This window comes from Pezoporus occidentalis, unplaced genomic scaffold (genome assembly GCF_034315485.1).
Source record: "Pezoporus occidentalis ecotype Australia unplaced genomic scaffold, CSIRO_AGI_Poc_V1 ctg236, whole genome shotgun sequence".
Lineage (NCBI taxonomy): Eukaryota > Metazoa > Chordata > Aves > Psittaciformes > Psittacidae > Pezoporus > Pezoporus occidentalis.
Window position 1 is genome coordinate 852,708 of NW_026914244.1, and position 60,948 is coordinate 913,655.

Consider the following 60,948-nt stretch of genomic DNA (forward strand, 5'->3'; position numbering starts at 1 on the left):
CTGGGTAGCCCATCACCAAGCAATAAACATCAAGTGCACTCACATGCAAAATGAATGCTGTGTCTAGACTTGCCCGAAGTTGTCTTTTTCTATAGCTGTTTTGCTTGCTGCCTATTTCTGGCCATGTACTCTGTGTGTGCGTGTTTATGTTATGGAGCCTGTTTTGTTTCGAGACCTTCAGAAGGAAAAATGAATTGGGTGTGACTTGCTCTGGGAATGTTCTCAAAACAAAACGGTGGGTGGGTGTTCAGGCTGTTTTGACTTGCCTTTGGTACAGTCTAGAGCACAAATGGGGTGAGCGGACTTATAGATTGTAGCTGCTGGAAGCAGAAATCCTGGGCTTTGGCTTCAATCCCCGCTGAGCTGAAGTGCTAAAAAGGTGCCTTGTTGCTTACAGTGCCAGTGAAATACTGGAAGAAGCTTGTGTAGGAGCAGTACTTGCACTTAAATACAGGTCTTGGCACTTAGTACGAGCAGCTTCTGTGGTAGCACTCATAGATCAGTAATCACACAATGGTTTGGGTTGGAAGGGGCCTTTAGGCATCATCTAATCCAACCCCTGCAATGAGCAAGGACACCTTCCACTAGAGCAGGTTGCTTCAAGCCCCGTCCAACCTGGTCTTGAACACAGCCAGGGATGGGGCAGCCACAGCTTCTCTGGGCACCCTCTGCCAGTGTCTCAGCACCCTCACCATAAAAATACATAAATACACAAAACAGCCTTCCAAGATGGGCCAGTGTGAGCACTGAATAACTAGAAACAATAAAGGAAAGGTCGCCATGGTGGAAGTAACTGTAGGGGACAAGAGGCATAAATGGGACTGTGGTGCTACTTCTACTGTGGTGATACTTTTGCACATACAACAGTGTCAGATGATGAGGATGAAACAGGCATTGCTCGCAGCCATAGAGCAACAGGGATACATTCCAACGTGTGTGATGAGTTGGGACAATCACCAAGAGGCTTTAGGAAAACGTGGAGCTTAATGTCGTCATTACAACTAGCCTGTGGTTCATGTGGTTGTTATGAGGGTCTCAGCTCAGCCCATACTGAGAACTCCTTTGTACTTCACTCAGCAAAATGGGGACCAGTTGGCTGCTGTGGAATAACCAGATGGAGGTGCTGGCTGACAAAAGCAGTGATGTGGACTACATTTAACCTGATGTGAATCTGCTTCCCAAAGAAAAAGTCTCTTTGGCGTGTTCCTCCAGTTCTCTTACTTGACTCAGAAGCATGATCCTAGGTCCTGAAAGCAATGTCTTTCCTATGTTGCTGCTCTGCAAGGAAAAAAAAAACCAACATAAAGTACTAATACTTCTGTTAACCACTGACTTATATACCAAGAGAGGGTTTGATCTAGAAACTAAGCAGCATTCTTTGGTAACCGAGTGATGAGTATAAAATCAGTAATGAAACACAATGTGTACATTCTTACTTAATCAAACAAGATATGTTTCTCTATTAAATACATTTACCCTGGGTGGCTTTAGCATTTTCCTTTGATAAATGTATCTCTCTGGAATAGTCTATGATGGGGTAGAGAAAGGAGCAGGCTGGTAAGACCATGATAGCCTACAAACCCCTTTGAATGGAACAATTGCTTGTCTAAAAGCTAACAATTTGGTCAAATCGTTGCTATTGTGAGGTTGTGGGTTTCATATTACTGTCATTGTGGCATTAATACACTGAGAAATTCAGATAGTTTATCAGCATCCATTAAGGAATGGAAGGAAATTAGGACAAAAGCCTGTTGTTTATTCAAGGTTGTGTTTTATTTATCCTCTAGCTTTTAAAAGCCTCTTATTTTATGTGCCTTCTGGGCACACAGGCTTGAATGTAAAAACATCACCACTAAAACAAACAACCAAACTGACAAAAGTCATCTCAGGGAGAGCAGCTGAGATGTAAAAGCAACTTGATACTTGCAATAGCCCTTGAGGTAAAAGCCTTCCACTGAGGTTTGAAGGATGGTGACCTCTGGATCAGACCAAATGGGGAAATCGTGACTCTCTCTCGGAGAGGATGTTCTTCCTTTGCCTCTTCAGACCTTACACTGTGAACTCTTATCAGTCTTGGCACCTGAGGTGGAGGTTAAGAGGTTGTGTGGGGGATGCAGCACCGGGGATGTGATCACATCCCTTTGCGTGCTGCCACCAAGCTGGTATGAGGGCTCAATAAAGCAGTGAGCACTTCCATGTGTAAGAGATGGGAAAAACACAGGCAGGAAAAGTAGAGATAGAAGGACAAATATTTCTATTTCTGTGGGCAGATGATAAGCACGAAACGTTGGGAGCTTTCTCCCCAGCACTATCTGATTTTCCAGCCTCTTCTCTGGCAGCTCAGGGCTCACATATTTTCCTTTTGGTTACCCATAGTTAAACTCACCAAACAGCAAAATACTGGAACATTACCAAATGCTCCATTGACAGAATTTGTTTTCTGTCTTACTACTTCCCTTTTTGAGCCATCAGCGGTTGTCAGAAGGTCTGTGCTGAGGATACACTCAGTTGAGTAGAAACAGCCATTGAAATTCTCCTCCAGGAGACACTCTTTCATTTGTTTCCATAAGTTTCACAGCTTCTCCTTCACCACCACCCTGTGTCCCAGATCCACCTGACCAGGGTAGGACCTATAAAACCCCACCTATATTCCAGCAAGAGAAACCCTCTCTAAGCAGCCTTCCCTTGACCCTATCCAGTGCACCCTGGCCATCTCTCCAGAGCCAACTGGTGTCTGGTGACCAGCTTACCTGTGATGGACAGCAGTAGAGTCCTCCAGTGCTGAGAATTAGGGAACGCCTTTGAGCAGCATTTTGCAGGTCTAAGAGGCTCAAGCAGTATTCCAGTCCTGGGAAACTTCCCTAGCAGGACAACCAACAATGTGTACTTCACTCACTGCTAAACATGGTAGAGAAAAAACTGTAAAAGCATCTAAAAACCTCTTCTTTGGAAACCTCAAATGTCACCTGCAGCAGATGCTGAGGCACTTGGTGGGTTTCAAATTCTTACCTGCTGTCTTCCTTCTTCAAACAGATACTTTTAAGGGGCTGGTGTTGCCTCTTGTTGCAGGGGGTTCTCTTCATTGCTTTGCCTACTTCAGTTAAAATCCTGACATTTTCTCACACCATTGGCCCTGAGGATTCACTCTGTTTTTACCCTTCTGTAAATGTCTATTCTATTCCAGACAGTCGTGAGGTTGAGGCTTCAGTGTAGTGTTACAAAGACCTCCCTTTGGGATGACCTCTGTGTCACTCTGAGAGTGTAATGAATGATGAGCGACTGTCCCTCTTCATCTGTGTCAGCACAGGAACACATATCACAGCCATCAACCTGAACACCGACAGATGCAGCAGATTTCCTGGATTCCTGATGCCTCTGATCCTCATGGCTGGACTACTAAATGTTTAAAACAAGAAGAAAAAAGGGCTGCTTTGAAGACACAGTGAGGAATTTGCACTGATCAACCTCATCTCTGCACACCCCTACAAGTCCCAAACCCCACAGCTAGAAAAGCAGAGCAAAATAGCACTTGAGTAGAATTTAGCTTAAAAGACCAGGCCAGTTTTCCAATCAGATTCTGTATTATTAACCAAATTAAGTGCTTCTGTTTCCTTTTGTAGAACATACTGGGAGAGGCTGGCTCTCAGGCTCTCATTGCATAATCCAGAGGGAAGTAGCCTGTGGAGTTCCTGTAGTGTGTACTTTGTGGGGAGGTGTTTATGTATGTGTGTATGGATGGATGCATTGATGGATGTGTAGGACCTGGTCAGTCTAACAGTCAAATGATATTGCTGCACCTCATAATGTAATGTAGATCAAATTAAGCTATCTTACCACTTGAACAGTTCGAAGAGGCCATTATGACAATTGCTTTATGAGAGAACCAGCTGTACACCCATTGCTGCTCCTGTGCCATATTCACACACACTGGGGCATTGGGGCATACCCATCTTTTAGAAAGAACTTCCAAGGGAGGTAACTTGAAAGGGAATAAAGTGTTGGAATTACATGACTGAAAGATTTTCATCACCTTGCTACGTGCCAGGGCAGTCCTTCCCCTTGACAACCACTGCCTGATGTGGGCAGCTTTGCCAGTGCAAACTGGTGAAGCATCCAGGGAAGAGATAGCCATTCAGGGAGGTGGGAGGACCTTGCACTGCGCTTACACACACCGAGGTTGGTTTATGTTCAGTTGAGGAAATGTTTGGAGACGCCAAGCAGGGAGGCAAAGCGGAACCAGGGCTCTTCTAAAACGCTTTGGCCACAAAAAAAAGTCCTGAAATATTTTTCTCTGTGCTCCGTCTCCTCAGCACGGAGGCACCAGCAGCCAATTGCATTATAGCGCTGCTGATTACTTATGATTCCCTTCCTGTGAGGACAGGCCCTGATGTGTTGTTTTTTGATAACACTGGCTCCTTTAGAGCAATAATGCTGGTACAGTTTCCTGCCTAATCGGGAAGCAATTGCTGTACCTCAAAGGGGAAAACGTTTAGAAGAACCCCGTTTTAGCTCAGAAGTGATAACAGGAACATTCTCTTGCTAAGACATGGTTAGACTTGAGCTCGTTTGAGCATGTCCCATGGAGACACATGGCAAAAGTCCAAGAGACAGAAGGGTCTGAGGGGTGTTCTTACCTTCCATATTCCTATATGATCAGAATTCCCTGCTGCTTGCATGGTTTGGGAGCTGGGATTGCATTGGTGCCCATCGGTTGTAAGAGGACATGGAATCTTTTCCCTCTAGTTCCCTAATCTGAATTTGCTCCAGTTTAGGAGTGAACAGCATTTGCTATTACTGACTTCTGATCTGTGTTAACTGAACTGGTGGCTTTGGTCAGCTCTTCACTGATAGCAGGTGATCAAACCCAGACACAGAAGGCTGTACTTCGGTGGTTTGTAGAGGTGTTATTGCCTTTGCTTAGCGGGTAAACCCATTGCTATTTTCAAATTCCTTTGCCAATGCTCTATGGAAACAGAAATCTAAGATTAAAAGGTTGAAAGACAGTATTATCCTGTAGTTTTGATAGGGGACTGGTAACTAGAGTACTGGGAGTGGAGGGTGGGTGCCAGCTTGGACTGCTGGCTAATTTCTGGTGATTCAGTGCTTTCTTTAGGACTCACACTGAGGCATTTCCACCTAGGACTGAGGCGTGTGCTTTTGACCTCCTGGCTGGAGAAGTCTCTGGCTACAAAGGGTGTGTGCCTGTGGGGAGAGAAGTGCTATCTTACTGAAGTCAAGCAGGGAAAGGAAATGACTCAGTCATCAAAAGGCCCTTCTTCCTCAGGGAACTGTCCTTAATCAGTATTATCCCGTTACAATAATACTGTTTCAGAAGGACTGTGAAGCAGAGCACTGGCGTAGCCATGTAAACTGCTTCCTGTATTTGCCAAACAAAACAGCATTCAGCAATTAATAGCATTTAGCTATTAGTCCTGCTATGATAAAACAACAACTGTGGCTGTTCATCCTGCAACCCATCCTGGTGCAATCCTTCTCCCAGGAAGAGTCCTTTTCTTTTGGATCCATGTTACCTGCTGCTCCAGGAAAGAATAAACAAGAATAAACAAGATTGCTTGCATTTTGCTTGGCTTAAAGTGTCATAGCTATGAAAATTGTCCTTGTTACCCTTGCAAGAGCTATTGCAAAGCTTCCTCCTGGGATACCCTGATTAGTCATTGCTTTAGTACTAAGCTAGGATACTTTGTGTTGCTTGCCAGGGATCCTGTACAATCTCTGCCTTTTGGTGCTTGATAACAGGCAGCTCCAGCAGTTGGCAGTGGAAGCTGTAGAATAAAGCAGTGGGTCCTTCAGAGCTTGGGGACCGGGAGCATCACAGAGCCTCTCCTCACCATAATTAACTCTGATTAGACACAGGAACAGATGCACAGCAACAAATGGACCACTTGTTCTTCTTTGATTTGATAGGAGAGGAGCTCATAACACGACAAGAAAATGTCACTTGTACCTTCCTTTCCCCTCACCATTTCCCTTTTAGCACTGTCCACCGGCCATCTCCATGGCTGAGCACACAGGGTTTGCAGGTTGACATTCATATGTGTCTGGTAGTCAAATCGTACCAGGAATGAAATGGAAATTCCTGTTGCTACAGTCTAGACTCTTGCTGCTGCATTTATAGTTGTAGTAGCATCTGAGGTCTGATGCAGGACCTGAGACTCTGTGGTCATTGTATGGTTTAACCATCCAGTGGGCAGACAGACTCTGGTTAGGAAAGCTTTACTAGCAGTATCAGAAAGGATCCAGCAGATGAAGCAAGGCTGTGTGAATGCTAAATAGCAAGAATGGGTAGCTAGATCAGAGTAATAAGTGTATTAAACACACACTGGACAAAAAGCATTCTTGCATAAGTTAATTTTAACATGGAGGTTTTCAACTATGCAAAGGAATCTCAAATGACACATGAAAAACCCACCCAGTGAAACTTGAACCAGATCAGTCAGAGAGTTAGCTGTCAAAAACATTGCCCAGTTACCCAGGATGACTTCCCCAGTGTGGGTTTGACTCCTGAGAATAAATCAGCTGATAACCAAACAGATGCAGTATGGGCATTTCCAAATGCTCTCTAAACACGTGCTTTGAAGCCTTTCTGAACAGGCTCCACTGGCCTATAGAAGACTGACTACCAGGGCAGAGCTTTGGCTGAGGAGTTCAGAACATGCAGATAGAGCTGACCCTTGGATTTGGTTCTAAGTGGGGTTTATTTTGCCAATTAGATGTTGCAAATGCCCAAGGATTAGAATAGGGGTAGAACAGAAGCATTGAACACACGCCTTTGCTTTTCTTGGAAATATGGGCTACAAACTTTAGCTTCTGCCTCATCTGTTTTTTGGCTCAATGGGAATGATAAAAGTACAGAATCAGTACATTGGGTCTTCTCATCACAAAGAGATGAAACCAATAGCCTAAATTTATGGCTGATGTAACTTCACTGAAGCCAGTAGATCTCCACTACAGAGTCTAACCATATGTTTGGGCTTCTTTGTACGCTATAAAGTTGAATGATGTTGATGAGACTGTGACAGCTGTGATGTCTTTGAACTCCAGAATGCCTCAAAACTTTCCAGTGGATAATAATCCAGAGCGGGTAAGTGTGACAATAGTGAAATTGTGTATTTGATGCTCAAGTTTGTGTATTGGATCTGCAAAAATAACATCACAGAATTTGTCAATAGAAGACTTACCTTTATGTACTCTGTGTGTAGGCAAGGTGTGAAGTTAGCAAACCCCCCCCCCCATGTCTGAATTCAAACTGCAAAGTTCAAAAGGAGGGAACAATGGTACCAATGTAACCCAGGAATGGGTTTCATTACCAATGTAACCCAAGTGCTAATGACAAGAAGTGACAAAAATAAATCATTTCCTTAACACACTGGCAGCCAGCAAGGGTGCAGAGCTCCTGCTGCTCTACCATGCTTAAACTGAACTTCTAGGTATAACTGGAGAGAAGCAGAGGTTAAAGGTCTTCTCTGCGTTGGATAAGGTCTTATCTTTATGTTGCTATGGGAAAACAGCAATAGATTTTGCAGGGGGGGCATTTGTGTTCAAACACCACTGAAATCAAATGGTTCTTTTCTTTCCACTGGCTTTAGAGTAGAAAATAAACTGATGGGGTGAGGAAGGATCGTCTCTGAAGGACTCAGGAGATGTTAATTCAGCTCTTGGCTGTGCCAGAGGTTCCCAGGATGATCCTGGGAAGACTGCCTTGTCTGCCTCTGGAAGTGTTCCATTTGCATAGCTAAATGCTACTGCTTCCTTTCTACCACCTTTTGCCTGGCTTGTCCTTGGGAACTTTTTGTGTAGGATCTATCTTAGATTCGTGTTTGTTCAGCATCTGTCACACTGGGATTGCAGCTGAGGTAAAATCACAAAGGACACTGGAGTGAATGGAAGAAGTGATTTGGTGGGAAGGAGTTACGAAACATTATTTTATAAATGAGAAGTTCAACTAACAAAACATGAGAATGTTTTGCACTGCATTAGTACTCCTCATTTTAAATCCTTGAGTCAGATAGGGCTCGCTTTCTGTGCTGGAGTTAAAGAACAAGAGACTTATCAACGAGAAAATACCTTCAGTGAATCCTTTCTTAACATGTCACCAAGGAAATGTTTACTTGAGGGTTCAAAAATGGGACTTTTTGGCTTAAATGTTATCACACTAATACTTATTAATCATTCTTTATAAATAATCATCCATGTCTTCAACCTTGGAGGTGAAGAAGAAAGCTGGGATTTCATATTCAGGTGTGAACCTGAAACATGCAGTGCATCTTCCAGTTTCTAAAGATACAAGGCTGAATTCAGTGCTAGAAATACGAATTACACTTAAAAACCTAAAATAAGGTTAGGGCTGCAACTCAAAGGAAAAACAGGGTCAAGGTTTAGTCAGAGAGCCTAAACAGCATTGAGAATATCAGCAGGGCTTTCCAGAATTTCCTTTGGTATTTATATAAAATTGTACAACCAAAATCCCACTGAAAATCCTAGATATAGAATTATAGAACCATAGAATGGTTTGGGTTGGAAAGGACCTTAAAATCATCCAATTCCAATCCCCCTGCCGTGGGCAGGGACACCTCACACTAAACCATATCACCCAAGACTCTGTCCAACCTGGCCTTGAACACTGCCAGGGATGGAGCATTCACAGCTTCCCTGGGCAACCCATTCCAGTGCCTCAGCACCCTCACAGTAAAGAACTTCTTCCTTATTTCTAACCTGAACTTCCCCATTCTTTGATGATATTCCACTCATGCTGAAAGCCATTGAAGAAAGCAGGTATACCTAAACCCATAAATCCACCAGTTCTCCCACATCAGCTCTTCCTGGCCTGGATTGTAGCCAGCATCTCTTGAAACCAGCTCAGGCTTCTTGGGAAGGTGAAAGAAGGGGTTGATTTGCAGCCTAACCAGACTCAGATATCCCACATACTGTCCCTGTCTCAATGTTGGCATAACCACAGTAAAGCTCCACTAAGCTACTTCATACCAGCACTGCAGTGGTGGCAAGCACAGGACCCCACCCCAAAACAAGTCCTCCTGGTTTAGAGTAAAAAGGCAGCAGGTTCTGACTTCTCTCCACTGAGGTATCCAAAGGATGGCTGTCTGGCACCTCCCTCCATCCTGTACTTTTGATAGGAACTAGCTCGCTTTCCAGCTTCTTAGTAGCATTATGTTTGGAACCTCCAGGGCTTGATTCAATAGCAGGACCCAGAAAAGCTTCCCATTTGCTATTGCTGCCACATATTATCCAACGGATCTAAATCCTCCTTCAAACAGCCTCTGTGAGATGAGTCAGTTATTACAACAGCAGCTCCAGCAGCCCTGGGAGGTTGTATCTGACAAGCAGGCACATTTCAAAAGAACAGTGAAATTCTGGGGGAGCTATTGGAAGAGATCCTTCATCTTCATTACAATATCAGAAAGAACATTCTTATTTCAGCCTCTCACCATTTCCCTCTGTTTATTTTCACCAGGCTCATTGGGATAGCTCCTTTCCCCCCCTAAACTTGCTAGCCATGCATCCCATAGACACAATGCCATTCATAATACATCACAAGCAATAGGGATCCAAATGTGCTTGATGTCTGTAATCACCCAAGGCAGATTTGCAAATGAAACCTTTGTTTATTATGGCAATTGATCAGGAAAATCTTCTTTCAAGATAATAACATTAACTCAGCAAGAGCAGTAAATCAAAACCTTTGGCAATACAAAAGGAAGAGAAAAAAGTCGGCATGCTTGGATAAAAGGCGCAAGCCCGGGTGGGTAACTATTGCATCTAACATGGTATAAAGGCAGTCTTTCCTGGGAGTAAAATGATGTTTGGCAAGATAGCAACAGAGTAAAAAAGCTAATATTTTTCTAGCTTTAATGGCAAAGAATACAAAGGGTCAGATCCATCATCCCTTTGTTAAAGCAAGTACATTGAGGCTTTTCTTGACACAACCAGATCTATCAAAAGAGGAAGAAAACACAGTTTGCAGCCAGTAGTGAGAGATTCTTGTCAGGTCCTCCAAAATATCTTTTCTTCAGTGCTTGACTTGTCCCTGGCTATTAAACATCTGCCCAATTGTAGAAACACCTGACAGATTACTTGGAGGTAAAACTAAGAATAAAATACAGAGTTTTCTAGTGCAGGCTGATAATGTATATACACATCTAGGGAAACAGATCCACTTCTGATGGTCTTATAAGACATCAGAGAAGAGACTCAGGTGAAAGTTGCTCTGCTTAAGTTACAAAGCCAATGTTAACTTAGAAAAGCCCCCTTTGAGACTACAATAATACCTGTTCTAAGGAAAAAGGGGGGAGTTTTCTGTACGCGAGGAAACCTTCACACCATCTGGACCATGTTTCAACTCCTCCCTGGTTCCCTGAGTTTATTTATATACCATCACAGCAGTCTGTAGAGGCTTCAGCTGTCAGGTGTATGGCTGTTATACCAGCCATGCCATAAGAAACAGCTGCTGGCAGAAAACAGTTCCAAACAAAAGCCTAGTCCTATGAAGATACTCATAATGTGCCAATATTTGGGCAGAACTCAATAGGGCTGCATAAAACCTCTTGGTTAATTCTGTGCCTGAGGGCTTCCAGGTCAGAAGCATGATACACCAGATACCTGGTATCAATACCAATAAGCAGAACATCAGTTTTCTCTAACCAGTTAGAATCATATTATCATAGAACGGGTTGGGTTGGAAAGGACCTTAAGATCATCCCGTTTCAACCCCCTGCCATGTGCAGGGGCACCTCACCCTAAACCAGGCTGCTCCAAACCCTGTCCAGCCTGGCCTTGAACACTGCCAGGGATGGGGCAGCCACAGCTTCTCTGGGCAACCTGTGCCATTGCCTAAGCATCCTCACAGTAAAGGACTTTTTCCTTATGTCTAACCTGAACCTCCCCTGTTTAAGCTTAAGTTCTAGACTTTAAAAGAACTACCAGGGTGGAATATCAAAGGAAGGTAAAATACATACAACTGAAATAAAATCATCTGCCCAATAGAAGGGCAGTGACCATTACATGGAGTGAGGCATATTGGGAAAGAAGAGTAACAAACCACCCTGCTAGCCAGAAAAATAATGCTATGGGAAGAGATGGAGTTTAAAGGTGATGTTCTGGATTAGCAGAGAGGGATTTAGAGCCATGTTCCTGGACTACAGGATGGCCTGCTTGGCTATCAGCCATCCAGAGCAGCTCCCCTTGAAGGCTGTGGGTACTTGTAAGGGTGAGAGCTCCCAGAAGTTGGCTGTTGTTCCCACCAGGTCCTAGCTGTGGGAAGCTGAGGAGAAATGAGCTCAATGTATTGTATCCCCTTGAGGTCCTTCCTTAGAGGGTAAAAGCTTTTGAAGAGGGATAGTGGGAGGATTAAAAGATATTCCTGGCACATCCCTGACTGATGAAGGAAACTGCTAGAAGGCAACCTGGTCTCCGGAAAATGGGGTGACAACAATCACTAGAAATATACAATGCTGGCCCAAACCTTCCATCCCCACCTGAGGCCATCCTTTCTTCTGTGCATAGAGCTGGAGGTCTGAGCTTCCCAAAGAGGCTTCAAAACTGTCCCCTGAGTGAACGTTCTGGGTGTTGGTGAAGAGCTGCTGAAGGAGCTGATAAAGTTACTTAACAACAGAGCTGGAAACACAAGGTATAAACACAACGAGTTGAGCTCAGGCAGACGCTGTGAGCGCTTTCTCTGCAGTGCAGTGATAATGAGGAGACAGCTATCCTTCCTCCCATATGTCCTGGCATCTCAGAAAGAGCAAGCGAAGAAGGAGGAAAGGGAAAGGCTGTGTGGTCACCGGGTGGGGTGAGACCACCACCTCTCATGCGGCCTTATCGGCTTCCACAGAGACACAAACACTCCGTTCACAGGGGTGTGTAAAATAGTCTTCAAAGCGATAGCAGCAGAACCAGCTGAGAAATGGCCTGTAAAAGGAATTAAAAGCAAAAACTGCTGGGTTTTTTTCTGCTCTTTTTCTTCTCTAAACCCATCTTGAACACAAAATTGGCAGCTCATGGCTGTGTGCAATGAAACATCCACATTAAACAAGTCACTTCTGAGGGTCCCTTCCTCTTGTTTTCGGGAAAGAACACCCTTGTACACCCTTCCATCAAATGCCACTGTATGTTCCACATGCATATTTCACATTGACAGTGAGAAAGGGAAGCACTAAGCTCTGAGAAACCCAAATACTTGCTCTGCAAGCTGCTGACCACCTTCACCTCTGTTGCAGTGGGAGCTGCAGGGGCTCAGCAGCTTCCCCAAAGGCACACATGGGTATAATAAATGAGGGGTTCAGAGGAGGGAAGGGGTTCTTGGAGCTCTGAAAGTGAAAATATGGGCAGGGGAAGAGAGGGAGTGAGAAGGGAAATTAAAAATTAAAGGAGGTGAAGGGAGAATAGAGACAAAAATTAATGGATGAGCTGTTATGTATGATTAAGGTCAAAAATGTAGCTTGAACACAGTGAAAAGAAGCCACGTGGGTTACTGTCACAGAAGTAATTGCGTGCATCTGGTTTTATAATCAACCGTGTTTAGAGGAGCAATACACAGAAGGACTTTAAATCTCAAGTCATAAATACTTAGTGCTGATGGGGTTTGCCTATAACAGAGATGTGGATAATAACAAACAACAGAAGTCACAGTGAAGTGACTTGGTTGTATGTTAAGCATGAAGGATCAAACCCAACACTGGTGAACATCTTTGTGTATGAATGATTTAATGACACTTTGCAAGAACAGGCTTGTGAGCTTGTCAGGCACTGCTGAATCAGTATTCAGCCAGGATCATAAGAACAACAAGAGCAGGGAATCAGTTAAAAATGAGAAAGGCTGTGGAGCATGTACAAAAACACAGTTGTGGGAGTGAGACTACAGGTGAGTAGCTGAAGGCAATAGTTGTCCCAGTCCTGGCAAAAGGAGATCCTGCTGATCACAATAATTATGGAGGTGAAAGCTTATTGTCAGTACAGAGAAAAACTCTGCTGAAAGCAATAGTCAACAGATCAGAGCTGGTTTAGAGGGAGCAGTGAGAGAAAACCAGCTTCAACTCGGGATGAAGTTGCATTAAACAGATATGCAGATTTTTACAGTTGATGGCAAAGAAAAGGAAGAATGGGGCTATTTTCCTTGATGCTGTGAAGGCATTTTCATTGGAAGGAGCCATTACAGAACAATACAACATTCCGATAAGCACATTGATAGGACAAATGCTGGGAACTCCTGCAGTGCTATAGGAACTGGCAGAAAATTAAGCAACTGGTTCGCACCAAGCCTGGGATGAAACAAAGCACTCTGGATTTGCCCGTGCTTTCATCATGTGCTTCAAATGGACATCAGGGGAGTAAATGAGTTGAAGCATGTGACAACGGAAGATCTAAATTTCACATTATGCAAATGGCATTGCATAATTGTTGGATAAAAGACGTAAAGTTGATTCTCTTTGCTAATTGACAAAACTGCTGCAGTCATCTCAGGGTTTCAAACCTATCCATGAGAGAAAGTGTTTGTGTCTTGGAAAGAATGGGCCTTTTTTCTCTATATGCCTGAGGGGTTTAACTGGTGCTAAGGAAAGGAGGAAAGAGTAAAAAGATGTGCTTAGCCAAAAGCTAAAAACACGAAAGCATGTTCTGAAGGCAAGCACTAACAGTTCATAGCCAGAAGCACCTGCATTAAATAAGAGAGATCTGACTGCTGCTGACTTTGGGGTTCCTCCCTCCAAGGGCAGTGGACATTATGCAGTGTAAGAATGCCAGAGGAATTAGGAACAGGCAAGGATATAAACCAAGGTTGGGACCAGCTATATTGGAAAAACATGGCAATGAGCAGGGATCCTGGAGAAGGGACCTGGATGAAGGAATGCCAAAGACATTCACGCACACAGCTAAGGGCTAAACTCATCCCCAGCCCCATGGCCAGACCCTCCTGATGGGAATGGGACTGAAATGGATTTGACAAAGGCATAAGCTGGAGACAAGATTGTTATATGACTCCTGAGTCTGCAGAAAAAAAAAGAGAGCCAGGGAAAAAGACATATTAAAGTCTCTGCCTTGGCCACATTCCAACTCAATTAATTACAATCTGCCTTTTAAAATTCCCCCTGAAGTTTCAGCTGGATAATATATTCTTCCATGCAGGTCCTGTGAGGCTGAGGAGTGCTTCAGCCCACCACTGAACTACCAATTTCTGCATGCAATGCTTATGTTAGGTCAAGCCAGTGAAGGCCTTGGGACCCCTGGAAATGGGAAGTGCTTGGGAGACCGAAGATGATGAAATCATAGAAGAACCAGCAGCAGTCACTTTGCTATAAATCTCCCTGCTGGGTGATATTTTGGTTAATGTGCTTATAAAACCTCACTTCTGCCTTCTTGTGGATAAAAGACATGAGAGCATTGCAGCAGAGAAAGATCTACTGAAAGGAAAATTAGCTTTGGCTTCCTCAACATCATTAACAAGCCCTGAAGATCAGACTCCAGCAAAGGATCTTGTCATTTTTACTCCTAAAAATGACTGTTGCATTCACTTCTCACCCTGGCTTCCATTGACTGTAATGGTACAAATCCCAACTCTTCTCTTTTAGTATGGACCCAACCCTATGTGGAAGGCCAAAGATACTGAAATATTCAATACTGGGCTGATTTTGATCACAAGAGGTCCTATTGCATCCACTTGTGGTTGTACTGCGAATAACCCTGTCACTAGCATAGAGGACAGATAAAAACCCCTTACTTTCCTGCCAGAAGACCTTGTAAGAAGCTGGTCTTCTGGACCAGCAGAAATGACAGTGCACAGGAAATGCAGTTTGCCAACAGTTTTACTTTATATAAGCAATTATTGCTCAGTTCAGTATCTACAACTGACACTGATGCTCTAGAAATCTGAAAGTGGGGCTAATAGGCTGGCAATCAATGAGTGCAAATGTAAATGCTCCTCTGAACTGGACGACCATCTATACATTTGTGTAGATGTAATGTAGAGAAATGTATAGATTAGAAATGTAGAGATGAGAAATTACAGATGAACCCAATGGCTCCTGGATGAGTGGTGCAAGGGAAAAGCTAGGTAAGATTTGCTTAAAAATGTATCTTTTTTCTGATACACAAACACATTTATTTCACATAGGGGAATAAAAAAAGCAATGGAGTCACTTGTCCAACGAGATGTTTCATCTGTTTCTGGCAGGGAAGAGCCCCTGGCAACCACACAGGCTGGGACTGACTGGCTGGGGAGCAGCTCTGCTGAAAAAGACCTGAGTCGCCTGGTGGACAGTGAACTTGAACATGGGCTTACAGTGCTCCTGTTGGCCAAGAAGACCAACACCCTCCTGGGTCCTATGTAGGAGCACACTGCTCAAAAGGCTGTGCAGTGTCCAGTCTAGGTCTGGGAGACAGGACTAGAGACCTCCTGAGGTTCCTTCCAACCTGAACTATTCTGTGATTTCAGGTTACCTTGAGCATAAAAACTAGCTGTAGCCACAGGGTTTTGAGATGTTAAAATAGAGACATTTCTGATCCTTACCTATCAACTGAAAAGGCCTCAGGAGGAAACGCATCTTTTTTGCAGTCAGCGACAGTTTTGAGATTACTTTAAATGGTGCCAAAGTTTTGCCCTTCAGCTCAAATCATCACATCTTTGACCTGTCTTTCTGACGCTGCGGTGGAACCCAGCCTTGGCTTGGGGTCAGGGATTGCAGGGCTGTGTCTGAGCCTCACCTCTTATCACATATTAAGTTCTTTAAAACTGCAATGCTGTGTGAAGGTTAACAATCTCCTGCCTTCTCCTCTGCAGTAAATCACTTGAAATCTTTCTAGTGGCTGTAAAACTGGAAGAGGTCAAGTATATAACAAGTATTTGAAGAGTAGAGGAGTTTAAAAAGAGAGTCTGCAGCAATGGAGCACAGATTTGCTGTGAGATTGTGGAATCTCTGGGGACAGTAAGAAATGGGGCAGCAGAGCTGTTTTTCCAAGGCAGTCTGCTTGTCCCACCCTCTTCCCTCTTATAGCTCTCCCCTCTTCTGTAAGGAGGTTGCTTGCTCCAGAATCGGCTTCTGCCACATCCCCATTCATTCACCACACACACAAAGGGACAGGGCAGGCAGGAAAACTGCTCAACTCCGGTAGTTATCTAGAAGTGAAGTTGGGAACATGGGTCACTTCAAAGGCCACTTCACCCACTCCCACTTGCAAAGAAGAAGTAAGACCAGTCCCTCTGGCCACCACCACTCTTACCATTAGACACTCATTATTAAAGCTGAGTTTGTACTTTCTATGGTGTCCCATTGTATTAGGTGAGATGGTGCTCTCTTCTGCCTGACTTGGAAACTCTCCCTTCTCTGGTTAAATTTGGGGGTTCAAGGCCTATAAGTAGGGTTGTGTACCTAACAGAAATATAATTTCAACTAATGCTTATGCTCCCAGTTCAGATTTATCATTAGGATTCAGTATTGGTGGGGATGCCAAATGCTAACACGTGGAGGCCACTCAATAAGTTCATAGAGGGAGGAAGAGATCCCCACTGAAGTGCAGGTCATGGTTGAGAATTCTTTACCACCGTTACTAATGAGACTATTTGGCTTCTTTAATAAAACTGGTATTGGAAACTGCACTTTAAAGAGGGAGGACAATGAAGCATCGCACCACTGAAGGGCTTCACTGGAGATTTTATTCCCTACAGAGGTCCCAGTAGTAATTTTCAGTAATTTTCAGCCAAAACTCCCATATGATGACAAATTTTATCAATGATGGAAAAGTTTTATCAGTATTATGTGAACAAAACGGCATTGCTTATTTCTGCTAAGGATATGCAATCCATATCTTTTCATGATAAAACAAACCCCACACCTTTCAGGACAAGCACTTCCAAGGTTATCTTGCCCTAATGATCGTCTCCGATGTGCTGTTTGTGACTAGGGATGGGTACACCCCGCAGCTTGTCACCTGCTGAGAGCAGAACATCAACAAGTGGAGGATCTCCTCCATTCCTTCATTATACTCTTCTTCCCTGGCATCAATTCGGAGCTGTCTCCCTATTCCTCCTTCAACCCTCAGTGACGGCTCCTTAAAGCAGCTCTTGAACGCTCTCTCGTGGCTAAAATAGAGAATACTTTTAATGTCACTTAACACCTTTTCTAACCCAATTTTAATTAATAAATCATTCACAATGACTCATGCATCTCCGAGTTTAAAAGATTTTTAAATTAAGGTTAAAATTATAGCTATAATTATTATAATACCTTATTAGAATTTATTCTTAGGCACTGGAGTAGTGTTCTTCACTACATGAAAAAAAATCCCAGATGAATTTGGGCTGGAAGGAGCCTTAAAGCCCATCCAGCTCCAACCCCCTGCAACGGGCAGGGACACCTCACACTAGAGCAGCTTGCTCCAAGCGCCTGTGTCCAACCTGGCCTTGAACACTGTCAGGGATGGGGCAGCCACAGTTTCCCTGAGCACCCTGTGCCAGTGCCTCAGCACCCTCATGGGGAAGAGCTTCTGCCTAAGAGCTCATCTCAGTCCCCTCTGGCAGGTTAAAGTCATTACCCTTTGTCCTGCCACTACAGACCCTTGCAGAAAGTCCACCTTCAGATTTCTTGTAGGCAAATATCATTCCTGTGCACCAAATACCGTTTGTCTTTTTCTTCGTCCAACTAACAATTTTAATCCTAGACTTTGTTTGCACAGGCCAGTGGTCACTGTAAATTCCTGCTATCCGCAAATATGAATTCATTCCTTACTGCATATTTTCCCATGTGTTCAGGATTCCTTACTTTCTGGAGTAGCCATTCGAACTCCTCACCCAAGCCCGGAATGTATGCCACAGAAAATGCTAATATTTCATTTCACAGCAGAAAGCCAAGTTGAGAAAGAACTGGGTGACCCAGTTATGGAAATGTGGCAGCTCCAAGACCAAAGGGCAGATTAAAGCAAAGAACACACCACAGACAGTAATGGCCAAATGCTTGTGTTGCTTTTGAATAATGAATAGCTCACAAGCCTGCGTGCAAGGGAATATTATCATGAAACATTATTTACATACCTTTTCAAATGTTAATTGCAACCTGTCTCACAGAAACACGCACTCCGGTTCACAGACACACGTTATTTGAATGTTTGCTTTTTTCCTGTCTACTCTCTGTTTATGTAAAGACTCTATCTTCTTGTTTGTCTGCCTTTCTTGTCACAGTTACTACCTTAATCATCACCCGTTTCAACATCAGACTGCTCTTCAAGTAGTCTTGAAGCAGCTTGGAAAGATGCTCCAGTAACAATCCCGGGTCTCAGAAGGTCTTTTGGAAGTATTGTACTCCCAGTACCTATTACAAACCACACATTTTACAGATTTAGATTTTGATGCAATATTTCTTCTTGGCAACTGATGTTACACACCACTTGTGGCATGATAAGGGTGCTGAGGCACTGGAATGGGTTGCCCAGGGAAGTTGTGAATGCTCCATCCCTGGTGGTGTTCAAGTCCAGGTTGGACAGAGCCTTGGGTGACATGGTTTGTGTGAGGTGTCCCTGCCTGTGGCGGGGGGGGGGGGGGGGTTGGAACTGGATGATCTTAAGGTCCTTTCCAACCCAAACCATTCTCTGATTCTATGATCCATAATCTGCCAAATAATGCAGGCTCTGGAGAGCTGAACAAACGAGCTCCTACCACAGCACCAAGCACCCCTGGCATTGCTTTAAATTACGTCAGGCTTTACTGACTTACAAATCCCAAAATAAGTGGAATTCAGGGCTCCTCTTTCTCCAATCTCATCTTCCAGTTCCCTCCAGCTCACTGTTGGACCAGTACTTTCTCCCTCTCTAGCACCCATCCTACTTAACTGCTGCCAACTGCAGGTCTTGGCTCTTGCCTTCAGCTCTTCAGGTCTAACAAGTCCTTCTGTCCCAAACAGACTCTGTTACAGACATGGGGATGCAAAATGGTGGTGGGCCTGGGAGGAGCTGATGTCAACCTGCTCCCAGACTTCCTGTTTGCAAGGGAAGGTTTCTGTTAACCAGCAAATTGCACTCCCTGGTAATTTTTCATTACATTCCTCAGCCTTCATCCTGATGGCAATTTCTCAGTTATTAAGTAATTAAAGCATGATGTAATTAATTTTACTTTCTAATTAGATAATTGTTCTGTCATTGCAGTTCTCCGAGTGTAACATGTTATTATTGCAATATGTTAGTTGCTAATGTCAGTGCATCAAAATTGCTTTCTTTTAAACCTTAAACCTTGTGTTGGTTCTAAGATAAACTAAATGTGCTACAGCCTCCTTAGAGAAAGCTCTTCCCAAATTTCTTATTTCCTTAGTTGCAGTAGGGCCTTACCCTGTGTGTTTGTGACTCGATAGCTGCGTGGTGAAGAGCACTATTGTTCTTCAGAAACATTTATAACCCATTCATCACTGGAAATGCCTGGTGGATTTGAAGAGCTTGGACTTGAAAAGTCCTTGAACTTCATTTCATGACTGAAGGCATCATTCCAAAAGTGATGGGCTGTAGTCATGTAAAGGCTATTGGGGACTGCTCCTCAAAGGAAGGAGTTGAGCACCAGAATAGCACAGGGGCAGTGACCCCATTGACCAGAGAGCATCCCCAGGGTACCCACATGGGGCCAGGCTGGGGACAGTGATGGATTCCATTGAGAGGCTGTCAGACAAGGTAAGGGAACAAGTCAGGGTCCAGCCAGGAGGTCCAGCTTTGAACAGCAAGCAGGGCATAGGGCTGAGCAGGAGCCTTCTACAACATAGTTGAGGCTCAGTGACTTGAAACAATACCTTTTTGAAGCACAGACAAAAATTAGGGATAAATCTGAATTTATGTAGATGATCTCTTTACCTGCTTTTACATTATTTTTAGGGGTGGTGTGTGCTGTGTGTTTTGGTCTGGCTTTTTTATTTGGGGCTTTTTCAAGAAGAAGCATTTGCAAATCTTCAGTGGAAGAATTGTTCAGCTACCCTGGGATGCATATGGCCTTGAGGACCTATGTATGGATGCCTCCAAGAGTGCTGAGCACTCAGGAAGAAAAAGGGCTGCAGTGCCAGTGGGCACTCCTGAAGACAACCTGCTTTTGAAAGGCAGATGTAACACCAGCCTGTTGGAAATGCTTTTTTAATGCAACCATTACATTTTATTCAGATAGACCTTGAGCATAAGGTCTGTGATTATTTTTCCTCAAAAATGCCCGGCTGAGCCTCAAATACTGGCTGTAGTGTGAGAATTACCAACCCATTCTTGCTCTCCTCTGGAACGGAGGTATTTTATACCTACAGGGATAAAGGCTTTCTGCATTTCTATATGAGTATCCATTGTGAGCTGCAATTCTCTTCACTGTGAAGAAATGTTCACTATATTATTACTTTATCTTCTAAACAGACAGGTAGGCAGACACTACAACAGTAGATAGAGACATAGAAAAGTGTTTAATTATGGTCAGCATATAGAATCATAGAATAGTTAGGGTTGGAAAGGATCTTATCTAGTTCCAAACCCCCTGCCATGGGCAGGGACACCTCACACTAAACCATGTCACCCAAGATTCTGTCAAACCTGGCCTTGAACACCACCAGGGATGGAGCATTCACAACCTCCCTGGGCAACCCATTCAAGTGCCTCACCACCCTCACAGTAAAGAATTTCTTCCTTATATCCAATCTAAACTTCCCCTTTTTAAGTTTTAACCCATTACGCCTTGTCCTGTCACTACAGTCCCTAATGAAGAGTCCCTCCCCAGCATCCTTATAGGCCCTCCTCAGACACTGGAAGGCTGCTATGAGGTCTCCACACAGCCTTGTCAACCTTAAAATATAGCTGACTTGCACAAATATTGTAGTTCCTAAGAAGCTTTGAAAGATAAGATAGATTAAATATGATATAAAAAGAATCATAAAAGATCCTGGGATTTTCTTTACTTTTACTACATGGTTACAGTAACAGGATTTAAAGATTGTACAGTGGAGTTGTAATGTACAACTTGTACCTGTCCCTTGCTAAGGGCAGATGTTTCAAATGCTGCTGTTTACAGCAGCTTCCAGTTCTTTTAGTCATGCTTACTAAGCACAGTTTTATTTTCCACCTAAGAATATTTTGTATAAGAGGTTTTAGGTATTCCTGATCCTTTCTGACTATGCTGTCCTGGAAAACAGACATTATGTTAAGAAGTGTAAATGACATGATGAAGCCTGAGATAAAGTCAGTATAAACAAGTACACAAGAGCCAGACTGCAGTGAGGCATCTTCTCATCTCAGTGCACAGGGATTTACACATCAGCACTATTCTGTTTTCACGCTGGGAGGAATTTTGCTATGTGAAAGCTTCCAATAAGAGTTTTCCAGCTGGGAAACAAAAGGAAAGCAACAAGTTGACCTGGTCACTCACAAATTGAGCTGTATACTAAATTATATAGAATCATAGAATGGTTTGGGTCATAAGGTCATCCAGTTCCAACCCCCCTGCCACGGGCAGGGAAACCTCACACTAAACCATGTCACCCAAGGCCCCGTCCAACCTGGCCTTGAACACTGCCGGGGATGGAGCATTTTCCATTTCTTTGGGCAACCTGTGCCAGGGCCTCACCACCCTCACAGTAAAGAACTTCTTCCTTATATCCAACCTGAACTTCCCCTGTTTCAGTTAGAACCCATCACCCTTTGTCCTATCACTACAGTCCCTGATGAAGAGTCCCTCTCCAGCATCCTGGTAGCCCCCTTCAGACACTGGAAGCTGCTCTGGGGTCTCCACGCAGCTTCTCTTCTCCAGGCTGAACAGCCCTAATGTTCTCAGCCTGTCTTCATACAGGAGGTGCTCCAGCCCCTGAGCATCCTCATGGCCTCCTCTGGACTTGCTCCAACAGCTCCATGTCCTTCTTATGTTGAGGACACCAGAACTGCACACAGTGCCTCAAGTGGAGTCTCCTGAGAGCAGAGGGGCAGGATCACCTTGTTCACTGGGGACAGCTGGATAGTGTGGTAAACTGGGACCATTCAAAGCAGCTAATTCAGGCAAATATAAAACCCTAAGAAGTTTTGAGCTGCTTTTCAGTGTTGAGACTTCTTTGGTGTGTCTGATGAACATACTCCCTTCCTACCTCAGCACTCTGTACATGAAAATGAATACTGGATCTAATTTGCATATAGTTTGTGTAGCCAAGTAGTGCCCCAGCCTGGTTATTTACTTCTCTAAGCTGAAGACTTCTGCAAACAATTGCTTCATGAGAGAACTGTGTGACACAGAAGTACATTTTATAATGATTCCCCATCAATGGCTATGTAGGAAAATTTATCATTTAGTAGCATTTAGTCGATTTTTTCTGTATTGCATTGGAATTATGCTAGTTTTGACTAAACACACTATGAGCCATCACTTGATCCCCGTTGAACCCAAGTGTCTTTTACATTTTTTATTAACCTTGCTGCTAACACATCAATTGTTAACATTTGTGGCAAAAAAAAACCCTTGTAATTCAGTTTCACTCAATCAAAAACATATATAGAGCTTCCAGCCCTTATTCAGAGAGGTTTGTTTTGTCTGGGTTTAATTTTATTATGAAACTTAGCCAGCCTGTGGGCTTAGATAGAATGGGAATTTCTCCTCTCTTCTGGGCAAATTCCTTTGGGAAAAGGAAACCTAAATAAAAGCAAAGCAGTAACTTTATAAACCTGCCTGATAAGCAGGAGGAACCACAGCTCTGAAATGCGCAGAGTGGGCCCCTCTTAAGACAATGAAACTCTCTCTGGGGCTCCTGTTCCCACACAGGACTCCTGCTCTGGGTTGCTTCTGCTCCAGATACAGCTCTCCGAAGTTAGTTTGTAACCAAAAAGGCACATGAAAGATATTGCTGACTCCTCAGCAGTACCCTGGTTTAAATGTTGCTATTTTGTAAGTCAAGTATTTTGGTTCATTTCTTTTTCTAACCATAATATTCGGATGCTGAATCTGGGAACTGAAAGTAGTTGGCAATAGTTGGTGTTTCTTATTTTCTCTGCGCCACGGGTGGAATAGGATCTGCTTTGAGCTTAAGCTCTATGCCTGCTCTTACTGTCATGTTCTCAGTGGCGTTTGAAGTTTCAGACCATTCGATGAGACCTGTCAGGGAACTGATGGATGAATAAATCTGTGATAATATAGAAGGGAAGTTCCCAGTATGGGGGAGCAGGGTGGGAAAGCTAGTGAGATGTAGGACAGGTATTGGAAAAGTGGGTAACAAGAAGATCCCTGCTTAGCTTAGGACACTAGGGAGGAGCACTTTCTTTTTTTTTACCTGGAGTTAGAACAAAGGGGCAGGGTACTAGCTGTACTTCCCTCTAGGATTTTCCACAGAGGGAGCAGCAAGGCTTGGCTTGGTCAAAAGTCCCAAAGGAGGTGGGCAAATGGAGGAAATGTGGAATGGGAAGGGCTGGGAAGATGTGTCAGGGGTAAGAAAAGTGATCTAGAGGAGAAAAACTCTGCCTGAGACAGCACTGCAGTGAGGAAGCTCTATGTCCCCACAGCGTATCTATACAGGAGTTGAGCCCTGATCATACCAATCAGCTGGTCTTCTTTTTCATACAGCTGTCTGGTTGTGTGTATTCTAAATACATCTGTGTCTGGATTTGTCTTTCTGAGGGCTGGAAACCAAGAAGCAGATGGGAAAGCTGCATTCAAACTTTCCGATTACAGCTGATGTAAAATAAAGATTAATGAAAACCCGGAGAGATCCTGCATGGGAGACGCTTCCCAGGAACATGAAGAGCAAGGCTAAGTGACTTCTAAATCCAGATCTCCACACTGCTTGCAGGGAGGTGGAGGTCTCCCTCATCTGAGCAATCCTGTGGTCTAAAAATTCATGTTTGTGGAAGTGCTACATGCCCCTTTGCTGGGGTGACTTTCTCTCCTCTCTTGGCTCTCTGTAGTGATTAGAAATTGTCACTCCAAACTCAGCAGCTCCAGAGCTGGCCTTTATTTACACAGCTCACAAACATGAAATACAAAGCCAGCTCCCTACAAATAAGATGTGATCTGCATGTGATTATGCTGAAGCCTGATTTCAACCAGCCAGCTAACATCAAAGAAAGAGAAGAGACCCGAATCCAGATTTACAAGGAGATCATACCACACATGGTAACTAAGGGGGTACTTATCTCTAAGAAATGTAAAGGTTGAGACCCACAAGCTAATTACAAGTTGGTCATGCTACAAGTTGCCAAGGTAAAGTTTACTCACGTATCAGAGGTGGTTCAACGCTTCCTTAAAGAGGTTGAGGTCTCAACTCTTATTTGATGGTGGGGAATTGTTATGCAGGGCTTTCAGGAACAGGTTGCCCAGAGAAGCTGTGGGTGCCCCATAGCTGGCAGTGTTCAAGGCCAGGTTGGATGGGGCTTGGAGCAACCTGCTCCAAGTGAAGGGTGTCCCTGCCCGTGCCAGGGGGTTGGAACTGGATGAGCTTTAAGGTCCCTTCCAGTGCAAACAGTTCTGTGATTCTATGGTATTTTGGCAGCTGAGATCAACTATGCAGTACAGCCTGTTTGTGTGCATTTATTTTTGTGGGAATTTTGGAAGCTTTACTTCTGAAGTTGACACAGAGTTGGGAACCACACGTACTCCAGCTTTTCTCAGGCTGCTCCAAGAGGCCACTGAAGGGTCTGGAGATTTGGTTGAAACCTACACAGGGCGATTGCAGCACAGTGCTGATGGTGAATTGTCCTGTAAAGCAACAGTGACAGATATTTTTGGTACAAAGTCACCATGATAGAGGAAAAATCTGTTAAAATAATTTAGTAAGGCTTTTCCCACACTAAATTAACAAGTATAATATGAAAGTCCTCCTTTTGCAGTTCCTGCCTAAGATAAGAACTTAATCCTTTGCTTATAGTTACTTATGCTTTAGCATGTAAACTTAGCACTCTCAATTCAGTCTCTGGCTAACCAAAAAGGCATCCAGTGTAATTATGAAGAGCTTTGATGCAGTAATTGTCATGTAATTAGTGCTCATGTAATCTTATGTAATAACTGCTCTCAGAAGCAGTATTTTCAACCTTTTTTTTTTTTTACTTGGAGATCCTGAACAGTTGCTGTTTTGTGTTACCCTTTCCCATGAAGAATAAATATCTCATGTTGGTGGACAAGACCAGGCTTTATTCTGGTCCAACATGGATTCTAATACATCACCACCAATTTAGAGTGGTGAGGCACTGGCACGGGGTACCCAGAGAAGCTGGGGCTGCCCCATCCCTGGCAGTGTTCAAGGCCAGGTTGGACACAGGGGCTTGGAGCAAGCTGCTCCAGTGGAAGGTGTCCCTGCCCGTGGCAGGGGGATGGAACTGGATGAGCTTTAAGGTCCCTTCAACGCAAACCAGTCTGGGATTTTGTGATTCTTCTTTTATCACAGGTATCTTTTTAGCTCTTCAGCAATACAGGATTTGAGTACAAGCTATGTCAGCATCCTATGACTTGGCCTAAAACTTAGCTAAGCTGTTGAGGGCCTAGAGCTTATGTAGCATTGCAATGGCAGTGTAATAAGAAATGTATACAAACGCATGAAGCAACTCCATATGATTTTAAAGCATTGTATTTTTGGGTCAAAAGGCCTCAATGTGCATTTGACTTAGGAAAAAGGTAATTTCAGCCCCTGTGTAAGGGGCTTGGAGAAGTAAAGGCACAGAAATTAAGCCTTGTAAACATAATGGTATCAACAAAACCTCTTTGGTGAACAGTGAAAAGAAACAGGCTTTCAATGTTTAAAGATTTTTTGTTATACTTTGTTTATTCAACTGAAATAACCATGTTGGGTGATTCACTGCACTTGTTTTATAATCTGTTATGCAAAAGGAGATGATTTGGGAAGCAAATAATCCAATATAAAATAACAAAGCATTTTGTAGAGCTGCTACAGAAAATGCAGGCATACATGGGAAGTAGAAGCATAAGAAGCAATGTTCATAGTTGGAATGAAGAGAAAAAAATGGTGGAAATTGAATTTTCAGGGCCTTATATTCCCAAAGTCTTCCATCCATTAATTCCAGGAAGACAACTGAATAAATACTAAAACCTGTCTAATGTTATTTAGCTCCCCAGCCTGCTGAAGGCAGTGGCATTTCATTTTCAAGCCGTACCTCACTAACAAGGCAGAGCACTCATTCAGAAATGTCCTTTTGTTCACAGAAAAACTAATGCTATGTCAGTACAACGTCTTTAATATTGAAGTAATTTTTTGCTGCCAGTATAGGTTTATGAAATACTAGCTAGACACGGCGCAGCTTTAGGCCATAGAGATGTGTAAAATATGTCACGTAGTATTTGGGGATGTATTTGTAGAGAGATGCAGGTACCTCTGACACGAAACCCAATGTGAAAAGACAAACGAAGAGCAGTTTCCAGTGACTGAAACGCAGTTAAGGCCTAATCACAGCTGTTTCACTCCACCTCTCCGGAACCCTCCCACAGTTACAGCGACGTGCCTTAAAGGCATGAATATGCAGAAAACGCTTTTTGTAGTGATGCTTATACCGGGAGCGGTGCGATTGGCTTCCCTCAGGGGAGACCTCCACTACCCCAGACCTCCTCAGCCCAAAGCCGCCGGCTGATCCACGAGCTGCGCTGAGTGGCGGAGGTGGTGCCAGGCAGGCAGCTCGGTGCAGAGCCCAAGGGATCCCGGTGCGGGCCGACGGCAACTGAGGGAACTCCAAACCGGCTCGCTCCGCCCGTCTATTGTGTCTGGCGCGGGGGCGCCCGCCGAGCGCCTGAAAGACCCTGTCAGAGCCGAGCCGACAGACGGCGCCGCTGCCGGAAGCGCCTGCTCCCGCCCGGGAAGGGCCGGCAGCACAGCGCGCTCGGCGGGCGGGCTCAGGCGTTCTCCGCGGGCACCCGTAAGCATTGAGGACCCCGCGCCGCTCGCTCCCGGTCCGCTGTCGTGCGCGCCCTCGCTCTCTGCCCCAGTAGCGCGGTGCAGCGGTAGCAGGAGCAGCGCGGGCGGCGGGGCCGGTAGTCGGCTGAGGCGGCCATTACTAAAGCGAGAGCGCAGCGCACCGAGTTCCCCCCCCCCCTTCCCCAAGGGCGCACACGGTGAGGGGGGTGGCGATGCCCTCCGGTACCTCGGCGGGGTGGCAAAAGGCCGAACCCCCGGGGGATGACCGTTGGGTGCGAGAGGCTGCGCGGTCACGTGATCAGTTCTTTGCGCGGGGGGGGGGGAGGGGTGGAAGGGGGCGCGCGCCGGCAGGTGCGGCCCGCGTGCGCGCGCCCTGGGCGTGGGGAAGCGGCCGCGCGCGCGCGCCCGCGCCCCCGCCCTCCCGCGTGTCCCCGGCGGCGGCCCGTTCCCCGGTAACGCGGCCTCGCGCTCTCTCTCGCTCTGCCTCTTGTGTTTCCCTCTCCCAGAGATGCCCTCGGCTACCAACAGCACCATGGCGAACAGCAGCGGCAAAGCGGGCCCAGGCGGAGAGGCTGCCCCGGCGGCAGCGGCGGCCGCCCCGCAGGCATCGGCCGGCAGCATCACCTCGGTGCAAACCGAGGCCATGAAGCAGATCCTGGGAGTGATCGACAAAAAGCTGCGCAACCTGGAGAAGAAAAAGGTGATCCCTTCCCCCTGTACCCTGTGCCCCCCGGCTGACCCCTGCCTTTGCCCTTCGGGCCCTTCGCCCCGGGAGGCCCCCGCTGCCCGCCGAGCCTTGCCTCCTGCTCTGGGCCCTCTGAAGGGACATTGAACTGGCCCGGCCTGTTTCTCTCCCTGTGCCCGCGGCCGCCCCCCTCGGCCCGTGCCCTCCCGGTCCATGGGTGAAGGAGCCCGTGGCCTGCGCGGGTTGTTCCGGGCGTCGCCCCCAGGGGCCGCCCGCTGGAAGGTTCCAGAAGGGCGAACGCCTCATCTCCTGGCCTTTCCCCTTTCGGGGGTCCCCAGGCCCCTTCTACCGTCCGCCCTCTCCGGCGGCCCCAGCACTCAGCCGGGCACTCCCCACCCTGCCCTGTGCGGCACCGCCAGTGGGTATAGGCCGGAGAGGCCGCGACCCTCGGGGCCATAGCGGGGCTGCAGCCGCGGTCCCCTCCTCGGTGCCGGCGAGACCCCTCGTTGGCGCGGCTCCCTTCCCCCTCCCTTCCGCCTTTTGTTTCCCTCGGCGGGGCCTTGCCCAGCCGCGCTCTCGCCTCGCCGCAGGGAACGGGCCCCAATTTCCCCTTTCCCCCCCTTCATGTGGCCGGAGCGCTCCCGCTCCGTGTCCCGGAGGAACCCGCCGCGGGGAGAGGGTCCTGCGCGGCTGGGTCCGTGAGAGCCCGGGCACATGGAAGCGGAGCTAACATGGCGGCGGCGGAGGCAGCCCCAGCCTCCCCGGCGGAACTGCATTGTGCGAGCAGGCTGCACAAAGCCGGGGGCCGCGGCCACCCCACCCAGGGATTGTTCCATCTCTCCTTTTCCATCGCCTTCAGCTTCACCCCTTTGTGAGTCTTAGGTCAGCTGGAAGCGGCCTTTCAGCAGTTATATTTAGAAATAGCTACTAAATCCGTGGTCCTTGGACGGTTCGAGTTGTGACAGAGAATAAAAGGGTGTCTTGGTTACTTAGGGTTTATGTGCACCTACTTTGTTGCTTGATTAAACGAGCCTCAGAGGGCTTTCTGACCTGCAGAGCATGAAGTGTTCATCAGCAAAATACTAACATACATGTAGCCTAAAGACTCGCTTCAGAGCACTCCATTAGTAAGCTAAAATTAGGGAATACTGAACAAATACGTCTGTGTTGAAGCTCTCCATCTGGTTTTGCTCTTAAAAGTAAATAGGCACAATTGCTCTTGTATTATTTCTTTAACAGTTTAGATCGTCGTAGTCTAGACTAGTATTCTAGGTTTGTATAAGGTGGAATTATTAGCAGTAAATTAGTATGTACAGATGAGTTGCAAATGAACCAAGATGTGCTTTACCTGTAAATACACCCACAGTGTTGTTTCCCACTTACTAAATGTGTGGTGTTTCCTGGCTTTTAAAAACGAGACGACAAAAAGCAGCAGGCCAGGAGCTTTTAGAAATACTTTAGAATTGGAGGATCTTTTCTTGGTCCTTGTCCGAATACCGTTGTGCACAGACAGGACAAGATGTCTGTCTTAAACTTGTCATTAATACATACAAATATATGTAGACACAAAACCACTAGTTCTCAACTTGAGGAAGAATGCAGGTCTTTCTGTACATCTCTGCTGGTTTCACTACAATAAAATGGTTTGCAATAATTGTATTTAACATCTACAGAAATCCTCTAAACGTTATTCTGTGAGGCTCAACGTGGACATTTGAAAAACTAGAATGAGCAGGAAAACGTTCTTCCGATCAGTTCTCTACTCTGAAGTAATAGAGGATAAGCACACTTACTGGTGTGTGGGTCAGCTTTCTTTTCTAGTATTTACCTGTTTAAGATTAATAATTAACACCTAATTAACACTTGTTTTCACTTTTCCATTCTATTTGAATGGACTCTTATTTAACTTTTATAATACGTTAAATAAGGAGGATGTGTAAGAAGCTATTATTTTCGTAGAAGAGTGAAAACTGATGATGCTGGTCCTAGGTTTTGGGTGGGTTTTTTGTGTACCAGTGGCTGCTGTCACTGCTCTTTTTAACATAGCAAGTGAATAGAAGGGATCAAGTGCCGTTTTCCTGGCTTCTGTTGAAAGATGCTCCATTAAAATGACTTAAAAGCATCTCTTTTTAGAGTATGTGATGCTGGGCATAAAACAGAAAAGGCAGAGGGTAGGTTTTGAAAAAGAAGATGTGGGTGTGCTCTCACACTGATGAATTAAAGTTCAAAGATTTCTCCAGGTCTTAATGGGGTGAAGATGTTCTGCAACTTACCGAAGTAGGACTCCAGCACTACAAAAGTCATGCTCTTGGTGTGTTGAAGCAGAATTATGAATTTGGAAGCTGGAGCCTCTCCCTTGGTGGGAAAATCACCAGTTCTTCAGCAAATCAACCCTGTTTATTAAAGAGAGCATTGCAAGCTTAGGGTCCTGAAAACAAAGCTTATTGTCCACATGGGCATCAGTATTTTTATTTTATTACTTAAGTACACACACTCATTCGCTTCCCTTTATTTTGAATCTTTTTTTTTACAATAATCTTGCTTTTTTAACCATCCAGAAAGTAAAATCATACTGGGTACTGGACAGACAGGACTGAAGGAAAAATGCAGTCAATCTCGGTGAAAACTTGTGCTTAGTTGAACGTTTAATCCCTTCTTTGTCAGCAGCTGGTAACAAAGGGCAGTAGAGATGTTTTTTTGAGAGCCTTGTATTTGAGGTTGAATACAAACATGTACTTGACTTGGACACATGCTTTCGAACGATAAAATCCAACTGCTTTGTAAGAGGTGCCATCTTAGGTTTTAAATGGTGTGTGCAGCTTTTAGTTGAGGGAAGGTGACTCTTTATGAAGAAATTGGACATGTTGAAGTAAATGGCTTAGTGTCATGTTTCCTTCTAAACTCTGAGGATAAAACAACGTGACCATCAAACTACAGCACACAATTTCAAATAGGATTAGTTACAATTAAGCTCTGCTATTTTGAATGTTTCTGTATGAACTAGAAATACCAGGTTATTGGTTATACTTTCATTTTCTCTTCCTGAAAGCGATCTCATTATTTGAAAGAATGAGCGTTGCTTGTGTTAGAAGGGACTAGGATAAATTGAATTGTTGTTCATAAATGTATGTGAAAGCATGGCCTGGAAATGTCTGTGTTCTCTTCATCTCTTTAATTTGGAAATGATAAGAGTGCTGTCCTGTTTTCCCCTCTGTTCAGGGATGACTGGATATCTATGTATGCATGGGAGAGACTAATTGAAGGGATGTTTTCTCTACCAGTACCTTCAGATGTGCAACTTGAGTGTATGTTGACAAGCTTAGTTAATTTAAAAGCTGTGTGAACTCCTCTGGGTTTTTGGTAGGTGTCTGAGGCTAGAATCCTCCTAGCTCCCCAGGTGCCCTGGGACAAAATACTTAATTCAGACCTGCATTTCCTTCTTCTCCCTGTCCCTTCTTTTTACGGGGACAAACCTTTCCAAACTAAGCCAGCCGAATGTAGCTCAAACTTGTGTCTTGATACAATGGGGAATGAAAACAAAGTTATTTTTGCTTTCAACTTGTGTCATATAGCATGAGCTATGTAAAAACAGTTTTTAAAGCCAAGAGTTCTGTCAGGGACAAAATACCTCATTTGCTAACACATGTTTTAAGGTGTGGGCAGGTGATCACAGATTATTGTTGGGCAACTGTAAACACAGAGTAAGCATTTTAGCTTGAGCTACTTGACATGACTTGAGCTTGGTGTGTACAGTTAAAAAGGTGGCACATTCTAGCAGGAGCTGGTAATTTAAGATGCTGTTGCTTTATCAGCCTGTCTCTGAATTTCCAAACAAGTGTAATCCTGACTGGGTTGAAAAATGAATGCTTGAAAAGTGCCTCTCTCATTACTGCACAAGAATTTTCACTGGAACAGTAGATGGATGGTTCAAGTTGATCTGATTTGGTTCAGTAAAATGTCATAGGGAATGGCTATGAACTTACAGTAAAAGCTGGGATCTGTTTTCTGTTGTAGGTGCAGGTAATGATAGCAGGGAAATGCCATGCTTCAAGTTGCCCATCACAGAGGCACTCTAAAGGGCTTTTGCACCATTATTTGGGCCACTTGGAGGTTCAAGGCTTATGTCTCCAGAAGTTCTCCTTGAGAAGCTGGGTTTCAAATTTATCTTAGGAGGTCAAATGGGATTTTGAAACCGAAAAATAGTGAAATTCATTTGAAACTGTGTATTGAAAGCCCAAATCTTACTTTGAAACCTCTGTGATAGCTGGTTTGGATAACCAGGCTGCTTCATCTAAAAACCACGCAGGTTTATGGTTTCTGCTTTGATACTTTGTTAACACTTCTCTTTCAGCCCAAAAAGATGCGCAGAATGTGTTGGGAGAGCTCACTTTGTGTTCTTGGGGACTGGTTTGTTCCTAGAACTCACTGCTGGAAAAGTAAATGCTTTTGAACATAAATTACGTGTAGAACAAGATTTAAGTCTCTTGCAGCGTAGTCAACCTGCAGGTCCATAGTGTTTCTATAGGAAATAGTGTGTGGTGATTTGGAAAGAGAACACACGTATATGAAGCCATCAGAACTTTAAGGAGTTTCACTCATCTGTGTCTTAACTTAGTTCTGGTTACTGAAGAAGCAGAGTTGTTTTTATCTGTAGTCAACTCATTGGAGTTTAAAAGCTTTACATTTTGGAGATTGCAGGAATCCATAAGTTCTTCTCTATTTGTTTGGGAGGGAATGGGTCCTGCTCCCAATACAGCATGGAGATACTTCTAAATCCTCAAACTTACCAGGCTTTGGGGAAACCCCACAGCAATATTTATAACTGTTACTTTGAAAATAAATTCAGTTTGAATAGAAGACCTCCACGTGCTTTGTGTTCCAGAATATTGATGCTAAATACTTCATTACATCCTTTTGCTTGTAACTCGGGACTGAAACGGTTTCTTGGGACTTGTTAGGTGTGTGTATAGCAGGAAATGCACCCAGAGGGGAACTGTGGTGGGGTTTGGGAGGTTCTGAACTTCAACATGTTAAACTGATACAGTTTGTGTGTTTTCACCTTTTTGATTCTTTTTTCTGCCTATTTTTCTGAGGAAATAGTCATTTTCTGAGAAATGGTCATTTCTGGCCAGATTGCTGGGGAGGTAAACTGATGAATAACTGTGGAGATGGTGGTGGAGGGCAGATAAAATGCACGAACATAAACCACGTTAACAAACTTCTGTATCATAGATTGGCCTTCGTTTTGCTTCAGTGTATTAGGCAGCTATTTTAAGTTCTGGGTTATTTTAATTGCTTGATGCTGTTTAAAATACATGCAGTTTTTGAGATACCTCAGACTTGCAGTGGTCCCCTCTGTCTTTTGCTTGTAGTGAAGTGTGCATTACAAAACACTTACTTCAGCTGGTTGGGGAGTTTACTTTCCACCTTGCAGCTTGTTGCATATACTTGTGCCACTGTCACTGGTATAAACCACACCATTGGCATTATCTGGTTAAATATAGTGCCTCCCTCCTGCTCCTGGCCCCCTTTTTTAAGGGTTATTTTTAATCAGATCATTCCAGTGATCCAGTTTATAGCGTAGCACTGGAAATGACTGTAACAGCACAACTGAGTGGTCAGGCATTTTTAAACCCAGTATTGCTTTTGAAGCTAACGTCATGTAACTACATTTTTTCCCCCCTTACTTGAGGATGACATTTTTGAGGCACTTGAGAGCACATAATGAAAATTGAGTGTGAGAGGAAGGTATCTGTTAGCATAATAAAGTAACTCAGTTTTGTATTCCTATAGAAATAAAGTCTAGGGCATACTTAAAGAACACGACCACCTTCCTCCTGCCTCTGCGTCCAGGTAGCCTCAACAACATGTGTACTGTTCTCCTAGGGAAGTCCAGAATACTTCAGGTATGTCAGTGAGAAAAGAGCTGGAGCACAGTGACTTGCTGTCTGCAGAACTGGGGGCTGCTGACTCATGAGCACTTTAATAGACAATTTATGTGCTCACTTTGCCACTTGATTTTTATATTTCTTTTCTGCTGGTTTAGCTTTTACGCCTCAAGATCTATATCCATGATGAGTGAGGATGGAACTGTGTAAGGGGGGTAAAATTGGGAAAGTCTTTACTTCTTGCAGACGCTGCAGTAGGTTGCTAAGCAGGAATTTTGCTGCAGTTGCTTTAGAGCAGTGGTGCTGCTCTTAGATTGCCGTTAGTTGACAGTACAGATTAAAAAGAAAGCATTTGGTTTCCTTAATATTTGCGTGTAATGCAGCTTTCAGACCTTATAGTGTGTTTGGGATGATAGAAAACTGCTTTCTTTGAAAGATTTGTGGTAACCTATAGCTAAATACACATTCTCTTGTCCTCCGCATTGCAGCTGAAAGGGCTTTCCTTCTTCTGCTTTCACCTTTCTGATATGAATGTTTTTAAGGAAGAAAAAGTTACTAGAAGTAACTTTCCTTCTATGCCTAATGGTTAGAAATAGACGTATTACTCTTTCTTTTTGCTGAATAAAAGTGAGCAACATATTTACAGTAGACCTAAGACTATTTGATTAGTTAAGAGAAAACTTATGCACTGTTTGAATTAAGCATATTGTTAACACAGTATGCTTAATCTGAAGATACCAACCATGCTGAAGTAAGGCTGCATGGAAAACATGCAGAAACAGAGTTATTTGGGGTATTTCTGTCTCTTCCCTCCCTTAAGCCCTTAGCCACTGAAATGGGTTATGAGTGTTTTGCAGTGTAATTTTGCAATATGTGTTTTTTTCAGCCAAGTTGACCTAAATAGTATTCTAGAATTTGGTGTTCCATCATGTTTGGTTTACTGTTGTTTATGGGTTTATGTGGAAATTGGATCACAGAAATTGGTAGGGCTTTTTTAATACATTTTTGTAGGTGCTGTTCAACTGGCTGGTATTAGCAGTCTATTAACTGTGCAGCTTCACAAACAATTGCATCAGTGTGACCAAGGGAATTGTAATCCACAGCATGGGAGTAAGTGACTTGAGCAAGGAGGAACTTTTTGCGAAGCCAGTTCATTGTAGGATTTAAGCTACCTTAAGCAGTGGAGGCGTTGATTAACCTGGCTGGCCTTGCACTGGGGTGTTGCAGTGCTAGAGCTCTTTACCCTCCCTTTTAACTTCACAGCTCAGCTACAGTCTCTTAAATCATGAAAACTACTCCTGTGACTGCCCAGCTGTGTCTTTATTTGTTGTAAAGTGAGTATGTAGAAGAGTAAAATGACCTTATTTCATGCTTGTGGTAGATTTCCAATATGTTGGATCCTCTTCAGGGCTATTTTTATGATCTATTAGGAACTGTGGCTGCCATGTTTGAAAGCTGTTACCCTGCTAGTGTCTGTCCCCAGTATAGAATTCCTAGTGATGCTATTTCGGAGCTCAGGAACTTCTTTGACTTTGCTTAGGCCATTCCTGGCTCTGATGCACTGAAAGATGAAGTGGTTGTGCTGTGTCTAATCTGTAGAATTTCCTGTTGGTGCTAGGTGGCATCAAAAGGACCAAGTCTCATAAGGGTGGTTTTATGTTTCAGTAAGTGATGCTCTGCATCCAGTGCTTCATAAGAGGAGCTTTATGGTAAAAAAAAACGCAAAGACCAACAACAAGATATCTGTCACTTGGTGGCAAATGGAAACTCAAAATTGTGGTTGTATGGGGACTGTAATTTTCCCTTTCAAAATGAAGTGTTTCTGATTGCTTTCCTTTTCATGTTGTTGTTATGCTAGATAGGGAAGATAATTGAGGATTCATTTAATAGCTTCCTTTTAATAAGCTCAAGGCAGATTTCATACAAAATACGATTGTGTGATAATGCAGAAATGGTGAAAACATAGAGCTTAATAGCTGGGTATGGTATTCTGATGGACTTGGCTTCTCTTAAACGAACCTTTCTACTTAGCCTGTAGAATCCTTGTCACTGGGGCATTCATAAGTTTTACCTGCTTTTGGCTGATGTCCGTGTTTTGCATGGTTTTGTGTTTAGACAGATGAGAGCGCTGATCCTGCTGCAAATTAACCTAATGAGTCCTGTTTCAGTTTCTCCCCATGAGAAGGAAATCTTAATGCTCTTGAACAAAAGTATTTTAGAGCTATTAATATGAATTGTGTTGGTGAGCATTCTTGCACAAAGGATTAGAAACTTCTAAATGCTTTTAAAACTGCCTTAACTGATGCAATTACAAAGAGTTCTGAATCTTAATAGCATTGACTGTTTTTTCTGCAGTCATGTTTTTGGTATTGTAGTGGTACAGTGGTAATGGGCTGTGACTCAACTGTGTTCAGCTCTCTTGTTTGGACTGAAGGAAGTGTGTATGGAGAGTGCTTTCCCTGTTAGGAAGATTGCGTATTTCCTCAGAAACTGAGACTGGTTGTGAAGATGTATTGTGCTAGCCAAAAAACAAGGTTAAAAGATTTGTCTCTTAACCCAGAAGACAGTTTTTCTGTATTTCTACGTGGCAGTTCCATGCTTGTGTAATGTGTTACAGTCTGTGCCCACTGTAGTATTACACTACCTAATTCCGTTAGCAGAAGTAGAAAAAAAGCAATAACTTGATTTTGGCTCTTCATAATAGCATTTTTCTTTCTTTTCAGAGCAAACTTGATGATTACCAAGAACGAATGAACAAGGGAGAACGTCTGAATCAAGATCAACTGGTAAAAAGCAAAAAGACTAACCAGATCTCTGTTAAATTGTCTTATGATCTTGGCAGGGAAGGAAGGGATGAATTTCATTTCCCCTTTCCCCTTGTTAAAAGCTGCATTTTTCAGAGTTCTGACTTGCCTTCAGTTTTTTATTGCCTATGTTTTCTGTTAATCACAACTGAAAGATTAGGTTGAGGAGCCTGTTTTAATGCTTTATGCTTGTTGAGGTTAGCTTGTGAATAAGCTGTGGTGAACAGCCTAGGACTGTTGAAAGAACTAAATGATACCTTTGAGGTTCTTTGGACATCATCCTTTTCTTCACAGAAAGTGTGCCCAGGGAGAACTTAAGGAGCTTAGTCACTTAGTGGTAGCTTGTAAATACTGCGCGGTCTGGTTAGAGATGGAGCTTACACCAGGGGCTCTGAACATAAGCTACGTCCATGTGTATATCACAGCTGTCAGTGTAGCAGATGTGCACCTCTAGATAAGATGGACTTGGTGGATGTATGCTGGTTTCTTAGGAAGTTGTAGGGCTTGTCTCAAAAGCAGTTTTCCAGTTGTAGTAAATATGAAGCGAGTAGCAAATTAAATTCAGTTGTGTGATACAAACATGCATATTGGTACTTAAAGAGATTGCCAGATGCTCAGTAATCAGCAGTGTTTTGTTGATGATTTTTAACAGTGAAAAAAATGAAGGAAAGATATAAATGTACTCTGCAACTATTGCAGCTGTTGGCAGTTAAAGAATTAGCTGCTTCCCTTGGTCCATGTGATGCCTTCATCTGTCTGGGCTTCACTTTGGTTCTTCTGTGCCAACTATGCTGAAATACCACTCATCTTCTGCTTCTACAAATTGGCTAAGAATGATGAGTTTTGTACATCACCTGATGTGTATGTGTAATGTATAATATAAGTTTCTTAGCTGTATTACAAATGGAAATCCCCAAAACCAGTTCATGCTCCTTGCTTTTCAAAGAAATTAGGACCTTAACCTTTTCTTCCACTCAGATGTTACTGGATAATGTTCTACCAAGAAACATACCCATTATTAACCTAGTCACAGCAGGAGTGTAAATGTCTTTGCTGGGTTCTCCCACCCACCCCCCCCAGCTAATTTGAGTCTCTAATTTCTCATACTGCAAAGTGGGTTAAGGAGCTTGGGTTGTTTGGGTGCAAATCAGAGTATTAGATTTAAGAAAATGGCAAATAATGAAGATTTTCTAGAGGAGGGAGCATGATGCTCTGTATATGGTTTGATTTTTTTGGCTCTGACTCAAGATAACAATGCATTAATTCTCAAACCTTTACTCTCTTGAGCAGTTTTGAGCGGCCAGATTACTCTTCTCCGCCATTCTCCTGGCCTGCCAGTTAGTTTTTGTCAGAAACTGGCTAAAGCCAAACAGCATGTCATGGGCACAAGCATATATAAGTGTATGCTTTAGCTTATTTATCTAGGAAACCAGAGGCCCTAAAGATAACCACAAATCTTAATATTTCTGCCAGTGAAAATCAGTGTTTGACTTAACATCATTGCAGTCTCATTCAGGGAGCTGTGTCTCACTGAGGAACTGAAAATGTGGTGATTTGTTTGTTGGAAGTATGTATTTTTATTTGTGATGGTTTACTTTTGTGTTTTCTTGTTTCTGTTAAGGATGCGGTGTCAAAATACCAGGAAGTGACAAATAATCTGGAATTTGCTAAAGAACTGCAGAGGAGTTTTATGGCTCTGAGCCAAGATGTAAGTAAAGAGCAAGTGGTGCACCATGAGCTATCCAGACACTTAGGTTTTAAACGATTTCACTGACACTAGATGCAATAGTTGCCTCTACTGACAGGGGTGGAATGCTTGCAATTTCTTGTGTGGCTGGTTTACTCTATGTACTAGTTAGTGTGAGGTTTACTCAAGACTATTTCTAAAAGATTCTCCTGATGGACTACATAAATGTATAGGAACAGAAATAGTGCGTTCATTTTCTGACAAAACATAACTGTTGAAAGCAGGGTGATCACAAAATAGGCCATACAACATTAGAGACAGCCATTTCCTGCCAATAGTAACATTTTCTTTAATCGATTTCACAAGCCTGCTTCTTTCTTTGGCAAGTGGTTGAGGATTACACTGTCATCAGGAATAAGTTCTAAAACTCTAATGGGCAATTCCAGTTATATGAACAGCTTTGCTTTGTTTTTTTTTTGTGCCAAGAACTGCAAACAAAAAGCCATTTTAGACCTCTGCAGTATCATTGCAAGGAAGAACTGAAGCAGGTGAAAGTGTAATTCCACAGGACTGGAAGATTCTAAATGCAGTAGTGTAGTTGGAGTTAATGAGTTATGGAAGGAGCAGCAGTGCTGTTAGGATTTGTTGTGTCATTGATGTTAGTGCAGCAGACTGATCTAGCAAGTGTATTTAGTTTGGGGACAGACTGGGATAACTTAGAGGGAACCAGCATCCTCACATTATGAACTGCTTTCTACATCTGATGTAGTTGTAAATGTGCAGGCCTCTAAGGCAAGCTGCTGCTTTGCTTTTCTTGCATCAGGGTTTCATGTATGTTTATGGAATGTTAGCAATGAAGAACTTTCTTCTTCTGACAGGTTTGTCCTGACGTATTTCCCTGGTCAGCTGACTGCTAGAAGAAGCAAGTGAATCCAGGAGTAATAAATAGGGGCTCTGCTTTCACATTTGGTGGCACTTTTTCCTGATTGAAGTTAGTTTTCATGCAGTTGACTTTAAGATAAGTCTTTGATTTTAAAGAGGAAGTTTAGATGTTTCAGAGGGAGAAAGTTACTGTCATAAGTTGCAGTTTTTGAAAGCAAAGGTGGAAGTTTTGTATAGTTACAAAGGGAGCAAGTGGAATTTTGGACTCTGGGTGCTTGGATTAATAATGAGAATGGAAGAAACATCCTGTAGGTTCAGACTAGTGATGCATTTAGACCAGCGCTGTGACAGCAGTTGTAGAAGGTACTATGCACAGCGCAAGGCTGATGGTAATCCTTCATCCATTCTCTTCCAGCATCCGTCATCCTCAAACTGAGAATGTTAGAGTAGATACATTCATGTTCCTGTTAGTGTCTGTCTGTGGACCTTATGTCCAAGCATCTGTTTAAATCCTCTTTGAACTTGCTGATGCTGTCTCCCCAGCCTTTCATGGCAAAACATTCCAGGCTTCCCTCCCGTGGTGTGTAAGAAGTGAGTACTTTTGTTGATCTGTTTTAAGCTGATCTTCTAGCAGTTCGAATGAATGTCTCCTCCATCATGGGATATGGTGAATAACAGCTTTCTTTGTGTTATCTGCTGGCCTTTATATGGCCTTGATGAAAAACCTTGGATCACTCTTCCAAATTGAAGAGCCCAAGACTTAGACTGTTCTTATCAGGGCCCCGCTCTGTCCCCTTAGTAAGTTCTGTTGCCCTTTTCTGCACCTATTCTACTTGCTGTAGGTCCTCCTTGAGTTATGGAAGGCAGAAGCTGTGAATAGCCACATTATTTGTTTAAAAGGTACTTGATTTTGTACATTTTTGCTGCTCAGATCTAGATCAAAATCACTTGGTGTTTACAGAATAATTCATAAAGGAAGCAGTAATAGCAAGCTGGGCTTGTTTCAGGTAACACATTGGTGTCAAAGGCGTTAAGACGTGGTAACTGCAGTTATTTGACTGAACTACTTGTAAGTCACGCAGAGAAGTACAGACTTAAGTAGAATATGATCAGGGTCCAATATGATCCAAGGTTTGTGGCATTGATTTTAAAGTTAGTCTCAATTTGCAGGCTTTTGATTCTGCTTAAAAATGCTCAAATTTCACAGCTTATTCTGCTGTAGCGTTAGATTGATAAGTAGCAGTTCAACACCAAATCCACCTCTTTACCACTAAAAGACATTTCAAATCTGTTTTTTCCCCTGAGTTCACTGCAGAATCCAAATTTAAGCAATTGAATATTTCCATTTTAACCAGATCCAGAAAACAATAAAGAAGACAGCTCGCAGGGAGCAGCTGATGCGAGAAGAAGCTGAGCAGAAGCGTTTAAAGACTGTACTAGAGCTCCAGTTCATTTTGGACAAGTTGGGTGATGATGAAGTGCGCAACGACTTGAAACAAGGTTCAAATGGGGTACCAGTGCTGACAGAGGAGGAACTGACCATGCTGGATGAGTTCTATAAGCTAGTTTACCCTGAGCGAGACATGAGCATGAGGTAGGCTTAGTGTAAAGTACTTTCCTTTATAATAGTGAGTTACAAGTAACAATGTGTTTGTACTGTGGTAATTTAAAGACTTGGTAAGAAATTAACTCTCAATTATTTTTTTAAGGTTGAATGAGCAGTATGAGCAAGCATCTGTTCACCTCTGGGACTTACTGGAAGGGAAGGAGAAACCAGTTTGTGGAACAACCTGTAAGTATAAGTCTGTGTGCACTAAATTTCTGCCTGGACTTACAAATACAATGTCTGATCTGAGAGAGCTTTGGCAGTTGAAATAACTACTTTATTCAGACCTTAGATGGACTGTAACAAAATAACTTACTGAAGTGTGAACTTAGTGTGTAGTGTGTTTTGTTTTACTGATGCATTACTCTATTTAAGCTGTTCCTGCTATTTCAGCAGTATTCTGCTGCTGGTGGTGCTGAGTGGCAGTTCTTTGTTTTCTGGAAACCTGTGTGTAAACAAGGAGCTTTGTCAATAATGTGACCAAATACGTAATCTGACATGGCCTTTTTTAGTGTGATGTTTTGCTCTCTTTTCTCTCCTGGAAAAAGCATTCTGGTTTTGCCCTATTTTGGCTAACTCTAAAAATCAGGGTCTGATCACGCAGATGGAATTTCTTTACTGTTTTCTTGCAGAAATGTAAGTTTTCATTAATACATAGCTTTTGACATTAGACTAAGAAAAATGGCTGTGCTTGGCAGTTGTCTGTTTCTTGTGTCATGGGGAATTTTTGAAATCTCTTAATTGGAAATCAGTAAGAAAGTTGTAGGGAAGATAATCCTGTTTTGTGGGTAAAATGGCCAACAACATTGCCCCCTTTTAAAGGAATCAATTACCCTTATAACGTTAGAGTAATATTGAGCCATGGAAAGAGGTTTTTGTGTTCTATTTATAGGAAGTTAAATGATAGTATTGCAGTTGTTACCTAACCTGCTTTACTGAGAAGTGATACAAGGAGAGAACAATACTGTGTCCTTAATAAGATTTTCCCCTTTTTTGTGGCAGAACTTCAAATTATTTATATTGTTGAAATGAAATCTTTCCAGGAGGTACAAGGTTAGCATTTTTTTACTAACTCAAGTCTGAAGTGGTTGTGGTGTTAGATCTTTGAGAGCCCAAAGGTATGCACCACATACTTACTTCAAGAGGTGGCTGAAGCAGAAGGTACAGAGCTGGATTTCAGGAGGGACGGATGCTCATTGGAGACTGAGTCATTCTCTTACTGGATGGAGCTGGGTTGGGTATTGTGTCTGGATCTCAGGATGAGCTTTTAGTGATAATCACCTTCTTATAGGGATGAATGTTAATGTGTTTCTGTGCTGTTCTCTGTGTATGCATTGACTCATACAGTGATTATCACTTGCCAGACATGCTTTGTGAATTTTCCATTTTGAGTCTGTTTTGGTTTCTGTTGGCCTGCGCAGTCAGTAATGCTGCCTTGCCAGTGTGGCTGATCTGTTTTGGGTAAGACACCACAGCATTCATATGAGGCACTGAGTGCAAGCTTGTGCCTGTTCTGCTTACAAAGGCTGCTCTGAGCCACTACACCTCAGGGCAAGAACCTTCATGAAGGTGGTACCTGTGTAAAATTAGTTGTTTGTACTGGCAGTTGTTCTGTAAGGAATTGGCTTACAGTAAATTTGTTGGTAATTTACATGGGATCTTTGGGAAGGAAGGAAAAGATGTTTAGTATTAAGTTACTGTTAACATTTAACTTCTGTTTCCGTAGATAAAGCTCTGAAGGAGATTGTTGAACGTATTCTTCAAACTAGTTACTTCGACAGCACCCATAACCATCAGAATGGATTGTGTGAGGAAGAAGAGGCAACCCCTGCACCTGCAGTAGAAGACGCTGTAGCAGAAGCTGGTAGGATTTGAAGATGCTTTGTGACTACTCTATTTGTGTTGTACTGTCTTGTCTCTTTGGATTCTCCAGAATGATTAAATTACAAGTGCAGTTTTAAGCACAAAATTCACCTGTCTCTGAATTCTTTGTGTTTTGGATAGAAATGTCATTTTTTGATGATCAGGTATATCTGGCCAGGCAACATCTATAGGGACAGACAGCCAGTTACTCAGCCCTGCTCTTGAGCCATGAGGAGAGAAAAGCAGAGCTGTGTTCCAGAAGGGTTCTGTAAGGCTACTCCTGCCAGCTGCTACTTTGGAGGGGCTAATCCTTCCTAATGATCACATCGTAAATGTCTTCCGTCATGTGCAAGGAAGGGCTGAGCGTTCTAACTGCAGAGCGTCAGCTGGCTGAGGGAGCAGAGTCACTTAGTACTTGCTTTTGAATACTTATTTCAGCATTTGACTGCAATACGTCATTTGCTGAAATAAGAACTCAGGCTAACAGGGAAATTACTTAGAAGCAGGTTTCTGCAAATGAAAATATTGCCAGCAACTCTTTTCTGTTTTTCTGTAGAGTTTTATCAGTGTGATTTATAAACCATTTTTTTTTCATCCTTGCTATTAAAATGATAAAACATTAAAGTTCTGATTGCCTGAGTCTTTTCTATTTTTTGGTGGTTCATACCAGTTTAATCTTTTGTTAGGAGGGAAGAGGTTTTGGAGCAAACAGGATGCTGACATGCTTAAACTCTAGAATATGGTACCAAGCTTAAGAAGAACATTCATGACCTTTTCTCCTTTTTGAATATGTTGTGGAGAGAACTGAAATTCAGGATAGCTGAACATAACTCTTCATAGCAAGAATTTAAAGAGGCTTTTTTTCCTGTTTAATTCAGACATCTGAGAATCTTTGCTTTGGTGATTCTCTGTTCATGTCTTGGTATTTTTGCTTTCTTCATTCTGAGACAAAAGTTTTTATGTACTTTGTAGCATTAGGTTTGCTTCTGAACCCAGCAGATACTTAACTGCAAGTCAAGTATTGACTCAATATTGAGGCTCTAATTTCAGATCTGTAATCAACATCCTATCCCCTTGAAGATGTGTAATAAAGGGACTCATTCCTTAATATACAGTGAGCTTCTAACACTAGCTATTACTATCACTCAGGAGTAGATGTGTGTCTGTTCATTCTTCTGCCTAACTGCACTTTCTGTGTGCTGATAGTCCAGAACAGTTCTTTAAAGTACATGTTTTTTGATAAATGACTACTACAAAAAAGCATCAGACTTCTTCAAAATTCCACTTTTAGTGGGAAAGATCTTTTCATCATTTTGCATCTTCTCTGTCTGCAGCGTGGGTGTTTTTCACCTAAATGGTACATTTTTCTTGCAGAACCTGATCCGGCGGAAGAATTTACTGAACCAACTGAAGTGGAATCAACTGAGGTATTACTCACTGGAAAGACTGTCATTTTGTATAGCTTTAATGCCACTTACTTTTACTTTCATACCCTTTCTTATTTTTATTTTAGTATGTAAACAGACAATTCATGGCAGAGGCTCAGTTCAGCAGTAGTGAGAAGGAACAGGTAGATGAGTGGACAGTTGAAACGGTTGAGGTAAGATCTTGTGTACTGCAGGTAAAATTGCAATCCCTGTTTCCGCTGACTCACAATTCATGATAGGTTTTAGTATTGCACTCTTTCTTCCCCAGTATCTGTAAAAATACATACATTTAAGTAGGCTTCGACTCACTACTCACCCTTCAATTACATATTTAGCTCAGGAGTACCCAGTTTGGCTAAGTTTGCAGAGAGCTTGCTTTTGTTCAGTAGCCGCTTGCTTGCAGAATGGAACGTGAAAGTCATAGGCTTAAAAAGACTGAAGATTTGTGGTTTTTAGACTTTTTTTAAGGTAACTTTGCTGCAAATGTGGAACTTAAGTTTATCTACAAAGCTGCTGACAGCATGGCATAGTTGTCTGTTTCATTGAGCAGTTCCATGGAGAGAGAGCTGAAAATTAGTATCTCAACTAATACCTACTCTGGATTGCCTATGCACATAATTTGATGTTAAAATATGCTTGTATGTACATCCCTGCTTTCAGGAACTATGTTTCTTCAAGTATTTAACTTGCTGCTCCTTTGTGGTTGAGTGATTGTTCGCTTGTGATGTTTGTGGTGTGTTGCTATTGGGATCCATTCCCGGTTTAGTAATTTAGACTGTAGACTTAACTACATGTACAAGTCCATCATCTTACTATACTTAAATTCATGTTCTTCATGTGCTGGAAAGGACAAGTCACATGGAGTCATTCAAATGTTTGGTGTGTTGGAACTTGAGTTGTATCTGTCTGGTAGGAATAGGTATGAGCAGCATCTTTCAGGTGCTGGAGACTGAAGTTTTGATTCAGTTTAGTCTCTGCAGCAGCAAATTAGAGATGGTCAGTTTTTTTAACTGTTCTGTTGTGTCTTCAGGCTCATTCATGTGTGAAGTGTTTGTCATATCTTCAGGTGGTGGAAAAGAGAGCAGTCATTTTGATCTGATTATCTGCTTGTCTGATTTTACAGTCAGTCTGGCTGAAATTCGTATCTGATGGTGTCGAAGACCATTAAGAGATGTAGTAGCACTTAGGATGGGTGTGAGGCTTCTAGAACTTTGCTATGGATGCAAATGATTGATTTTGATAGTACCTTGTCATAGTATTCCATTTCCTTACTTCAAAACCCCTAAAGTAACACTGCTATTGAATGCGATTTAAGAAATCTCTTTAAAAACTGAAGATTGGCTTCAGTCTGTCTTGACTTACACCCAAATTACGTCTGTGTTTTTACCAAGTGCCCAGAGTATCTTGGACGTTTGGTTCTCTGTAGTTCTTCATATGAGTAGCACGGATGAAGAGATTAAGAGTATAGAACACATCCTAATGCTCAAAGCCTGTTGTGCTTCCCTCTGCTCTTAAACTGCAAGGCTGTATATTGCACAACTGAAAACTCAGACCCTTCCTAATGGGAATAATAATAATACGTGTTAACCGTGTTGGTGTGGTCAAAGAATTCAGGTTTTAGTTTTGTGTCAGATTGATCTCAGAAACTTGCAGTTTTCCACACGTCTTTACTAGTCAGCTAAATCTAGATTATATTGGCTTTGTTTTCGTAGAACAATATAATACAAAAGAATATACACTTCAGTTGTCCTTCCTGTCCAGATTTGTTGGACTATGTATAAATGAGCAATTTGGAGTTAGAGATTGCTTCTTCGTAATTAAGAACCCTATTTTCTGAGATTTAACACAAAAAGGGGAAATTGAGAGTGTCTTTGAAATTACTCTTGCTGTTCTTACTGCCAGCAAAATCCCATTTCTCATGGGAATGCAGCTGAATTGTCCTTAGGGAAGATGATGATATACATTGTATAGAGCCTTTGTCAGCTTGAGGTGGTTGTGGTGTCAGTATAATAAGAGCTGGGAACGATAGCTGTTAATTTTGGAAGCTGAAAGAGAACATTTAAGCAGAAGACTTCCATAACTGTTTGTGAAAGGGGGAAGGCTATCACAGACTTGTCTTTCAGTAACCCATGAGTGGATGTAATGCATTCAAGATTGCTGGGATATGCTTTGTTTGTAGGTTAAGAAGTGATGGTGTCTCACAATGACATTTCTGTATGGGCCTTCCTGAAGTTTTACATGAAGGAATTTGCTTGTGACTTTTTCTGAGCATATTTGCAGTTGGATTATATCATGTTTTAGTTTTGGTGAAGATGCCCTTTATTGGTAACAGCAGGGGTTTGGTTGTGGAGATTTTTGTTGTTAGCTTTTCTGTTTGATTGATTTCTATTGTTTTTTAACTGTTTCTTTTGTAAGATGTACCTGAATCTGCTTGAATACAAAGTTCTGTCTGTCTTAGGTTATGGAACCTTGGTTGGATGGACGTGTGTGCTTTGTGTGGAATTGGAAACTGTTCTGGGACTGCCAGAATAAAAATTCATTCTGGTTGGTTTGTGGTCTCATTAAACTTCTGGGTTTATTTTTCCTTTTTCTTTGCCCCCTGGCCTTCTTTATACCCTGTTATTCTCTTCTGATTGCGTCTGGGCAGCTCTGCCTTGAGAATGTCAAGGGGCAGGGTGTCAAGAGGTGAGCATGCAATTTGATGAGTCAAATATGTTCTGCAGAGGTTCAGCTCTCAAAAGTTTCACCTTGCTGCTGTGGCTCTGAGATGAATGGAGATGTATGGTTGGGTAATAATTTGCATTTTGAATAAGGATCCTTACATTTGAGTTGTCTCTGCACCATTTTCATGTAGCAGACAGTTAGAAAGCTGGTAACTTTAGAACTACAGCCTGTCCATTGGCTACTTAATATGTAAAACTTGAAATTTTTGTAGTAGTTTCATCCTACTATGATTATAATAAGTCAAAGTACCTGGTAGTGGTAATAAGACTAAAGGAATAGGCCCTAAACAGTTCCTTTTGCCATTAAAAAAAAGATGTTTTCAAAAGAAAATGTAATACATCAAGCACCATGTGAAGTTAGTACAGTACTATTGGTGAAAAAGGAAAATATTAGATTTTTTTATCCCTGTTCTGTTTTCTTGGTTATTCCAGGTACTGAATTCTTACAAATGACTTGGGCTTCGTAAGTTGAATGATGGTGCTTAAATAGAGAATGGTTTTGGCAATAATGTTGTTGGAGATGAGTAGCTGCTGGTTTGACCTTTCAAGTTTCACCCAGTCACCTGGCTTGCATTGTTGCTTTACTTTCATTATTGGACTTTGTAATGTGCAAGAGGTGTAGATGTGTGCTCTAAGTAACATTGTCAGGGGGAAGAAAAATCCACTTACAGGGCTTAGTTCCTAGTTTGAAAGCAGTCCATCATTTGAAGTTTGGGGACTGTAATACAGCAGGGCAGTTGTGCTTGTTTTCCAGTGTGGAAAGCCTTAGGATGTACATCCATGGGAATTGTCAAACTGCTTCTCTTTGCATGGCTCATACTGGAGATATGGATCTGAAGGGGATCTTAAAGAGGAATGTACGTTGTGGCTGTGTTTTAGTTTAGTTATTTTTTATTGCTTCTTAATTTTCTATTACAGATGGGTAGGGATTTGGTTAAAGAAAGAGTCATTGGAGCTTGTGAGGTGGTGTTCTAATTAGAAACCAGATCTTTTACAGAAGTATTTGGAACTTCAGGTGCATTTATGCTCATTTGTATCTTGTGCAATTGTAAGTTTAAGGCTTGCCTGTTTATCTGGAAGATGATTAATAATTAAAAGCTCATGGGAGTGCAAAAGTGATAGATAAGTTATTGACAATTATCTTTTTAAAGGACAGTTGTTGACATGAATGCAAACTGAAAACTGTTCTTCATGTAACGGGAGTTGCCTAGAGAGCAAAACTTATTAGGAACATTAAAACGCAACTTTGAGCAGCTCAGCTGTCTTTGTAACTATCTGTTTGCAAGCTGTTTGATGATGGATGTTTTTAGATGCTCATGTTCAGCTTTCCTGGTTGCTCTGCTGTCTTTGATAAGGTGGTATTTGAAAGCATGTTGCTCTTCGTTGTACCTTTGTTTGTGCGCCGTATTGGAATACAGCCAGTAAATCTGAGCTTTCCTGCTCACTATGAGTTTTGCTTCTGCTTCTGGGCTTCTGGTGTCCCCCCACGGTGCTGTCTTGCAATCTTTCTATCATGCAATGCTGCCTGCTGTTCTCTGAGAGCATAAATCAGCTAGCTAGAATGACATTTGAGAATGTGGCCTAGAGGTGGCTGTGAAAACTTAAAGTTTGAAGTCTTTAAAAGATCAAAAAATTCTGACTGTACTTACATTTACCAAAGATGTAGGAGACAATAATTGTTCTCCACCTGTGCATATATCTGAAACTTAATCTTCCCCGACTTTAAATATCCAAATGGTGATAATTGCTGTCTGAAAACCTGCTCTAAAAGAAACCCCCATAATATTGAACAATTTTTTGTTAGCACTGTTCTTAATGGGGAATAGAGTAGATGGAAAGAAAATAGAGCACAGTCTGGACTTTCTAATCCTATTAAGTGCTCAGACCAGTAGCTGGCCACCAGTATTGGCATGACTGTAGGAGGATGTAGTATTTTTCTTCAAGAACACTATAGTAATTACATCCATAACGAATTAGGCAATAGCCATAAATTTCAAGACCTACTGAGTCACTTCTGTGCAATGTTCCCTTAAGCTGAAATTGCAGTTGCTTGCTTTTTTCTTGTTAGGTTGTAAATTCGCTGCAGCAACAGACACAAGCTACATCTCCTCCAGTTCCTGAACCTCACACGCTCACTACTGTGGCTCAAGCAGATCCTCTTGTTAGAAGACAGCGAGTACAGGACCTTATGGCGCAGATGCAGGGCCCGTATAACTTCATGCAGGTATGATGAACCCACCCTACTGTGAAGTTGGAACCAAAGAAAGAAAACAGCACTTCCTGGCTGTTAGGCATGATTTAAAGAGTCTCCTGTAGTTCATTTGAAAGATACAGTGGTCTTGCAGACAGTGTTAGTGCTGTATGGCAAGATCTCATCCAAAGCCTGCACATCTGTACTGCTGTCAAAGTACAACTAGAAGGTTATTTAGCTATTTGGTCCTTGTCTGTGTTAAGTCTACAGAGGAGGCAGAAAGCTGTGCATCACTGGGAGCCATTGTGTATTGTGCTGAAGTGAGACCAGCTGTAAAAGATCCCTTCTCTATTGTAGTTGTAAATTTTGTGTTATGAAAAACTTTACATGTAAAGACAGTAGTTTTTGGGTTGCTTCTTGAAGGCTCCCTCCAAAACGCTAGAACAGCTAGGAAAACATTGGAAGATAATGGTTGTATCTGAAAAAGCCTCTCCTTCACAAAAAGAGCAGACATCTTAGTAACAAATGAGGCATCCACTTCTTCTGTTCCTTTTGTTTCTTCCTACAAAGGGGTAATTTGGGATAAAGAATAAAGAACAGTTTGCCACCTATTCTGTCTGGCCATTAAAATCTCCCTCCAGCTATCTTTTTCTCAGTTAATGTATAAATTAACTGAATTTTCAATGTAATAAATATGTTTTTGAAGGGCTTAATATCTTGATTAAAATGGTTAACCCAGCAATTGTTTAACTGTGAAATAAACCTCTTTACTGGGACCTGGCCATTTCTGTGTTCTGAATATTTCTGAAATACAATAAATTGGATTAGATTTGATTTTATGTTTTTCCCTAGGACTCTATGCTGGAGTTTGAGAACCAAACACTTGATCCTGCTATTGTGTCTGCACAGCCCATGAATCCAGCACAGAATTTGGACATGCCACAAATGGTTTGCCCTCCAGGTTTGTAATGGTAAATCCTAAACATAAATACTGGGGAAGCCTGCAGGTCACCTATTAGAAATGCTTCAGTTGCTACTACATAGTAGAAGGGTCCTCAGTAAAAATACACTTTCAGAGTGCTGTATTATTATTTATCAGAAATGTGATTGTACTTTTAAAGAACACTGTAGGCTTCTGATTTTCACTTGCTTCTAGGTTTTGCTTGGGAAGGTGGAACATCTTCAATATTTTTTAAATGGGCGAAATAAGAGTTTTGTGTAATCTTTTGGAGATGTTGGATGGGTTTGGGTAATTGGAAATAACTTTGCATGGAAATTGTAATTGGAATTTTAAGGATAGCTTGGCCATGCTAGGAGATAATCATTTTTATGATGATCAGCTCTCAAATAACTGAATTAGAAAAGATGGCAGTGCTGTTCTGTGAAAGGTTTGATTGTGCTATGTAGTAAGTAAACTTATTTTACTTCAGTTCATGCCGAGTCAAGACTTGCCCAGCCTAATCAAGTTCCTGTGCAACCAGAAGCTACACAGGTAAAATGTTTAGCAAATCGTATTTACATTTATTTCAGGCTTGATTGATACTACAGTAGGATTGAGTTCCTAATTATATGAGAAACTCAAAGCTGAGGTTCTGATTTCTGATCTCCACTGTCTCTTCAGCATTGTTGCATATAAACATCATTATATCCAGTTTTTTGTGCTATGCAGACATTTGAGTATCTTCCATAATGGAGTCTTATCAGGCCAGGTTGGATGAAGCCTTAGGTGGCATGGTTTAGTGTGAGGTGTCCCTGCCCATGGCAGGCGGGTTGGAACTGGATGATCTTAAGGTCCTTTCCAACCATAACTATTCTGTGATTTTCCTCTTTGGCAAACAGCTGGATTCAAGGGTGAAGTATGAGTTTCCTGAGGAACTGCACTTCTAATTTGAGGCCTCTTAAACTGGAAGGCACAAACACAGAAGCTTTGTGCTGCTCATTCTAATGGCCTAGTGTGTGGACTTCTCAGCAGTTACCAGTTCTTTCAGTCTATGGAGCCCACCCCAGCCTTCAAATTTAGTGTGTGGATGTGATTTTCATTTCACAAATTGGCTTCCACTTGCCTGTGTGTTAGGCTGACATCACTTACAATCTGTATTCCATGTGACAGTGGTGAATTTTAAGTGTGGTTTTGCATGATTGAGAGAAAGGACTTTGGAAATCTGCTTTCTGTAGTTCTACTCTAACATAGCAGTTTAACTTGAGGCTTCTCTGTGCATTCTGTGCAAGATGAAGTAATAATTAGATGTGTCAGTCTTTCTCTAGCAGTGTTTTTTTTTGTGTGAAACCATGTGTAGTAGTATTTTTAATTTAGCTAGAATAAGTTGTCCTGTATTTGCTTCTTTGCAACAGAAATACCAAAACCAAAATAACTTGGTTCCAGGGCAGTCTGTATCTGTCAAGTGGGTGTCACCACAAATAGATTTAATGGATTAACTGTATAGTTTGTGTTCTATTAAGGATTTAGTCCCAGTTGCTTGCTTGGATACTACTTTAATACTGGAGTTGTAGAGCACTCAGATTGAGCTTCAATGCTGCTTTCAGCTGAGCTTTCCCAAAACTCCTGTTAAAGTAGCATCTCTTAAACTTGCTGCTGCATTGTATAAATGATGTATTCACCTTTTCATTAAACTATGCCAGCTTAATACTGAACTGTCTAGTGATAAGGAACTTCCTGATTTTGAATTGAGCATATGTGGCACCTCTGAGGGACTCTGCTGGTCTCAAGTAGTAAGTCTGATCCTGTAGATATTTGAAAAGCAAAAGACACAATCTATCCAGATTTTTATCTCCGAGTAAGAATAGTGTTACTTGCTTGCTTTATCTTGTCCAGATTAGATCTGCAAGTTTTAAGTCATTTATTTGTACAGAAACAGGAATGTGGTTCTTTTTTTTCCCTTTGGTTTCCTGTGTATGTACCTGCTGAAGTGGTAGCATTCTTGGCAGTTTTGTTTTGTAAGTGTAGGCTGTTCTTTTTGGCAGAGAATTCTCTCTGCACCAACTTTTATTTTACTGCTGATGATATCTGTGGGGTTTTTCTTCCTTGCTTTCCTTACCCCAAGCAGTGCTGCCAGTGATTCTCTTTGGGATATTACAAGCAATAGCTTACTGTACCTCTTAGCTTTTGAATGCTCAGCAAGGTGATGTGAACACACCCACCAGTTGTTATCAGTTGCCTCTTGAAGTCCTTGATAGCCTTAAATGCAAAGTCCTCTACTTTGCTGGTTAGAGTTTTCACTGGACTCTGTGCAGAGGAGCAAAGGCTGTAAAATGAGCAAATCCAGTCCACTGGAAAGCAGCCCTTCTCAATTGCTCTATGAGCCTGGAGTTCTCCCATTTACACTGCTGTATATTCCTGTCTTTCTTTTCCCATGCTTACTGTTATTGTGGTTAGGATTGTGTAGGGAAATGAGGAAAAGGATATTCTTTAGTAGAAGCAAATACATGTCCAGCCAGTTGAGAAATAGCCACAGAATACACTGTGGCAGGGGGCGGATGGTGTGACATGTTTAGAATACATGTCAAGATGAGGTGGTTAAATCTCTTACTTGTTAAAACAGTCTTTAATTTATAATAGTTGTAAAGATTTGCTGGAATAGAGACTTGAGAGTGCTAATTCTAGAGCTGATACTCTTACTAAAACTGTGTGTGAGCATCAGCTGGCTTTTGGGGTTTATTTTATCAGGTGCCCTTGGTTTCTTCTACAAGTGAGGGATATACAGCCTCCCAACCCATGTATCAGCCTTCTCACACAACAGAGCAACGGCCACAGAAAGAATCAATTGACCAGATTCAGGCAAGTCTTGATCTCACAGGGGGTGGGAAGGACTTTGCTTGCAGGTGGGATCAAATGTTAGTCTATGGTTCTCTGTAAATAAAGATGTGGCTTTTAATTCTCAGTCACCTGTAGATAGGACTGCTTCAGTTCCATGTAATTTCAACATTTTGAAGCTATCTGTGACCAGTTACTCCTTCATAGCAAGACTTGTAATAAACAAGATTGTTTAGTTAGATGCCAACGTGAGCATCAGTGTTGTTGGCTTAAGAAATGTGATTTATGTTTTATACGTTGGCTAGCGTTTAGCCCAGAAACCTTGTTCATTCCCCCCTCGAGTTTTTCTAGTTGTGTTTCAAGTTAATGGAGGAGAAGACTGGTAGATTTATGTTCTCCCATTAAGCTGTTGTGATGAGGCTGTTCAGCTGAAGTAGAAAATACTCATTTCTTGAGGTGAATATGAGGGTTGTCACTTTTTTATGTGGTGTTTTGGGTTTTTTAAAGTAAGGGTTTTAAGTAAAATTATGTAGTATTATGCAAAAGCTGCTTAAATGTTGTGTGTTTTAATTGTTAGGCTTCAATGTCACTGAATGCAGACCAGACCCCGTCATCATCATCACTTCCCACTGCATCCCAGCCACAGGTGTTCCAGGCTGGATCTAGCAAGCCTTTGCATAGCAGCGGAATCAATGTTAATGCAGCTCCATTCCAATCCATGCAAACAGTAAGTAGTAGATCAGTATAGAGTTCCTTTATTTTGATAGTCATTCTTTTTCTGTACAAACAGTGGAATCAGTCTTGTAATTACGTAGAATAGTCTTTGGTTATTCACATTTGCCAGACTTGGATAATTCTTTATATGATGCAATGAAGAATTTTAAGAAGTGAATTGGACCAAAGAGCTGTTTTTCTCACGTTGTAGGTATTCAACATGAATGCACCCGTTCCTCCTGTTAATGAGCCAGAAACCCTTAAGCAGCAAAACCAGTACCAGGCCAGTTACAACCAGAGTTTCTCCAATCAGCCTCACCAAGTAGAACAATCAGATCTTCAGCAAGAGCAACTCCAGACGGGTAAGGTTACTTTAGCAAAAACTAAAATGGCAGTAGCCTCAGTAAAGCAGGTGATCATCAGGGTGTGAGGTCCTAGATGATGTTGCAAAACATGTCACACATTCTCAAATGTCTAGTCTTGAAAGCCTTCCCCTCAGTAATACTGGAGTTTGTTATTCTGGCTCGGTGTGAATGCCCAGCTGGGGTTGAAATTCAGTATACATCTTGCCAGCTGTTAAAGAATTGGTTGGTTCAGTTTTATGTGGGTTAAAAAAAAAAACCCAAACATGAACAGGATTAAGGATTGTTCTAAAGATGAAAGCAGTATAGTGGAGGACTTGCTCTGCTGGTGTTAAGGTTGAATGCTTAAAAAAGATTGTACCATATGATATGACATTTCAAAAAGGAAATAGTAAGCTAGAATTGAGAACAAATACAGATTGGTTCTGACAGATGATGGAAGGTTCACAAAGATCTAGACCTTTTTGTTAGCTAAAACCGGTTAGACATGGTTTGAAATCAGCAGGCAAAATGCTTTCCAACTTGGCAACAAACAGTAAAATAAAGTCTATGTACAAAGCTATTCTTCTCCCAGTACTTCCTCATTTTCCACCGAGATAAAATGTGCAGATGCAGAGGGGGATTTTGAGTGAAGGACACAGAAAAGAGATGACAAAGGGTGAAGTGCTAACTACCAGACATGGAGTGAGGAAAAGGAGACCAGTCCTTTTTCTCAACTGATTATGATCTTGAAATCTGCCTTGTAGGTTGTGATACTGGGATGGGTGGATAAGAAGAGGGAGAACCAAGTTTCATTTTTTATCTCTATGGGTTTTGAGCCATATTACACTGCAAGGCAGAAAGACAATCTGGGGAGTGCTGGTGTGGAAGGTGGGCCATGCAGTATTAAATGCTAAACTTAGTGTAACAGTAAAGGGAACTCATGAGACACAGAAAATGCGATGGCTTTAGAACAAAACCTGCAGACAGTAAACACCCCAAAGGATGGCCATTTCATGCATTCCACAAGAGTCAGTGGGAAGCTGGGAGAAGGGAGTATCTGCGTAAGTTCCACAGCACTCTGTGATGAATGGGGTAGACAGAAAGTTGCGTTCCCTGTTGGGAGACTTTCTGCAAATGAGAGGCACTTCCTGCTCACAAATTGTGAGATCTTCCTTCAGCATTTAGTATCAGGTTACATTTTACAGCTGTTTTGCTCTTACATACAGAATTAATCTTTTATTGCGCTTACTGAGCCTGTAATCCTCAGATTGCTTTTGTAATCCAGTGATTCCTGTGAATATGTTGTGGCATACCTTACTTCAAAGAGGTAGTCGTACTTCAAAGCACATATAATCTCAAGTTGTCCATCCTGTTCTTGCCTCCCCCAGCTTGTATGCAGTCAAAACATCAGCTTGGTTAAAATGTTCCCATCAATCCCACCTTAGCACAGCTGAGAGAGAGAATTTAGTTGGTGAGAGCAAGTATTTCTTGGTGGCTTTCTGCCAGTTCAGAAGGGAGAAAGTTACAGAAGTGAGTTAACTTACTTGTAACTGGGGTGGGTTTTTTTGCCCCTAGAGCATGTGTTGTTGATTTTTAAAGGGTTTGAAATAACACAGGAAAATTGCCCCTGTATGAGGAATACTTGCTGTTGACTTTACGCTAGGTACTTCTTAATGCTGACTCATATCAACTCTCTACCAGTTTTAGGTTGTTTAAATATTGTGGGATATCTGGCTAATAAGCTTGATACTTAATTCTGCAAATGATTTTTCTTTGAATGGGTGAGGATTTGAATGTTGAGTGTGTGAAGTCTGTATATGGGAACATAAATGCAGACTCTTATACTTCATTTTCTCCCCCTTCCTCCCTGTCCCCCATTCCAATTTAGTGGTTGGTACTTACCATGGTTCCCCGGACCAGACTCATCAAGTGGCAGGTAACCACCAGCAACCTCCCCAACAGAACACTGGATTTCCACGGAACAGTCAGCCTTATTACAACAGTCGAGGAGTGTCTCGTGGTGGCTCACGTGGGGCTCGTGGCTTAATGAACGGTTACAGGGGACCGGCAAATGGATTTAGAGGTAAACAGCTTTGTTAAACTCACTCGTTTCACTTTGACTTCTTTCTGGAAGCAGAGTGTCAAGTTAAAAGTGTTAAACCAACCTGTCATTGTTTTAATACTGTAATAGTAGCTCTGTAAGATACTTAAACTTGCAGTAAAAAAATCCATTTGCTTTAGCTAACTGAAATTTGAGGTGTTTGGTTTGGTTTCCTAGGAGAATGTAACGCAGAAGCATCTTTCTTCTCTGTTCTGTGCTGAAGGCTTAGTGTTAATTTGATTAGGCATGTCCTGCAAGTATAAGCAAGCACAGAAGTATCCAACAGTTTCACAACCAGCAAGTGAGGCATTCAGATGCAAATTGATATTTCAGAAATGCTTTTTATTTTCAGTTATGGTAAAAGCAGTGTATTTTAGACTTTTGTGTTTTATATTGAGGATAGGTTGAATAATATGGAAATACTAGAACACAGACATCCAGAAGTCATTAATCTGAGAGAATTAACAGGAGCAGAGGAATGATAACTGTAGTTCTGGATAAATATGAGAGCTGTTATGATTCCTGGAGATTACTGTGTGATGCTGTCAATGTTACAAAGATGTGTCTTTTGAAATGGGGGAGAGAGGTGTTTTCCTTGTCAGGTAGTCTGGGATTAGACTAATGGGTCCAGCGCTGTCTGCTTTTGCCACGTTCTCTTCCTCTCAAGTGTTTGGAGAGTAGATAAGAAACCTGTACAATAAAAATACAACTGAGAGTAGTAGGGAATGCAGTTGATTGCTACATGTCTGCTTAAAATTGATCTGGATTGCAGCATTAGATCCTTGGGACTGGAGCCATCCTTGGACATGGTTCTCAGCACTTGTAAGAGGCTTGGCACAGGAGCAGCTTCTTGCTCATGTTGGCTGTTGTGGCCTTGCAGGTCACAGCTGGTACATTTAGATCCTAGTATTATGTTTAGCTCTGGATTGAATATGTAAATAAAGCCTCAGATCACTAGAGAAATGCATTGACTTGCTGCTTCCTCCTCCCAGTTCTTACTATGTCTTCATTCTTGTAATACTGTTAGCACTAATGTTTGCTTGACTTGCAGGTAAACTGTACTTACTAAAGGTTTTTCCTCAGGTTTAGTTAAAATGCTGTTACTGCTTTTCTTTAAATGGCAGCATAAAGTAATAAGTTATCATTTCCAAGTGAAAGATTTGTGCCCTGTTCCTTAGGAGGATATGATGGCTACCGTCCTTCCTTTTCCAACACTCCAAACAGTGGTTATACGCAGCCCCAGTTTAATGCTCCTCGGGATTACTCAAACTACCAGCGGGTAAGCTGCTATTGTGTTGTGACAGTCTAGAAGTACCTATGAAAAAGCACAGTGAAAGCACTCAAGGGCTTTTTTTTATTGCTAATAAAGACAAAAAAATCAGATACTAAACAGAAAGAAATAGACTATTGAATGGCTGATTATGCTTGGGAAACATGTACTGTTTGGCTGATTATTCTCTAAAGGAGTTAGTGTAGTAAGTAGAGCAAGGTTGCATGAATTATAAAGAACTCTAAAGTGAGAAGGAAACTTAAATCTGTTGAAATGAACTTTTCAGGTTTGTTTGGGGTTGCCTGTTTCTGGTACTCTGAAATTTGTGTAGAAGTTTGTTGTTCTGAAGGAAGTCTGCTCAGTTTGAGCAAAGCTTAGACTGACTGGAGGATGTCTTAACTCTGCATATGCCCAGACAAGTATTTGTAAGCAAATGAGATGACATTTTGATCCTGCCATTAAAATGTCATTTCATTTATTGACTGGTCCTTCAGCAAATGAATCTGTTTGACCTCTGGGTAGCTTGAAAAATTGGAACACTAAATAAGCATTTACATTTCTTATTCATATTGAACTGCGTAACCTGTAATTGGAGAGAGATTTTGGCATTGTATGTTTTATTATACCTACAAGGTACTAGCAGGAATAAGAATTCATTTTTCTAGTACAAATTTAGACCAATAAAATACTATATGCTGAAGTCACAGGTGTTTTGTCAGGGCATATTGTTTGAAAAGCTCCTTATTTTATTGGCTTCCCGAAACATAACCAAAGGTTAGGTTTAAAGTTTTAACTTTATTCATTTCTTTGCTTCAGGATGGGTATCAGCAGAATTTCAAACGTGGCTCTGGACAAAGTGGACCTCGGGGAGCTCCTAGAGGTAATTCCTGAGTACTGAATAATGGGTTTGGGTTGAATGGAAGGTTTTGCTCCAGCTTCTGGAGTTTTGGGCTTAAAAAGTGACCTTACTCCTTATTCAGCAGGTCACAGTTGAAGAATAAGCTTACTTCCCTCTGACATCGGAGCTGACCCTGCTTTTGAATCAGGGTTGGAGGACCTCTTGAGGTCCCTTCTGGCTAGAATTGCACTGTGATCCTTTGAACTTGGGATGGAAGTCAGCTGTTAAATGAGGAATTCTTTGACAAGAAGTTAAAACAACAGTTGCTTTTGATACTTTAAATGTAGCAGAACTATTTAGTTGCCTTTTATTAATGAAAGCCTTAAAGTTTGGTTTTTTTTTATCGTGACTTAAGATCTGCTTACTTACATGCATTAGTAACTTGCAAAGTAAGTCTTACTTATAAAGCAGACATTGGCCTTGAGCTGTCAGCCTACAGAATTGCATGTTACTCTGTTGCACTGAAGGATGTGCTGCTGCATCTGTTGCAGAGGTCTTTCTTGACCTAAGCATACAAAACTTCCCTCTATGCTCATACGTTCTCTGATCCTGCAGAATTTAGCTTACAGGGGTGTGTTGTCATAAGTTTGCCATGTATCCGTCTGCGAAAACCAAACAAAACCCCCACGTACATAATGAGGCTTTAGTTGAACTTCTGCATTTTATTTTCAACCCTATTTCCAGTTTGGGTTTTTTTTGTTTGTTTTTTTTTTAGTAGGTTTTTGATGAGACTTTATTCTGTCTCAGTGCAGGCATTTCCTTTGGAATCTAGAGTTATCACTAGAGCACCTTCTCAGTGAGGACATCTTGAGGCTGTACATTCCACTGTCTGTGAAACAAATAATTGCCTTACATGACTGCAAGTTTTTTACTTCAAATGGTTCCATTTAGTTACGGGGAAAGAAAGTATTGGGATAAAGCTGAAAACTGTAAAAGACAGGTTGTACACTGTTGAGTTTTGATTTGAAAGAGCTTTTAGAACTGTATGTAGTCTAGATACACACCTGGGATTCTTACACAGTTTAAACCAGGGTTTTTAGGAGGTTTCTTCTTTAAATAACCTGACTTCATGCAAAATTCAAGAGCCTTTTTGTGTTTTCTAGGTCGTGGAGGGCCCCCAAGACCAAACAGAGGGATGCCTCAAATGAATGCTCAGCAAGTGAATTAAACGAATTCACGGGATTACATTAAACGCCAAAAACACGCTGGCCAGTGTACTATACATGTTACCAGAAGAGTTATTATCTATTTGTTCTCCCTTACAGGAAGTTTGTTGTAAAGGGACTATTTTCATTACCCATAATGACAGGACTACAGTTGCCAGCTTTATATTACCTGGATATTGAAAGGAACGAAACAACGTTTACTCTGCATGTTCTGTCCTAAGCATCATCTTGAGCCTTGCACATGAGATTCAGATTCCTCACCCTTGCTAAGAGTAAGCAAAAAAAAAAGGCAATTTTCAGGGTGATCCAATCTCCATGGTTAACTGAAGTGGAAGGAAAAAAGCAAAGACTCACTTCTGACATTTGAAAGTGATGTAACAAATTTGTATAAAATCTGCAAATTCATAGATTTACTGTGATGGCAGTTGACAAAACGTAACGTTCCCATGAAAGGATGGAAAAGGTGAAGTGTGGCTTGACAGAGCAAGTGCATTTCAGCTTTTTCATACTCAGTTGAAGCACTGAACAGTTCAAAGGTGTGTGATGATGCATATTTCCCTAAACAGACAACTGGGCTTATAGCCAGCTCTTGACAAAGAAGCAGCACCCTTAGCTGCAGCACTCCTCATCACCAGGGCCCTGTTCACTGTGGCTAAGGATTTAAGATCGCTTGCATAACTGCTAATGTAATTGTGTAATTATTTTTAAAAAGAAAAGAAAATATGGAAAAAAAGAAAAAAAGCTTTGATTTGGCATTTCCAAAAGAATTTTGCAACAAATGTGAGAGGAAACCTGGATGGCCACTGTATATTTGATGTGAAGTATTTAGATTCTCTCTTTGAAACACTTTTTAAGTTTCTTTGATAGCAATGACTTTTGTAAGGATTGGTATTCTCTATCATTCCTTATGACTTGCACATTGTCTGTCACTAATACTTGACCTTGCTGTATTATCACCTAAATAACTGATGCCGGTACTGATGGAAATCTCTAATGGATAATCATAACACTTTTGGTCACATGTCCTTTTGTCTTTCCTGCAGCCTTGAAGGTTTTAAGAAATCTCAAATGCCCGCTGCTGCTGCCCTTTTAATTGCTATCTTTTGAAAAGCACCAGTATGTGTTTGAATTGATTTCCCCTTTTAAGGGAAATGACAGCCAGCAGTTACAGTTCTAATGGTATAAGCAAGACAAATAAAACATGTTTATAAAAATTGTATCCTGGAACACTGGTTTTCAACGACTGAAACAAGTTTAATGTGATGGGGTGACATTTCGTAACGTTTTGTTTGGGGTTTTTTTTGCCCTGATAGATTCTCTTTTTTTCCTGACTACATGTAAATGCACCTCCTGTGTTTCCGATTTTATTCTAATAGCTGTGATTTCTGGGGAACTTCTTTCTACGGACTTTTCCTTTTCATCAAGGCAGCAATGTATAAAAGAAATGGCATAAGACTAGGAGCTGGAAAATACCAAGTCTTATTCAAGTTTTACTGCATACTTGTGATATAATCTTTGGAAAAATCACTTGTGCCTACCTTTCGCGCACATGCACTCTCTCTGCAGTGGGGAGAATATATTGATAGCTGCCTCCATAGAGGTGTTGGTAGTTACGTTGCATTCTATAGCACATGCAAGAAGAAAAGTGCTATATATATGTTAAGTTTTGCTCATCCGGTAATTCCTACCTGTGGAAGGGTGAAATTAAGGAACAGCTACATGTTGTTTAATTGTTGTATACAAAACTGAAGGTTGTTTTCACTCAGAGGGTCGTTTCTACTTTGTATCACAACTTGAGCTTTCCGAACTTGTAGTCAGCTATTTTGACTTCGTTGTGAAATAACCTGAAACTCCATACAAATAGGGGGTACTATCACTTTCCCATGTTCTGTGTGAAGAGTACAAATGAGAAATGTTTGTACTGAGAAAAGTGAGAAGCTTGTGAAGACAATATTCCACACCAGACATCTTGAGACGATGCTGATGGTTAGAAGAAGTGGTTTTAGTCAAAACCTAGAAACATTCCATACCATACAATATAAACTGCAGTCCGGTGAGAAGTTGCTGTTCTGTGT

At 42.1% G+C, this 60,948-nt stretch overlaps 1 protein-coding gene across 2 annotated transcripts; it reads left to right on the plus strand.

Annotated features, from left to right (window-relative positions):
- The first annotated feature begins 26,897 nt into the window (after nt 1-26,897).
- Nucleotides 26,898-60,092, plus strand: CAPRIN1 (cell cycle associated protein 1). Of its 2 annotated transcripts, XM_062621945.1 has the most exons (19): nt 26,898-27,049; nt 27,359-27,552; nt 36,149-36,211; nt 37,851-37,937; nt 40,154-40,392; nt 40,508-40,590; nt 42,131-42,268; nt 43,642-43,694; nt 43,781-43,867; nt 48,486-48,641; nt 49,461-49,569; nt 50,039-50,100; nt 52,294-52,404; nt 52,958-53,107; nt 53,306-53,456; nt 55,327-55,521; nt 56,718-56,818; nt 57,626-57,689; nt 58,811-60,092. In XM_062621945.1, the coding sequence occupies exons 2-19, from the start codon at nt 27,361-27,363 to the stop codon at nt 58,873-58,875; spliced, it is 2,106 nt and encodes a 701-aa protein (XP_062477929.1). In that variant the 5' UTR covers nt 26,898-27,049; nt 27,359-27,360; the 3' UTR covers nt 58,876-60,092. The 2 variants fall into 2 exon arrangements, with proteins under 2 accessions (XP_062477929.1, XP_062477930.1); XM_062621946.1 differs by lacking the exons at nt 26,898-27,049; nt 43,781-43,867 and having other exon boundaries at nt 27,190-27,552.
- Nucleotides 60,093-60,948: the final 856 nt, after the last annotated feature.

Bases quoted from the DNA above. Each gene is read 5' to 3' on its own strand.
- CAPRIN1 (XM_062621945.1), top strand. From the start codon at position 27,361: ATGCCCTCGGCTACCAACAGCACCATGGCGAACAGCAGCGGCAAAGCG. The intron at 52,405-52,957 runs GCAAGTCTTGAT...TTTAATTGTTAG, and splicing joins AATCAATTGACCAGATTCAG to GCTTCAATGTCACTGAATGC. The intron at 55,522-56,717 runs GTAAACAGCTTT...CCTGTTCCTTAG, and splicing joins ACCGGCAAATGGATTTAGAG to GAGGATATGATGGCTACCGT.